Genomic DNA, 60,934 nt, shown 5'->3' with positions numbered 1-60,934 from the left:
ATGCAGAGAAACCCATAGGGGGTTCGTGGCTGAGTGCTTAGAGCAGCGCGCTTGCAGTCAGAGAAGGTTGCAAGTACCCGGTTTGATCCCCGGTCCCGGCACTCTGGGTCCCTGAGCAAGACCCTTAACCCCAGATTGCTCCCCGGGCGCCGCACATGGCAGCCCACTGCTCCCCAAGGGTGATGGGTCAAAAGCAGAAAACAAATTTCTTTGTAATGTATGTTTCAATGTATGTTTCAAAGACAATAAAGATATTACTATTACTATTACATTGCTAGCTTTATTTTCTGTTAACCACTGGAGAATGCTCTTAAGTAATTTAGTAATTAATTTTACTGCTCTCTGTATTTATTTTTCTAATTTATTTAATTTGTAAAAGATATACCAAATTGTATTAAATTCATTTTAAAGATGTATTATCAAAACCACTATACGATCACGTCACAAAAATAATGCTGTCAAAACTCACTGCACTGCAAATAAGGCCCTCTAAAAAATAAGAAAAAAATATAGTGTTTTAGGTGAAAAATTGCTTATTTTGAGCAAAATAATCTGCCAGTGTACTCTTCTCTCGAAAGCATCTTCAGTGCCTCCATATCGATATTGGCAGCTGTGTCACAAACAAGAGACAAAAGGTACAGAACATCAGCGGAATCAGATTAATCAACAGATGAGGTTCACTGATGCCCCAGTGACTGTTATTTAACTTTTTTTTGTCTGTGGTAGATTCTATTGAAGAGTAAGTGAAAATTATCTCTGATTAAATGTCATTTTTAGTTTACCATTAGCCGCAATTTATGGTGGCTCAAGTCTACTGTATGAGCTTGCTGAATGTCTTAAGACAAGAGGGTGAACAAAACTGTATAGTGAATGCACAGCTGACACCAAGAATGACCCATCAGGTCACTTTCACTTTTAATACTTACAGCAACATTATGGATCAGATCACATTATCTTCTGATCTGATCCAATATTTGTTGATCCAAATACTTTTGGTCCCATTTGTCTAAAAATCCCATTCAGCAAGCTCATACAAGCCTATTGTAATAAATTGTAATTTTAAATGAAATTTAAAGATACACAAATGAGAAAATCGACACATTAACCTAATTGACATTCACACATGAGCACCATCATCACTATATCACGTTATCATACTTACCTGTTAAGATGTCTTTACCAAGATGTCTTTGAATTTAATCTTGAATTTAATCTTGCCAAGTAAATTCATGGCAAGATTAAATAGTACTAATAAAAGTGTTGATTTTTATATTAAGCGAATTTCACTTTAAAAATATATATTATGAATAACCTCAGAAAAGTGTGCAATTTCAACAATACTTTTACTTAGTTACATTTATTTAAGTGCATTATGCATAGGAACTGATCACATTGATTGTAAAATGTTGAAAAACATGTATTAACGGTTTTTGGAACTTAAAAACACTGTCCTGCATGACAAAATGCATCAAACAGATAAAAAATAAGAAATTATTTAATATCAATGTTGCACATCTTAAGCTCAGTGCTGCTGTTAGTTCCGGTTGTAACGCTTATACCGTTTCCTATTCCAGAGTTCTATAGGCCATTGACAAATTTAATTAAAAGTAAGTAAAACTATCCTTAAAGGACAAAATTTAGAAAAATCAAAAGGCTTATTTAATTGTTTCAGAACATCTCTTTTATTCGGGCACAAAATCAACAAAAAGAGAATGATCTTTTAAGCTATAAGACCATTTTTAAGATGCCAATACATAGATTTTAAGGGGGCGGGTTGCCGCAGTAGTTCTACTATAATGTAGAACAAACGACATAAAATAAATGACTCATCGTCGAGTGGTTGACAGAAAACACCCAATGGAATCCTTCATCTAGGTTAATTGGACTTGATTCAACAATATTCTTCAGTTGTCATGATGCAGCCTGGTGGCTGCATTTTTAGCAGTTCCTGCCTCCTTCTTCCCAGCGCAGCCTGATCAGGATCACGGAAAGGTAGCTGGTGCCGGCGCACCCCCTCCAAGCAACTGCCCAGAACTCTCAATGTCTAAATGCGAGAGGGGGTGAAGGGAGCTATCCAAGGCGACGCTCACACAACATGAGCCCCCCCCCCAGATGTCTTCACCCCGACCCCCCATACCATGGCCTACATGAATGTGCGTTGTTAAAATGTTTGGAGTGAAAGTGTCTAAAATGCATAATAAAATTCGGGTGAGGGACGTCATCAGAAAGTGGCAACCTCCAGGTACAACCCCCTCCCCAAGGTCCTACATGTGAGGCAGCGTGATGGAGCAGGCAGAGGATGGAGTCTGGGGATGGGGAGAAAAGAATTGGGGAGCCTAAAGCAGTCCCTGGGAGCCAGCTCCCCTACTGACTCCAATAGGCACCCCTGCTCCCCAAAAGGCCACCCGGAGAAGGGGCCCCACCAGCGGCACCACCATAGCCCGGGGGCCAGGCGGCTGAGCCACCCACCAGGACCAACCCCCCCCCCCCCCATCCCACCCACCAAGCCTACTGCCCCCCCCCAAAATAAATAAATAAATAATAATAAATAAATAAGAGGGGGGACTTTGGCTAGCCAGCCCGCACAAGCCATCCAAAACCCCCACACCTCAGGCGAAACCCGCACCAGGAGACAACACAGACCATGACGGAGAAAGGGGGCTGGACACAAGCCCACCTAAACGTCCACATCCACCAAACCCCCCACACCACACATCCCACCCGTTGATGTAATCCCTCCCCAACACTTACATTCAAACAACTCTCCATACATACAACAGTAGACATCCAGGCTGGTTTAGTCCCTACTCCCCCTCCCTCCCCTCCCCCCACTAGCAGAGTGCCAACCCAAAGAAGGGGAAGAGCATCTGCGCTGAGATGTTTATGTCCATGCCCCCGTACCGGCTCAACAGGCCCCGAGGCCCCCCAGCACACCAGAGGCCCCGTGCAGGGGCAGACACCCGGGTGCGCGCCGGTCCAGATCCCAAGACCCCGGAACCCGAACCCCTGAGGCCCCGCTGGGGCACCCGCCCGAGGGCGGCACACCCCAGGGACCCCAGGCCGCAAAACTCCCCAATTTTACAACTCAGGCACTTTGATAAGTCCATACATATCTGTGTCCAGAACCTCTGGACTGGTGTGCATAACCATAACGCATAAATATAATTATCAGGATGATTGCCTATAGAGTGTGGACAGATATTAACTTGTGCAAGACCCATCTTGAATAATCTTGAAATCTATGAAGAATTTTGTATTGTATTAGTTGTTAGTTGGTGTTTCTAGTCAATTTGAAAGTTGTTAGACACATCTGAGCCCAGAAGTTTTGTTTAAAGCCGACTGATAAATCCTCTTCCCATTTCATAATAGGAAGAGATATTGAATAATCTAGTTTAGTCAGTGCCCTGTATGATTTAGACAGTAGTTTGTGTGGGGGGGGGGGGTAAATCTAGGAACTCCAATATATTACTTGGGATTTGTAAACCACCTTTAATATGCTTAAATTTATTTCTAATTATAGATTTAAGTTGTTCATATTCCAAGAATTTATTTTTACTAATGCCATATTGCATATTTAGTTTGGCAAAAGTGATGAACTCGGTTCTGTCAAGTAAATGTTCCAGGTATTCAATACCTTTATTCTTCCAGTATGTAAAGTATATCATATTATTATTTTGTAGGATGTCAGGATTATTTCAGATGGGTGTACAACTGCACGGGATAAGTGATGACTTTGTCATTTTAAGAAACTCCCACCATGCTGTCATAGTGGAGCTAATGTTAATATTTTTAAAGCATGTATGCCGTTTTATATTTGAGCTAATAAACGGCAAATCTGAAATTGGAATATTATTGCATATTTTCTGTTCTATATCTATCCAGGGCCCATCTAAAGGATTATGTTTTATCCATTTAGAGATGTATTGTTGTCTGTTATGGAAATTAGGCAGATCTAGTCCCCCTCTGACTTTAGTGTTCTGTAGTGTCTTTAAGCTGATATGGGGGGGGGGATTATCTTTCCATATAAATTTAGAGACAGAAGAGTTTAAAGATTTGAACCAGTCGGATGATGGTTTATTGGGGATCATTGAAAATAAGTAATTAGTTCTAGGTAAGACCATCATTTTAATTTAAGCTACCCTACCCATAAGTGAAATTGGAAGCGATTTCCATCTTTCAAGGTCCTCTATCTTTTTTAAAAGGGGGATGTAATTAAATTTTACTAAATCCGGTAGTTTAGACGACACAGTAATACTCAAATAATTAATATTTCCTGATTGCAAATGTAAATCTAGGGGGTTCTGAAAAGAGCAATTAATTGGCAGTACCGTAGATTTTGACCAGTTTATAGAGAAAGATTCTAGTAATCTAATTACTTGAGAGAGGGAAGAGTTTGAGTGCTGAAGATAGAGTAATATATCATCAGCATAAAGACTAATCTTATGCTCTATATTCATGCATTTTATACCTTTGACAACATTTGTTTGTCTAATTCTTGCTACTAGAGGTTCGATAAAAATGGCAAAAAGTGAGGGGGAAAGCGGGCATCCTTGCCTAGTGCCCCTCTGGAGACAAAAGCTGGAAGAAGTTTGATTATTTGTCCTGACACGGGCTGTAGGAAAGCTGTATAAAATTTTTAACCAATTTATAAAAAAATTGCCAAAACCAAATTTATGTAGAGTGACGAATAATAAATTCCAATTTACTCTATCAAATGCTTTTTCTGCATCTAAAGACATTATATTAGTTTTAATATTTGTACTGTAGGAATAATCTATTAAATTAAGTAATCTGCGTGTGTTTGTGGATGACTGTCTTCCTATGATCAAACCAGGTTGATCATGGTGGATTATGAAAGGAGTGACTTTATCTAATCATTTTGCAAAAGCTTTACAGATTATTTTAATATCCACATTGATTAAGGATATGGGACGATAGCTGGTGGGAAACACAGGATCTTTGCCTGGCTTAAGCAGAAGACTGATGGTGGCAGAGTTCTGCCACCATCTGCTGTGTGGGACCCCTGCTGTGTGGGACCACTTTGATGTCATTTCGGAAACTAAGGTATTTGTTTTAATTTCCTTGTTTCATCCTGTTCCTCTCAGAGTTTACACTTGATTTTCTGAATAGAAATTAATTTCAAAGTGACCTTTAGTTTACTGTTCGTGTTATTTTCTGCAGGTTAAATGTTGCAATTGCTCAACAGAGCTTGCATATTTGAATAACAGCACCTCCTCAATGCTGAGGCATTATAGGGCCAAGCATGAGAACGAAATCCATGATACACCCATTATAAACTCAGGTATACAGGTATTTTACAACTTACTGACTTTGTTTTATTGATAATTCCGATTAATTTATAGTTTCTCATTTTTAACCATCAAGCTTCCAGGAAGCAGATGCTCAATGAGGCTGTGCTTAATTTCATTGTAAAAGGACTGCCAGCCCCTCGCCATTGTGGAGAATGAAGGGTTCAGGGAGCTGGTTCAGCTCCTTGAGCCCTCATATGTTTTGCCAACCAGAAAGGTTTGTGTGGAAATTATCTAAAGTACTGATGGTACTTTATTTATCAAATTTATTTTAAATATATTGATTTTCTTCTGGTTTGACTTAGTGTGGTTTTCAGACCAAACAAATGTTGGCCAAAAAGTACGAGGAGGAACGGGAACGAGTGAAAATGGAAGTACAGCAAGCTGTGGCAGTGAGTATAACCGCTGACATGTGGACATCTGTGAACATGGAGGCTTACTTGGCTCTAACCTGTCACTACATTAATGAAAATTCGCAGCTGTGTACATCTGTGTTAGTTGTGCAATACTTTCCACAAATTCACACTGCTGACAATTTGGCCCAAGTAAAAAGGGCCATGATGGAAGACTGGGCCATAACAAATAAAGTGACTTGTGACCGACGCAGCACCAAACATGATTGCATGCGCTAGACAGCTCCAAATTGGGCACTCAATTTGCATTGCACATAGTCTCAATTTATTAGTTAGAAAATCATGTGATCAGATCCCCACTCTTACATCCATCAGACACAAAGCCAGGCACATTGTCACATACTTCAGATCAAGCACTACAGCCAAGGAGAAGCTTGCTCAAGTGGGACGACCAACCCTGAAACTTATCAATGAGGTGCCAACACGCTGGAACAGCATGTATGAAATGCTGTCAAGGCTTCATGATGAGAAGGAAGCAGTGTGGGTATCTCTGGCCTCTCTAAAAAGAGATTTGACACCACTTACAGCTGATGAGTTTACCATCATAGGAGAAACACTACTTGTGCTTGCTTCTTTCCATCATGCTACAGTGGAGTTGTCTGCAGAGAGGCGAGTGTCAGGATCAAAGGTCATCCCAATGATGAAGATGCTCTATATGGCACTTGAGCGTAATGCTTCAACCTTGCACACTGACACAGCACGGCACCTACATGAACACCTGAAGCGTCGAGTTACAGACACTGCCTCAACCTGGAGTCATTAGGTGTGTTGACCCTGGCGACACTTCTAGACCCCAGATTTAAATCACTTGGGTTCCACAGTTCCTCCAAGTGCAATGAGGCCCTCAGCAGACTGCGGACAGAATGTGCCTCAATAGTTGGAGGCTCAAATGACCCCCAGCCGGGAACATCTTCATAACAGCTGTCTGCCCCCACTTCAGGCCAGGGCTTTGAACCGGTTCAAGGAACAAAAACGAAAACCGGGAACTTTTTTGTATTTTACAGGGAACAGAAACGAAACCGGAAACGCTATTATTTTTTTATGTTCTGGAACTGGAACACTTATATAAAAATAATGGTAACCGGTTAATACCAGTTTTATTTCGTTCCTTAAAGTTTTCGTTGCCTAATTAACTAAAAAAAAAAAAGTAATTATTTTCCTGCGCACGTTTAATCTGACTCCGCCAGCTGTATGTCGCTCCGCGTAGCTTCACCCACATACAACTGGGACATCGCCCATAGAAAGTGATTTCTCCAACCAATTTTATTGTCTGGCCAATCAGGATGCAAGGCTGGAGTTTCATAGATGTGACGTAGTGGAGATGCGACCGTGACGTGAGACTGTTTTGATAGCAATGGCGGCTCCTCGAGGAAGCAAGTGTTAACATTGATGCTGCTATTTCTTCCGTGTTGTCCAATCTACCTAATATTGTTTCATTAAAAGAACATCAGAGAACAGCTCTGAAGGCTTTTGTTGGTGGAAACGATGTTTTCGCCCTTCTCCCGACCAGATTTGGCAAGTTTTGTTTTCCGGGGCGCGTCCACAGCGGATGCGCCCGCGGCGGAGCGGTTAGCGCGAACCATGTTAGGAGGCCTTTAGTCCTCAACGCGGTCGGCCCGGGATCGACTCCGACCTGCGGCACTTTGCCGCCTGTCTTCCCCCCTCTTCCTGTCAGCTCACTGTCAATAAAACGCGTGCCACTAGAGCCGCAAACACATTAAAAAAATTACTTTTTTTTGTTTCCTGCGTCGCTCTCATAACGTCACGGGTTGGCTTCGGTGTGAGTGGTTGAAATAGCACGTCGATAAAGATGACAGACAAGTGTCTTATCCAATCATATACAAGGATATTTGATAAGGCCCAGCCTATGGAGGTGTCCCAGATATATGTGAGTGAAGCTAGGCGGAGCGACATACAGCTGGCGGAGTCAGGTTAGCGCACGTTACCATGACGGCTGAGGTTCACTTCCTGTGTGACATCACATCACACATTCGCTGACTGAATGGAGTGAGAGCGGTGTCTCCACTAGAGCTACACATCTTAAATAAGAGGTAAATTGCGATCCATTGTTAAGTAAAACGCTCATTCCAAGCACAATATCAATAGCTATATTTGTCAAACGAAAGGAACGAAATTAACCGTTCCGGGAACAGTATTTTTTTGTTCTAACCGATTCGGGAACGTCAATTTATTGGTGGAACTCATAACCGGAAACGTTATAATTCCGTTTCTGTTCGGAACGAACCGATTGGGGAAAAAATAATTTCAAAGCCCTGCTTCAGGCATGATATTGAGCATTTTTTCTTTGTTGTTTGTAAATCATGTACTAAAATGCCAATTTGTTTTTGTTTTTTAGATAACCTTTGGGAACATTTTGATCTCGAAGTGGGGAGGCAGACCAAAAGTGCCACAGCTGATGCCATCCATGAGGTCAATAGAATCATGGCAGAGGGCAATATTGCGAGGCCCCAGGATCATCTTATATATTGGAAAATCCAAAAGAGGGTTTATCCAAACCTCTTCCGCCTGGCCTTAAAATTTTTGTGCACTCAATTCAATTCAATTTTATTTATATAGCACCAAATCATGAAACATGTCATCTCAAGGCACTTTACAAAATCAAGTTCAATCATATTATATAGATTGGTTCAGATTATACAGATTGGTCAAAAATGTCCTATATAAGGAAACCAGTTGCTTGCATCAAAGTCCCGACAAGCAGCATTCACTCCTGGGGAACTGTAGAGCCACAAGGAGAGTCGTCTGCATTGTACATGGCTTTGCTGCAATCCCTCATACTGAGCAAGCATGAAGCGACAGTGGGAAGAAAAACTCCCCATTAACGGGAAGGAAAACCTCCGGCAGAACCGGGCTCAGTATGAACGGTCATCTGCCTCGACCGACTGGGGTTACAGAAGACAGAGCAGAGACACAACAAGAGAGACAAAAAAGCACAGAAGCACACATTGATCCAGTAATCTGTTCTACTTTAGATGGTAGTAGCGGGTGAGCCATCTTCTCTGGATGATGTCACAGTTAACAGAACGCCAGACCAGGTGTACCTACTATGAAGAAAAAGAGAGAGAGCAAAAAGTTAAAAGCTGAAATGACGACAGTCATTTCAATGTAATACAATGCAAAACTGGAGAACAGTAGACTGAAGAACAGTAGAAATCAGTAGAGTGAGAAAATTAGACCCTGATGTCCTCCAGTAGCCTATGCCTATCACAGCACAACTATAAAGGTAGCTCAGGGTAACATGAGCCACTCTAACTATAAGCTTTGTCAAAAAGGAAAGTTTTAAGATTAGTCTTAAAAATAGATAGGGTGTCTGCCTCACGGACCAAAACTGGGAGTTGGTTCCACAGGAGAGGAGCCTGATAGCTGAAGGATCTGCCTCCCATTCTACTTTTAGAGACTCTAGGAACCACCAGCAGACCTGCAGTCTGAGAGCGAAGTGCTCTGTTAGGAATATACGGGGTAATCAGAGCTCTGATATATGATGGAGCTTGATTATTAAGGGCTTTATACGTTAGAAGGAGAATTTTAAATTCTATTCTTGATTTAACAGGAAGCCAATGAAGGGAAGCTAAAATTGGAGAAATATGATCCCTCTTGTTGATTTTCATCAGAACTCTTGCCGCAGCATTTTGGATCAGCTGAAGGCTTTGAACTGCATTTTGTGGACTTCCTGATAGTAAAGAATTACAATAGTCCAGTCTTGAAGTAACAAATGCATGGACTAGTTTTTCAGCATCACCCCTGGACAGAATGTTTCTAATTTTGGCGATATTCCTGAGGTGAAAAAAGGAAACTCTGGAAACCTGTTTAATATGGGATTTAAATGACATGTCTTGGTCGAAAACAACACCAAGATTTTTAACTTTATTACCAGAGGCCAAGTTAATGCCATCCAGAATAAGTGATTGATTAAGAACTTTATTTTTTGAAAACTCTGGCCCAAAGATTACAACTTCTGTCTTGTCAGAATTTAAATGCAGGAAATTTAAAGTCATCCAGCTTTTGATGTCATCAAGACATGACTGCAGTCGAAGTAACTGATTGGATTCATCAGCATTTATGGATAAATATAGGTGAGTGTCATCAGCATAACAGTGGAAATTAATCCCATGCTGTCTGATAATTTTGCCAATCGGAAGCATATATATAGTAAATAGAATTGGTCCAAGGACTGAACCCTGTGGTACTCCACAGGTGACCCTAGAGTTTGAGGAAGATTGACTTCAGTGCTGCATTTGATCAACTGTATCAAATGCAGCACTGAGATCTAACAGGACAAGTATAGACACATGTCCATTATCTCAGGCCATGAGAATGTCATTAGTGACCTTCACCAGAGCTGTTTCAGTGCTATGATGAGCTCTAAAGCCTGACTGAAACTCCTCAAGTAGGTCATTACTTTGTAAGTGTTCACATAGTTGATTAGCAACTACTTTCTCAAGAATTTTAGATAAGAAAAGAAGATTAGATATTGGTCTGTAATTTACTAACTCATCTTGATCAAGAGATGGTTTCTTAAGTAAAGGTTTAATAACAGCTACCTTAAAAAGCCTGTGCTACATATCCATTTACCAAGGATAGATTAATCATGTCTAAAATAGGACCACTGATCAGAGGGAATACCTCCTTAAACAACTTGGTTGGGATTGGGTCTAACATACAGGTAGAAGGTTTAGATGAAGCTAAAATTTTAGATAGCTCAGAAAGCTCTACTGCTTTTAAACAGTTCAGACACTGTGCAGGTTCTAAAGATTCCTCCAATGCTGCCTCACTTACTGAGGACGAGGTAATCATGTTTGGGAGGATGCCAATTATTTTATTTTTAATGGAATCAATTTTATTTATGAAGAATCCCATAAAATCATTACTGCTAATAGCTAAGGGAATGGATGGATCAACAGAGCTATGACTCTGTGCAAGTTTGGCAACTGTACTGAAGAGAAATCTAGGATTATTCTTATTCTCCTCAATTAATGATGAAAAATATGCTGCTCTAACTCTGCGAAGGGTCTTGTTATACAACAATAGACTGTCCCTCCAGATTAGGTAGGATTCCTCTTGGTGTGTAGAGCGCCATTTTCTCTCGAATTTCCTAACATTGTGCTTCAAGGAACGCAGCTCTGAATTAAACCAGGGGGCCAGCTTCCTGTGAATAATCACCTTCTTTTTCAAGGGAGCTACATTGTCTAATGCAGAACGCAATGACGAAGTCATACCGTTTACAAAGACATCTATTTGTGAATTGGAAGAAACAACATTGCTGCCATCTACAGGGCATTTCTGCAATATGGAGGATATTATAAAGGGGACAGACTCTTTAAGTTTTGATACAGCATTATCCGATAAAGATCTACTATAATGGAACCCTCTTTTGGGGGTGGAGAACTCAGTTAGATTAAACTCAAATGTTATTAAAAAATGATCAGATAGGACAGGGTTGTGAGGAAATACTGTTAATTCTTCACAATCAATGCCATATGTCAGCACAAGGTCTAAAGTATGGAGCCAAGAGTGCGTCGGTTTATGCATATTTTGAGCAAAACCAATTGAATCTAGGATAGTTTTAAAGGCTACACTAAGGTTATCACATTCAGTGTCAACATGGATGTTAAAATCACCCACTATAATAACCTTATCAGTGTTTAACACCAAATCAGATAATAAATCTGACAACTCATTCAAAAACTGAGTGTAAGGGCCTGGTGGACGATACAAAACAACAAACAGAAGAGGTTCTATTTCATCCCTACTGACCGCCAGAGGCGGTGCTTAAAGCACTGAATGATCACTGAATGATCACTCTTGCGCATGCACAGGTCGAGAATTTTATACCAACATGGTCACGTGTAACCCCCGGTGACACCGGTAAGCCCATATAATCACGTGACAACGACAGGTCAGTCCCTTATCATCTTCTCGCATGCAGGTTGTATAGGTGGTAAGTCACTGATTTGCTTGTCGCTGGTAGCCTCGAGACTACGGTCGGGGCTGCGAGAATTATCTTGCCCTCCAGAAGCTGCGCAAGCTCCCCTTGTTACAACTTTGCTGTTCCTTTGGTAAGTTGTTTCCCTTTGATCGGCGGGAGTGGGGACGCGTTCGCTCCCCGCGCCGATTTCCCCGTTGCAGGTGGTAAGACGTTAGCCGATTTCGACCAGCTTGTAAAGGTAGGTTGCAGCCGCGTTCGGCTGCCTATAATGTTAAATAGCAGCCGCGTTCGGCTGCTTATAATTATTTGCCGGCGCATCAGCTGCCTATATTGGATTATTGCAGCCTATATTTTATTACGTAGCAGCCGTGTTCGGCATGCTTTTCATTTACTGTGCAGCCCTGTTCGGCATGCCTATGTTTTATTACTAAGCAGCCATGTTCAGGCTTGCTTTTCATTTACTAAGCAGCCGTTTTCGAGCTTGCTTTATCATTTATTGGGCAGCGTGTTCGGCTTGCCTATATTTTATTACACAGCAGCCGTGTTCGAGCTTGCTTTGTCATTCATTGGGCAGCGTGTTCGGCTTGCCTATGTTTTATTACAAAGCAGCCGTTTTCGAGCTTGCTTTATCATTCATTGTGCAGCGTGTTCGGCTTGCCTATGTTTTATTACAAAGCAGCCGTTTTCGAGCTTGCTTTATCATTCGTTGGGCAGCGTGTTCGGCTTGCCTATGTTTTATTACAAAGCAGCCGTTTTCAAGCTTGCTTTATCATTCATTGTGCAGCTGTGTTCGGCTTGCCTATGTTTTATTACACAGCAGCCGTGTTCGAGGTTGCTTTATCATTCACTGGGCAGCGTGTTCGGCTTGCCTATGTTTTATTACAAAGCAGCCGTGTTCGAGCTTGCTTTATCATTCACTGGGCAGCGTGTTCGGCTTGCCTATGTTTTATTACAAAGCAGCCGTTTTCGAGCTTGCTTTATCATTCATTGGGCAGCGTGTTTGGCTTGCCTCAATGAGTGTTGCAACCTTGCTGGTTGGTACTTCTGTAGCTACGGTGATCGTAGTGCTCCTTGCAGCCTTTTACGCTGCTGAGGAACCCAGGGTGGCGTTTTCTGCTCAACCGGGTTTCCTGGCCTGTTCGTTCGTCAGCTTAAGTGTCAGGGGTGGCGATTTCAGCTCGACCTGACCTAGTCCTGTGAGCATAAGATGCTGGACGAGCCCTACTGCAGAGCGTGTTTGGCCCCTCTCCAGTCGAAGGATGGGTATGACCTGTGTCCCTCTTGTCTGGAACCAGATCGCCATAGAGAAGCCTTGACTGGAGATGCAATGCTATTTTCCTGGCATCTGATACTGTTTTTCAACATCAGTTGACTCTGGCTCGCATCTGTCTGCAGCCAGTTTACGCATCTCTTCCGGCTCTCAGTCGGAAGAGGACGGTTTGATAGTGGGCGCTTTGAGAACTGCTCTTACCCGGTTGTAGCTGGATGCTCAACCGAACCAATCTGCGGCTTCTGGTGCTTCTTTCGACGTCCTACTACTAGGTCGTCCTTTGTTTCCCCATTGCTGAATATGTGAAGGTGGTTCATGCCTGTTGGGCAGACACCTAGGCCTTTTTTGTTGCTGACCTCTGATGGCAGGGCCCTGGTGGCCATGCAAGACGTGCTCAAGTTTGGCTTGGGCCATATGCCTTCCTTCGAACATGCCAGAGCATCCCTCAGTGTGGTGCCGGAGCAGGCTTTGAGAGCTAATGCCTGTAGTCCTCGTCCTCAGTGCCGTGTGACTGCCGATCTACTCTGTAGAGTCTATGACTCGGGGTCTCTTGGGGCGACTTGGTAACTCATTGTCGCATTTATTACTGGTCTCTCAGCCTCTCTGGAGGCTCCGCGATTGACACACCTTTACATGCTTTTTCTCTCTTGTCAAGGTAAGTTGGCCGTGTCCTGTCTACCGTTGTTGAAGCATGCCGCCAAGTTGGTTGGCTCAGTCTCCTCTAACCGAAGCCTGTAGAGAGACCCTGATGAGTCTTCCAGTGATTCTGGGGAGTTATTTGGCTCTGCTGCGCTTGCAGCGGTCAACCCAGGCTTTGCGTACAAGGCAGCAGCTGGCCGGCCTGCATCGTAGGCGATTGTGGCGTCCTGCTGGGAATGCCTCTGGTTCACTTTAACGCACTTATCCTGCCCCAACTACACCTTCTGAGGGGCAACCACTGCCTGCTTATGGCCAGTGCATCACCGAGCTGGCGGTGGGACACTTTACCCAGGACTAGCTTGGCTGCTGGACCGCTCTCGTTTCTGATCCATGGGTGGTGTCTACACTTGCCCAGGGTTACGCGCTAGAGTTCCGCCACCGCCCTCCTTTTCCTGGTCGAGTCAGGATGACGGGAATTCGCGACAAGGTACAGGCTCAGACTCTGAGCCACGAGATGGATGCCTTGCTGGCCAAGGGTGGTATATTGCCTGTTGACCCCCTGCGGGACCCAGGGGGCTTTATACTTAAGTATTTTTATTGGTCCCAAAAACAGCTGCGGACTCGACCCAATTTTGGACATGAGAGGTCTGAATGTTCTTTCGAGACCATCCCCTTCCACATGTTGGGCATCAGGGGTGTGCTTCAGACAATCTTCTCCAGGTAACTGGTTCACCCTGGTTGACATGAGGCACGCATACTTCATGTCCCAATCGCACCGTGTCATTGGCTGTTTTCTCCGCTTTGCATTTCAGGGCAAGCCTTTCGTCCAGGGTTCTCCCTTTCGGTCTCTCTGTCCCTACGTATGTTGCTTGGTGCATTGCTGCAACACTGTGTCCTCTGCAGGCCAAGGGGTTAAAGATCCTGCCCTACTTGGACAATTGGCTCATCTGTGCGCCCACAGAGGCCCAAGCCACTGCAGACACGAGCACATTACTCGACCATGTAGACCTATTGGGTCTACGTGTGATCTGGCAGGAGAGTATCTTAGTTCCATCTCAAGATGTCACGTTCTTGGAATCACAATGGACTCCCTCACTGTGACCCGTTCGCCCATCGCCTCAGCGTGTCAAGGGCATTCTGCATATGCTGCCTTTCTGCCCGGCCGTGCACCCCCTTTATTGCTTATCTTCATCTGTTGGGCAAGCTGGCTCCTGCCACTACAGTAATACCCCTGGGACTGTTGTCTCTGCGACCACTGCGGATGTGGTTCACAGCCTGAGGCTGGACCCTTCTCGTACGCTGTGCCATCGCACAACACTGTGGGTGTCCTCTCACTGCCTCGCATCACTGGCTCAGTGGCAAAATGCAGTATTAATGACAAAGGGTTCCACTTGGTTCACTGCAGTCTCGACAAGAGGTTGTCTCTACTGGCGCGTCCGCCACGGTATGGGGCGTGGCAGCGACTGATCGCCCGGGATCATGGTCTCAGCGGAGGAAAACTGCAGCACATCCACGCCTTGGAGTCGGAGTCTGTGCAGCGGGCGTTGTAACACTTCCTCCCAGACCTGTGCGGACGGCATGTCTTGGTGCGGCCAGACAATACTTAAGTGGTTTTTCATATCAACCATCAATTGGGGACACGCTCGTTAACATTGCTGTGGCTGACCCAGAGGCTCTTGACCTGGGCAGCCCCTGTTCTTGCCAGCCTGAGAGCTGCCTACATTCCAGGGGCGCAGATGTTTCGGACGATATTCTGTCTCTGGGACGCCCGCCACCGGGGGAGTGGAGACTCCACCTGGAGGTAGTGGGGGTCATTTCGGAGTGGTACGGAAAAGCAGCTGTAGATCTACTTTCGTCCGAAGAGACAACACATTGCCCACTTTAGTTCTCCCTGGCAGACAATGCCAGTCCCCTGGGTCAAGACGCACTGGCACATGACTGGCCGAGAGTGCTGTTCTGCACTTTACCGCCGCTTCCCATGATAGGCCCAACACCCACGGGGATCCTTCAGGGGGGGCATTGGGTCCTTCTAGTGGCCACCTGGTGGCCAGGGAGAATCGGTTTCCTTTGCTGCACAGGCTCTGTTGCAGCTCGACAATGCCTCTTCCCCACAGGACGGACCTTCTGTCACAGCTGGGGGGTCAGATCCTGCATCCCAATCCCTGTCGCCTCCAACTCTGGGCCTGGCCGCTACGAGGCCGGCGTTTCCTTCAGAGTATGACAGAAACATCAGACATATGATGACTAATGCCTGGGCCCCTTCCACACGACTGGTTTATACCCATATGTGGAAAGTTTAGCAGCTGGTGTCATGCAAGACATGAGGAACCTGTACACTGTCCTGTTTCTCTTATTTTAACCTTCCTTCAAGCTCTGCTTTCTCAAGGTTGGTCTCCATCCACTCTGGAAGTTTATGTTGCTGGCATTCGGTGGCGAGTGGAGAAACGATAGGCCGTAACAAGGATGCCTTGTGTGTCTGAGAGGTGCCCGATGTTTGCACCCTCCCACATGCCCTGTTGTGCCTGTGTGAGACCTCTCTCTCTCGTTCTCGCTGCCCTGCGATCTCCTCCGTTTAAACAGTTGGCAGATGCAAGCCTTGAGTGTCTGTCAGAAGACTTTCTCCTTGGCTTCGGCGAAGCGGGTCAGGAAGTGTGTTGTCTGTTCACAAGCCCTGTTGCCATGGGAATCCAGCTGATGTTATTCTCTGGCCTGATGTTGGGTTTCTTCCTACTGTGGCCTCATTGGCGGGCCACACTGTGCCCCTCCAGCTTGCTTGCCTTTATACAGATGGGCTTAGCCTTTCTGCCCTGTTCGGGCACTGAAGGCATATGTCAGACTCACAGCTTCTCTGCGGCAGTTTGATAATCTGTTGTTTGCTACTGAGGGCCCTGCGAAGGGCAGGCTCCTTCTAAACATCGTCTTGCACGTCGGATTGTGGACGTGGTGGAACGAGCGTAAGTTTTACAGGTCTACCAGCCCCCTGCTGGTGTACGGTGCCATTCCACCAGAAGCATTAGTGTTGCATGGCCACTATGGCGGGGGTCACTCTGGAGGCTATATGTCCAGCAGCCTCTTGGTAATCCCCGAATACCTTTGCAAGGTTTTACAGGGTTAACTTGGCTGACTTTCACCCTTTGGTGGGGATCCAATCCCAGCACGCATCCTCATCCCAGTGTGGTGGGCATGCTTTCGGGGTTGTTTATTTCTGTGTGATTCCTCAGGACTCTGTTGGTAATCGTCATCCAGTGCTTTAAGCACCGCCTCTGGCGGTCAGTAGGGATGAAATAGAACGAAAGTTACGACTGTAACTACGGTTCTATGAATCCCGGATGACCGCCAGAGCGCTCGGTCCCTCGGAATCATCATGTTGTTCGCGAGAAGATTAAGGGACTGAGCTGTCGTTGTCACGTGATTATATGGGCTTACCGGTGTCACCGGGGGTCACACATGACCATGTTGGTATAAAATTCTCGACCTGTGCATGCGCAAGAGTGATCATTCAGTGATCATTCAGTGCTTTAAGCACCGCCTCTGGCGGTCATCCGGGATTCATAGAACCGTAGTTACAGTCGTAACTTTCGTTTTATTACTTTGCAGTTTGGATGAGGGAAACTGAGGGTTAAATGTTCAAAAGAACTGTAGTTATTAATTGGCCTGGGACTAATTAATAAATCAGACTGAAAGATGGTTGCCACTCCTCCTCCTCTTCCCACAGATCTGGGAATGTGGAAATTTGAATAATTGGAGGGAGTTGACTCATTTATACTACATTGTCCTCTTGTAGCCAGGTTTCTGTGAGACAAAATAAATCAATCTGTTTATCAGAAATCAATTCATTAACTAGCAAAGTATTTGAAGGGAGAGACCTTATATTTAATAGACCACATTTAATTGTTTTATTTTTAGGTTCAAGGTGAACCGTATTGATTTTTATTAGGTTTTTATGATTTGTTCCTTTTAGACAAGTTTTTGATCTGTTAAGTTTTGGCCGTGGGAAAGACACCGTCTCAATAGGATAATGGATGGGTAACAGTACAGAAGCTGCAGAGAGGTGTGTTAAACTACCGCTCTGCTTCCTGGTCTGGACCCTGGGTTGTCAGCATTTAGGAGAACTAATAAATCCGGACAGATTTCTAGAAAGAAGAGCAGCACCATCCAAAGTAGGATGGATGCCGTCTCTCCGGATCAGACCAGGTTTTCCCCAGAAAGTTCTCCAGTTAGCAATGTAGCCCACGTCGTTTTCAGGACACCACCTAGACAACCAGCGGTTGAATGATGACATGCGGCTAAACATGTCATCACTGGTCAGATCAGGCAGGGGACCAGAGAAAATTACTGAGTCCGACATTGCTTTAGCAAACTCACACACCGAAGCAACACCAACTTTAGTGACCTCTGATCGGCGTGACTGGGTGTCATTACCGCCAGCGTGCATAACAATCTTACTGTATTTACGCTTATCCTTAGCCAGCAGTTTTAGGTAAGATTCTATGTCGCCCGTTCTGGCCCCTGGCAGGCATTTAACTATGGTCCCTGGTGTCTCTAGTGCCACGTTTCTGACTATTGAGCTCCCAATCACCAGGATCGGCTTCTCAGCGGGTGTGTCGCTGAGTGGGGAAAATTTGTTAGAAACGCAGATGGGTTGGTGGTGAACTGGGGGCTGAAATCTAGAGCTATGCTTCCTACGAACTGTCACCCAGCCGGCCTCCTTACCCGGCTGCTTGGGCGCTTCTGGAGGACCACTAAGTGAAGTAACGTTAGGTTTATGTGGCTCCGTGCTAGCAGAGGGGTGGCTATCAGCTGGTTTTTCCATAGCACGGAGCTGGGTCTCTAATTCTGACACCCTCGCCTCCAAAGCTACAAAAACACTACATTTATTACAAGTACCATTATCACTAAAGGAGGCAGAGGAATAGCTAAACATCTGACACAGAGAGCAGGAGATAAGGGGAGACTTAGTCAGAGACGGAGAAGCTGAAGTAATAGTAGGAGAGGAAGTCATTGTGGAGCTAAAGCTAGGCTAGGCTAAAGCTAGGCTAGCGCCCTTCTACCACACCAAGAGAGCAAACCGTGAAACACGAGGAGTTCCCAAGCGTGATGTGCAGCAACAGAAAATGTTTTAAAAGTGCTTATGTGTAAGAAACAGATGTTACAGCAAAGAGATTAAAGATAAAAGCGAGAGAATCTGGAGCAACAAACCGTTGCTTACGCAGTGAAAACAGGAAGTGACACAATACGCCTTACTGCAAACAGGAAGTGACGTCAGCACAGCTTCATCTGTGCCATGGGAGCGGGTGTTCATTATGATACGGGTTCTCATTATTTATTGACAGTATCTAAAATATCAAAGATGTTTTAATAATATTACAATGCACCATACAATAAATTACATCATATTAGTGTATATAATAGGTCATCAAATCAGTGTCAGTTAACTTTGTCAACTAGGTTGCCTGTAGAGATTTTTAATGTCCAGCAGGTGACACAATATCAATACAGTTTGGTAATGTGTCGAAATGTTTCATTACACCTCATCAACCCATCACTCGGTAACAGAACTAACCTTGAATGAGAAGCAGAGGTGTCAGAGTTCCAAAAGGCAGACAGGCATGGAGAGGGTGTGTAGAATGATGACGGACCAGCAGAGAAGTGGTTTTTTTTTTGTTTTTTTTTATTATGGCGGATCACAAGCAACTTTAAGGTGCATACCGCCACCTACTGTACATGAGTGTGTACCAGAGAAGTGACAGCAGAGTGAGGCTTAAGTAGGGAGGCTGGTAGGTGAAGTGAATCTGGCTAATTAGTGGCTGGCAGGTGTGACTAACTGCAGTGGGAGTGAAGGGGAGGCTGAGTGGGAGTGTTAGGAGGAAACTGAACTAACCAAAACAAAAGCCAGAACCTAACTAAACCCAGACAGGAGGAAAAACTGAAAAATAGTAAATAAAAACCCAAATCAAAACTGAACCTCGACACTCCAAACTTTTTGAATTGAGAAAGCTTCCTTGAGAGGAAGCGAAACGTCTTCAACTACGGAAAACAAGTCCAGTTGCTTTGTTTTTTACTTTTATTTGGAATGACCATGACCTAGATGACTGAGAATCTTCACCAGCATATTGCACGCCAATTTGGGAAAGACACACTTGGAGTAGTGCGTGAGTATAAAGCTTGGTACTGCACATTACTCCAGACTTTTTGAATTGAGAAAGCTTCCTGGAGAGGAAGCGAAACTTCTTCAACTAGGACAACATAGTGTTCAGGAGAACAGCTTCAGACCAGTGAAGTGTGGGCTTTCTGCAGGAGCCATTGAGGAGATGTGGGAAACAGAGCTCAGCTCTGTATTGGTTCTCCATCCTTGGACAGCTGTAGCTCTCTGAACAGCATCTGTTGTACAACAAATATATTTGTACCCTCCCTCCTATCAGATTATTTGTTCTCTGTGAGGCATCGCTGCCACACCTCCTTTGCTCAATACAAATGGCACATAGCTTTTTTTTTCTCTTTTACCCCTTCTGAAAAGTACAAGTACATTATCACTTTAATGTGCATTTACTTCTTTTTAGTACATTTGAGAAAAAAATACATTCCTAATCCCAAAGGGAAACTAAATGTTGGTTTAACTCATGTTATTGGAGTTTCTTCAATGAGCTGTGCATGGCTGCATGCAGGAAGAATCTCCTGTAGCAGCCTGTCAAGCAGTGGATCTGTATGGGGTGCCATTTAGGACAGAAACAAATTTTCCTCTCACACACACAAATAAATCGATGCACGCACCTCAGTAGAGACACACACACTCTCAACAAAACTATTTTCCTCTCAAACACACTACTAAAACATGCACACACCACATTAGACACAGTCACACACACTCACAAAGCAAAAATGTTATATTTATCTTATGTGTGTGTGTGATCTGGTACTACACTGAATGAGAGGGTATACGTGTGTGTGTGTGTGTGTGTGTGTGTGTGTGTGTGTGTGTGTGTGTGTGTGTGTGTGTGTGTGACTGCTATGGTAGTAGACTGAATGAGAGACTTGTAGTTGTGTGTGAGAGAGTTAAATCTGTCACGGAAGAGGCAGGGCATAAGTTAAAGGTTGGCCAGCGCATGTGTGGAACCCAAACTGAGCAATATTAGGTAAATATGGTGTGGCTAATATGGGGCAGCAAACCAGCCAATTACCTGCTGAGCCAACAACAATAAGCTTCCGAGAAGAAGCCAGAGCATGGCTAAAGGCAGTGTAAGTAAGGAAAGAATAGGTCAAGCAGCCGCAATTTTAAATAGCATTTTATCATCACCGAACGCAACAAATAGTTTGGCCAGTGCCTTAAATGAAAGAGCTCCTCAGGTTGCCCGTACTCATTCTGTTGAGACAGAATTAGCATCTTTGTTTGGTACTAGAGCAGCTGGCCGAAGTTCAGCGGTGTCAACAGCAAATCAAGATAAAGTAATATTGTGCTTTTTCCTTTTCTAATATAGTAAATGTAGTAGATGTCTACTTATTCTTAATAGTACATGTAGATGGATACTAGCTTTAACCATTGGGAACTGGCTTTTATTAGCAAGTGAGATCTGAACACATTAGCTCCATCACAACGCTCCCAGGTCACATCACAACACTGTATTCCTCCACCTGCTAGTTCGGCACCATCTATCACAGTAAATTGTTTTTTTTTCTCTAAACAGAATTTTGACTTTTTATTAATCCGTCCCCATGTCCTGACCTGGTTTAACATCTGTGTAAATACAGACAATAAAAGTATTACTCTGATGTTCTTCATGCTGAAGCTCTTGCTCTTTGACAGGACCAAGTTTGGTGGCTGCTTCAGCTCCACGTTTCCAAGCCCAGCAGAGTTTTGGACTTTGGTCAACTAACAGGAGAAGAAGGTAATATGTTTGTTGGTCTTCGTTTAAGCTACCAGCACAGATTATGCAAAATATTAGATGTTTCAGAATCAGAATCAGAATCAGAATCAGACTTACTTTAATGATCCCAGGGGGAAATTATTTTTGTTACATGCTCCAGAATACACACATTGTTATATATATATATATATATATATATATATATATATATATATATATATATATATATATATGTGTGTGTGTGTGTGTGTGTGTGTATATATATATATATATATATATATTTACAACATTCCACACAAGGTAATACCATGTCACTATAGTCATATCACTTCCCTTGGGAATCCCAGTGGAGCAATGGTGACCTGTGACCTTCCGATGATAAAACTGGCCGGTGGAGTTGGCATCATATTAAACATTAAGTCTATAGGTGTAATGGGGTCTTTATTACAGTGCAGGATTCATTACATTTTATGTTTTCCTCTCCTCGTTTTTCAGACCCAGATGTATCTATTACCATGAATGCTTTAACAAAGATGTTTACTTCCCACCTGGGAAGTAATTTACAAGCCACCTTTAAAGCAATACTTGCATTAAAATGGTCACATACTGAGTGCCTTTGAATTCCACAAGTCTTGGAACTATCATGCTGTGATCCAGCAAATTAGAGATGGCTTTGGTTCAACAATTCTTCAGAATGTCAGGTAATCCTGCATTTATAATCTTTCGTTACTAAATTCTTAGGCACTCTTTTAATAAATATCAAAAACATCTTATATAGCCTTCAGACTCTCATGGGCTGTGGAAATAAACTAATATCTCCTAAACTGCAAGATGGGCAACAACTGAATGGCCAGCTGATCCAGGTCTTCAGATCAAAGGCTCTTTATGTCAAACCATCACAAGCTCTGCTTGTAAGTTATTGAATGTGTACGATCTTATGTTACTGTTGTGTATGGACACACAGATAGGAATTACATTCTATATTAATAACATTTTATAGGTCCTTTGGATGTTACAGACATGTAGCAATATTTTTGCTTCAGAACAGCCTTTGCTCCAATCATTTGGTCATTAAAGATGGAGTTTTTTTTTAAAAATTTTTTTTACAATTTATATGATTTAGAAATAAATGTTTCCATATTTATAAAGATACTTTTACTGGGAATGATTCTGTAGATTTTGAGAGTAAATTTATTATTGCAAAACTTTTAATTTCCCAAAAAAATCATGCTTTTTCAGGAAGATCCAGAGCTAAGGAATGTCCGTCGGTCTGTCTTCTTCCGCTTATCCGGGGTCGGGTCGCGGGGGTAGCAGCTTCAGTAGGGAGGCCCAGACGTCCCTCTCCCCGGCCACTTGGGCCAGCTCCTCCGGAGGAATCCCAAGGCGTTCCCAGGCCAGCCGGGAGACATAGTCCCTCCAGCGTGTCCTGGGTCTTCCCCTGGGCCTCCTCCCGGTGGGACGTGCCCGGAACACCTCACCAGGGAGGCGTCTAGGAGGCATCCTGACCAGATGCCCGAGCCACCTCAACTGGCTCCTCTCGACGTGGAGGAGCAGCGACTCTGCTCTGAGTCCTCCCCGGATGACTGAGCTCCAGAATCGCTTTGAAGCCGTACGGAAGTCTTTCTCCATGGCCTCACCGAACTCTTTCCACCCCCGAGTTTTTGCCTCGGTGACCAGCCGAGCCGCCTACCGCTTCGACTTCCGGTACACATCAGCTGCTTCTGGAGTCCCACAGGCCAAAAAAGCCTGGTAGGACTCCTTCTTCAGCTTGACGGCTTCCCTCACCGCTGGTGTCCACCAGCGGGTTCGAGGGTTGCCGCCGCGACATGCAACGACAACCTTGCCGCCACAGCTCCGACTAGCCGCCTCAACAATAGAGTCGCGGTCCATTCAGACTCAATGTCCCCTGCCTCCCTCGGGACATAATTAAAGTTCTCCCAGAGGTTGGAGTTAAAGCTCCGTCTCACAGGGGACTCTGCCAGACGTTCCCAGCAAACCCTCACAGTACGTTTGGGCCTGCCCGGGCTGGGCCACCTTCCTCCCCCGCTAACTCACCACCAGGTAGTGGTCGGTGGAGAGCTCCGCCCCTCTCTTCACCCGAGTGTCCAAGACATGCGGCCGCAGATCAGATGAAATGACAACAAAGTCGATCATTGAACTGCGACCTAGGATGTCCTGGTGCCAAGAGCACATATGGACACCCTTATGCTTGAACATGGTGTTTGTGATGGACAATCCATGATGAGCACAGAAGTCCAACAACAAAACACTACTTGAGTTCAGATCAGGTGGGCCATTCCTCCCAACAACGCCCCTCCAGGCTCCACTGTCATTGCCCACGTGAGCGTATAAGTCCCCCAGCAAAACGAGGGAGTCCCCAGGAGGGGCACTCTCTAGTACCCCTTCCAAGGACTCCAAAAAGGGTGGGTATTCTGAACTGCCGTTTGGCGCATAAGCACAAACAACAGTCAGAACCCATCCCCCCTCACAAATGCGGAGGGAGGCCACCCTCTCGTTCACCGGGGAAAACCCCAACGTGCAGGCACCGAGATGAGGGGCAACAAGTATGCCCACCCCAGCTCGGCTCCTCTCACCAGGGGCAACTCCAGAGTAGAAAAATGTCCAGCCCCTCTAAACTGGTTCCAGAGCCAGAGCGGTGCGTCGAGGTGAGTCCGACTATCTCTAGTCGGAACCTCTCAACCTCGCGCACCAGCTCAGGCTCCTTCCTTACCAGAGAGGTGACATTCCACGTCCCAAGAGCCAGCTTCTGCAGCCGAGGATCGAACGGCAAGGTCCCCGCCCTCTACTGCTACCCGTTGCACAATGCACCGGACCCCTTTGGCCCCTCCGACAGGTTGTGAGCCCATCGGAAGGGGGACCCATGTCGCCTCTTCGGGCTGAGCCCGGCCAGGCTCCATGGGCACAAGCCCGGCCACCATATGCTCGCCAACGTGCCCCACCTCCAGGCCTAGCTCCAGAGTGGGGCCCCGGTGACCCGCGTCTGGGCGAGGGAACACAAGATCCAATAATTGTACTCATCGTAAGGGGCCTTGACTTCATATAAAGTATCTCCTATGGCAACAAGAGCTATGACAAGAAATAAACAACTCAACACAACAGAATATGCCCTCCCCTACAACGCTGACTTGGGGAATTTTGTTGAAGAGTTACTAGAAGTAAATCATTCAACCTTTTGCCCATCTGACACCAGACATTCAAATATGCCGCCTTCTGCTACAACTGAAACTCAGTCGGCTACCGCTATCAGTACCAGCTCATCTGCTACAGACTCTAATCCCTCCCTTGAAATCTACCAAGATGAGCCTACACCACATGCAAGCTCCAACTACAAAACTTATTTGTCAGTGATGTCAAGTGTTTCTGATCTGTCCTCTGATGACGAAGAAATGATTCATGCCATTTTGGCCAGTATTGAGACTAGTATCTAGAGTTGATAAAAAATGTCATATTCATTTGTAGCACCTTGGTAAATTTACAAGATGGAGTATTCACACATTGTTCAATTAAGACGATTGAAACATTATCTCAATACCGACACAGGAATGCACTGCAAATTCAACATCAGTCATTCAGCAATTTTAGATGGAGACATACGTGGATTTAAGAGAATATCATACAATTGGCATTACTCAATGAATGTGAAGTTTTCTTATGATTTTTGAAAAATGAAGAGGCAATTGATTTGGGTGGCCCACGGAGGGAATTTTTACGTTTACTCATTGAAGACTTTTCCATGTCTCAAATGTTTGAAGGCCCTGATGAATGCAAGCATCTAGCTATGAACAGTACAGGTTTGTTTTGGATTGTCATTTTTCAGTATTTATTTTCAAAATGTCTATTTTTTTAATTATATTTTTACAAAAGATATTTTTGCAATACAACACTCAGGGAGGACAGGTACTTTATGGCTGGAAGGGCAATAGCTGTTAGCCTTGTGCATGGAGGTCCAGCTCCACGGTTCCTTTCTCCAGTTCTTTTTGCTGACTTGGTTGGAGGTCCAAATGCAGTTTGCCCTACTCTAAAGGATATAACAAATGCTGACCTTCAGGAAAAATTGAAAAGGGTAGTAATCCGCTCACTAATTCATTTACTTTTAACTGTACATACTATTCATGGAAAATATTGACTGTTAATAATACTGTGTGAAATCTTTCTAACATATTTTTCAAAGTGAAATAACATTATGTAGTCCCTATTTGTTTTGTCTGTTTGCTCTTGTGTAAAACTGTATTAGGTGTCTCAAAGTTCTACCCTGGAGGAACTTCTGAGAGCCACATATTCTCTTTTAGACTGCATGACCAGTGCAGGTTGTGTCAGACCCTTAGGAGCCACAAATGATCGAGATCTTCTCCTACATGATATGCTTATGTTTCATGTGGTTCACCGGGTCCAAGGCTCCTTTCAAAAGTTAATTTTTTTCTAATATTTCTTTAAATACATGGTACACAAATTTTTTGTTTCAGTTTATCAGTAAGAGACTCAGATTAAAGTCTGCTAATTTAACTTTTTGCTGGTTTGCAGAAGGTCTAAAGACACTTGGAGTTTTGGATGCTGTCAAACAACATCCAAACAGTTTTCGCTCTTTGTTCTGCCATGAACCACAGCAATTAACTGCTGACATGATGGATGACCTTTTCACCCTTTGGCTTTCTTCAAAAGGATGTAAATGGAGGAGAGAAGAAGAGTCATTCCTCTGAGGAGAGATTGTTTGCAGGATGCAGAAGGTATTTAACACAGCTCTTCTTCATCTATATGTAATATTTTACAGCAGGGGCGTCAAACTGCTTTTGATTTTGGGCCACATCAAGTTCATCAATGTCCTTAAAGGGGCGCTTGTGCCAGAATATGTTGATAAACCCATTAAAATATTTACAAACATTACTAAATAGCTGTCTCTACGTTTGATGAGAGCTTCTTAAAATTAAATGATACTGAACATCTTTTCACATCAATGTAATTTGGCAGAATACAGATAAAAACGGTTTTAATTTGATTGATAAACTTTTATTTAAGCACACAACTGTTTTTGTAGCTTTTTATGTGGCCCTACAGATTAAAGGAACACAGAAAAACCTGCGGTGTGTCAGATTTGGCCCCCGGGCCTTGGGTTTGACACTCGTTTTACGGTATTCTTGCACATTAAGGTATCTCTGAAAGTATCCACACATCATGTGAAAGTGAAGCACCGTGTTGTGAAACGATAACATTTGTTTTTAATGAAACAAGTGGTGCAGCGACTATAATGAAACAAAAATGTTAAATAACATTTCTACAAGTCAAAATTTTCCCTAATTTCTTCATTACCTTTTATATTATATAACTTAGGTCTAACATGTTGGTTATCTTTCCACAAGAGTCACCGAATACATTGCTTAACTTTTGGCCATGTCCTTTTGACAGAATTCTTTAACTAAATCAGAAATGCCACTATACTTCCCTACACACTTACAGCCCTGTGTTATACCATTTCATGACGTGACAGACCACATTTCCCAGCATGCAATATGGTCAAAATAGCCACTGACTCCCAGCATGCATCATGGTCATCCTGACACCAGCCCTAGCAACGTTATCTCGTTGCTATAAGAGGATATAAAAAGCGCTACTTTCTTCACTGGCACCACGCCAACTGGGAAGACACGCAGCTGTTTCATTCCGTTGCCCCGCCCCCCCCCCCACCACGTGGCACGTGTTCGATTTCTCGCTGGACCGAGAGCTTCCGAATCAAACTCATCCCTGCTTTTCTTATGCAGGAGGTCGACTTTAAAAAGTACTTTGAATTCATTTCGATCAGAGACTGAGAGCCGCTTAACTCCCAGTGATCGTCGAAAGCCTGCTTTTGTTTTGGCCAAATAAAGCGTCTGAAAGCCCAGAGACTGTGTGGCTTCCCTCTGCTCCTTCTGCCACTCACGGACGTGCCGACACGCAGCTGCAGGATGCCGAGAGACCCAGAGATTGGACATTCCCGCTGACACAACACAAGTAAAACGGGATTTCCCCCTTTTATTTCTCTTTTTCACCCTTAAGGTGATGTTTTGTGCCTGGGCAGAACCTAATAGGATTTAGGACAAATAAAATTGATGGATTGATTGATTTTTGTAAGAGATTTTGGCTGTGTTGGTTTTTGGTTTTTATAAGCTGATCCCGCCGAGGATCAATCTTCCTGTTCCATTCTCTCCTTATCTTAAGCTTCGATCTTTTTGTCTGCAATTTCAGTTCGCGCATTTTCTTTGAATCCTTTGCTCTGGAGTAAAGACCACCTCCCGGTCAGGGCCCGCCCTACACACTAACGTGTGCAGTAGATACGTCATTAAGACCTCCTCCTCACGTACCACGTAAGGTCATAGGTCATATGTCGTCATAGTCGCCATCTTGGGAAGGTGCGGAGTAGCTCTGAAAGTTAGATTATGTGGTTGTGGTATACAAAGCGTCCCCATCTAGTTTCAAGTCTGTCTTCTCAGACCTACTTTGTCTTTCAATGCTGCTGTGTCAAAGTGCTGACTTCTTGAATGTGGTGTTTAACTGTGAATTGAACTAAGAATTGCTACCTCTCACTTTAATCCATTTTGACTTATTTATTTTCATTTATTTTTGTTTGCATGTTTATTTTTAGTAACGAGTAGTGTTTCCTAGTTTATTGAATTAGAATACTTACTGTAACAGGGAGTTGTTTTTATTTAATAAATAATAACGTGTGGAATAGTAATTGTGTGTGTTTATTTTTGATCCAGAAGTTATATGGTCTCTAAGAGTACAGAATTACCTCTTTTTGAGTTAACAACTGAAATCAACTGAGACATTTTCATTGGTTTGTGGTAAAGGAGTAAGGTAAGTAAGTAACTCCAATTGCAGTTATAATTTGAGTTATCAACGCTTGCTAGTGTTATGCTATATTACCGCCATGAAAAATAATTGAGGTCAGACCGAATTCTGACCACACTGCAAACATAAGGAGACACTGGCCGAATGGACGGCCCTCTCTCTCTGCAGGGTGCTTCTGTAGACATTCCCACAGATAAAAGTCAGAGCACACTTCTGACCACTCTCTTCAGCCTCTTCAGACTCTTCTTCAGACCTCACTTCTCCAGGACAAAGCTACCAGCCACCACCTCCTCCCTACTTTAGACAAAAGGAGGAGAGGGAGGCTGGCTGAACCATGAGGCCACATGGTCCCCTCTGCTGGGACATCTGAAGGAATGTAGCTGGGCCAGCCACGCCTGATCCAGGGTCTGCTCAACTCGTCTGCTTGCTTCGATGGAGGATCTCCCTGGCATCGGAGGAACTGCTGGGACAGAGCTAAGTTGCACTCTGAGTGCTGCGCAAACCAGCTGCAAAGTAAGGGATGCCGAAACAACTTTTTTAATTTTTGTCAGCGGTTGCAGGAAAGCAGACGCGAGGCGGTGGATGCCTTCCCTCACCAGACAAGCTGAGCGATCAGACTATTAAATGGACATCAGTCGAGGCCTCAGAGCTGCCCAGACCACGCTTGGCCAAGCTGCCCGACCACGCTGTTGGTTAACTCATAGCTGCAGAGCTAAGCGCTTGCCCGCCAACAACAAACCAACGATTCTCCCTGCTTCTTAGTGGTCCTTCCTGGAATGGCCAAAGTGGACTCACAGGTTTGGGCAGAGAGCTGAGGGAGAAGTTAAAAGGTTTATTTGGGAAATGTTTGTAAACCGTTGGACACATGGTTGCTTTAAACAAAGGGCTAACTGGATAGCTCATTGCTAGCATTCGGTACCATGTCATTGTCGAGTGTGTGTTGGTTATAACACAGGTTATCAAGGGTTTCATATATTGATGGGACATTAATGTTACGTTATCCAGCCCACTCATTATGACTAAATATAAAGCTAAATCTTTTATTTGCTAGCGCCGAATGCCGCTAGTCAAAATGCTATTAGCTCCTGTTAACATCCTGTTCTGGTAATTCAAAAGGAGTTTGTTTTAAAGCATAAAGCATAACTGTTCTGCTCGGCCATCCTTCAATAGTGCTATGAGCCTTATTCCTGCATTAATATTGAATATTAATGTCGGTTTAAAGGCAAATTTTGATGAACTTTAGACTTTAACCTATTTAGGGACTGATCACTACATTGACCCCAGGCGCCCGGAGGGAGAATCACATTATAAGATCGCCTATAAGGTTTAAACGATTTTACTGAACAAATCAGTCTTTAGAATATTATTTACTCAAAATAATGTTCTGGTTAACCTGGGCTTTGCATTGTGAATGGGTTGAAACACATGTTCAATGTTGTTCTGAATTAGTCAAGCTAATTTACCCCAATTCCACCTGCATTAAGTTGAGCTTTGATTCTTTAACATTAAACAACATTTGTTTAACTCAGGATTCGCATTGCGAATGGACTGAAACGTGTCAAAAGTTTTAACTCCATTCCATGCTTTTTAGAATCAGATCTGCAGTGAACAAGGATTCACTGGATTATTTTGATTATGATCAACCACTTTTGTTTGTTTTGCATGTAAATAGTTCCTTAGCTTAGCTTCTTTTTATCTTCATTTTGTTTAGTCGTTTAGTTAAGTTTCACTAGCCTAGTAGAGAGGATTTACTGATTGAATTATTCTGTTAATTCAGATAAACGACATTACATAGTGATGTTCTCTGGATGTTCATTTTGTTTCTGTTATTAAATTCTTGAACTTAAAAAGAAGTTGTCACTGCTTTATTTTATGTGTGTGCAGGTTAAAAGATCGCTAGTGCTCAAATGAATCCCTTTCAACCATTGTCTTGATATCAGCTTAAGAGCTGATTATCACAGGACAATACTTAACAGAGGGTTATTTAATAAACATTAAATAACTTTAAAGAGGGGACTTCCGGAAGTAAATGGAGTAGGCGGACGTGTGAGAACCTCTCTCCCACTTTAACACAAGAAAATCCCGTTCAAAGCTCACTGTTACGACAAACTAATTTACGAATGGGAAGAGAAACACATCGAGTCATAAAAAGTCAACAAAGATGCCCAAAAACCAGAATAAATTTGCCTCGGGCACTAAAGCTAGCACACGACTGAATCAAGCTAGCGACAACGCGGCTAACTCGGGAGCTGAAAGTACCGGAACCAACATGAACTCGGCGGAGATACTTAAGGCTATAGACGACTTGAAGACTGTCTTGAAGGGGGACAATGCAAAGCTTCAACATAACATGGACCAATTGGGGCTTGAGATTAATGGTAAGATGGACAGCATCGCCGGCGAGATGCAGAGCTTGACGGAGCGGGTCGACAAGGCGGAGGTCCGCATTCATCAAGTGGAAAACTGGGCAAAAGAGGCGACCGAGGCGTTGTGCTCCTGCATCGAACAACAGAGGAAAACGCAGCTCAAAGTGCTTGATTTAGAATCCCGATCCCTAAGAAACAATGTATGTGTCTTTGGGGTGCCAGAAGGTCAGGAGGGGAACTCCACTACACAGTATATTGAGACATTTTTGAGAAGCCAGCTACAATTAACGGAGGACTTTGATCTGAAAATACAGCGCACCCATCGCACTCTGGCAAGTAAACCTCCTCCCGACTCACCACCGAGGGCTTTTATTGTTAACTTTCTGGAATTCTTCACAAAAGAAAAGATCTTAAGAGAAGTGTAGAAAAAAGGCAAGATCCAGGTGGGCTCTTCGCATATTCACTTCGATCACAACTATGCACCTGAGATAGTGAAGAAGCGCCGAGAAAACAACACTATTAAAAAAGCACTCAAGGCAAAAGGCATACGCTTCCAAACACCGTTTACCAGCATGAGGATCCACTGGGATGCAGGGACCCGCACATATTCCAGCGCTCTGGAAGCCCACAACGAGCTGAAGAAACGTGGAATCCAGGCGGAGGAGCCGGCGACAGCAGACAGCGGTTCCAGAGCGGAGCTGAGTCTTCGAGAGCTATTGGGCTGGCAACAACGGCGGTGCTGCGGTGGCACTGAGAGCGAAGAACAAACTGCAGAACTTCCAGCATAGCATGTCTGAGTGAAACTAGGCTGATCGACATGATGTAACGTAATTCATTTCTTCTCTTTTATTTTTTTTCTGGCTGGACATTGATTTTCCACTCCGTGGGAGAGGTCACTGATTTATTTTTTTACGTTGGACTAATAGGATGAATATGTTTTTTCCTAAAGGTGCTTTTACTGTCCTTTTCGGGCCCTCTCCGTTTAAGAGGTTTAACCCGCGATCCACCAACGGGGTCAAGAATGGGAAGAGAGAGCTTTTTCTCATCTTGGAAGTCAGTTGGATTTCGTTTTTCTTTACTAATGTTTGTGTTAATGTCTGTGTTCTGGGGCCAATCCATTCAAGGTAATTTTCTTTACATATTAATGTCATATAATTTAAAAATTGCTTCCTTAAATGTAAACGGACTGGGCAGTCCAGTTAAAAGAAAAAGGGTATTAGCTAAATTAAAGAAAGATGGGATACAAATAGCTCTTTTACAAGAGACACATTTGTCTAAACAAGAACATAAGTTTAAGTCATTTGGTTACTCAAACACATTTTACAGCTCTTGTAGAAATAGTAGAAAGAGGGGGGTAGTTACCCTTATTTCTGACTCACTGAATTTTTAACTGATATCTGAGAAGAGGGACAAAGAGGGCAGATTTGTCATCATAAAGGGGAGAATCGATGACTCTGTGGTCACAATTGTCAATCTATATGTTCCGCCAGAGAGCGACAGAACCTTCTTAAAAATGTTTTTTGACACCATTATCTCATTTAGCGAAGGAGTTCTTGTTTGTGCTGGAGATATGAACACAATTCCTAATTATGCTCTAGATACAACAAGTCATAAAAAACAAAAAACTGGCAGGTCAAAAGATCTAAATATCTTGATCAGGGAGTTGGGCCTGTTTGATGTTTGGAGGGTTCTTCACAATAAAGAGAGAGAATTTACTCATTATTCTTCTACGCACAAAGTCCATTCCAGGATCGATCTGTTTCTGATGAATACTATCGATAGATCTAAAGTGAAGGAATGCTCAATTGGAACTTCTGACGTTTCGGACCACAATATTATCTATTTGTCCATCGGTCTGTTTAAAAGGCCTAAGACTACACTAAGGCGCTTAAACATAGGTATCCTTAATAATGAAACCACCACAAATGAGATTAGAAAAGAAATAACGGAATGTATAAAAGACAATAACAATGGGCAAGTGAAGCCCACTTTAGTCTGGAACACGGTCAAGGCAGTAATGAGAGGAAGACTAATTTCTAGAACTGCCTATCTTAAAAAGTTAAAAAGGTTAAAATACAATGAACTAGAAAAAACATTGAGGGAATTAGAATTAAAACAGCAAATGACTAACAATGCGGAAGTATCAGAACAAATAACAAAAACTAAAAACAATATAAACAAAATGATACTTGAGGAGCTAGAGCAAAAATTAAGATTCTCCAAACAAACATTTTATGAATCAGGCCCAAAAGCTTCACGAATCTTAGCCAAACAACTTCGTAAACATGAATCGAAGCATTCGATTACCAAAATTAGAGAATCTTCTACTGGTAACTTAACCTGTGACATGGATAAAATACATAAGACCTTTGAAGACTATTTTAAAACATTATACTTTCCCCCAGAATCAGTTAACATAAATGACATTGACAACTACTTGGCAGCCTTGGACCTACCTTCGATTGGACTAATCCAAAATGAAGCTTTATCTGCCCCCATTACCCAGAAAGAATTAGATACAATTATTGGACATTTGAAAAATACCAAGAGCCCAGGTAATGATGGGTTTCCAAATGAATGGTACAAGATGTTCAGAAAGGAGCTCTCCCCTGTCCTACTTGAGTCTTTAAACTGGACATTGAGCAGAGCTGAGATTCCCCCATCTTGGAAAGAGGCTATAATATCTGTCCTCCCTAAAGAAGGAAAAAACATCGAATACTGTGAATCATATCGCCCAATCTCAATTTTGAACGTTGATTATAAAATGTTTACGTCAATAATTTCTCGGAGAATGGAACATTACTTGTTAGATATAATACACGAAGACCAGACAGGTTTCCTCAAAGGCCGACAAACTCATGATAACATAAGACGAACATTACATGTAATAGACCATGCTAAAAAGCAGGGCCTTAGCGTTGCATTAGTTAGCCTGGATGCAGAAAAAGCCTTTGACCGGGTCAATTGGGCTTTTTTATATAAGGTGCTTGAGCATCTGGGATTTAATAATCAGTTTATTAGTTGCTTGCGGTCACTTTACGATGAACCACGGGCCAGGGTAAAAATTAATGGACACCTTACTAACAGCTTTCAACTATACAGAGGAACCCGCCAGGGTTGTTGTCTAAGTCCATCGCTTTTTGCAATATTCATTGAACCCTTGGCATAGGCCATTAGAGAGGATGATGGAATAAAGGGTATTAGTTTTGCTAATATAAAACACAAAATCGGCCTTTTCGCAGATGATGTAATCACATACTTGCAAAATCCAAATATAACTCTCCCCAAAGTAATGCTGCCGCTAATTCCCGTAGTAAATCTATAAGAAAGACTTATGGTCTTAAATGGGACTCCAAAAAGCTAAAATATCTTGGAGTATTTATTTCCCGAGATTTGGATGAGCTATTTAATTTGAACGTTGGTAGTCTTACTGAAACTATACAAAAAGATCTGGCAGCCTGGACAAGGTTAATTGGATTTCACAGCTAGATTGGAAATAGTGAGGATGAATCTGCTCGCTCGTTTTTTTATACCTTTTCATGTCATTGCCTGTTAGAATCTCTAGCGCACAGTTTCATGCCTGGGATAGGCTGATCTCAAGATTTATTTGGGCTGGGTCCAGACCAAGAATAAAATTTAAAACACTTGAAATTAATAGGGAGCAAGGGGGTCTGGCTCTTCCAAATTTGAGGGATTACTACTGGTCTAAATGGCTGAAATGCAAGAATAAGGAAGCATAATCAAGCTTAATGTCTTGTAATATTTTATCTTTTATCTTTTATTTACCTATGTATCAGTGCCCCTAGTTCTATGTGTGATGTATGTTTCATTGATATGAAAAACGTGAAATAATGAGTATATTAAAAAAAATAACTTTAAAGAGTGCATGTCATTAAACGGATTAATGTGGCACCTTCAGGGATCTGAAGTTGTACCTAAGGAAGAGACAGACTTAGAGAGCTCCAAAATTATCTTGGCGATATTTATATTATTATTCTTTTTTTTTGGCTTGATGATACATAAGGTAGCATTGTGTTTGAGGTGTTGTCCAAAAATACAGCCAAAGGTGTGCTTCCAATTCAGTCAAATGTTCTATATCGACCCATTAGAACTTTCAAAGTAATCATTTTGACTTTTACAAATTGTGTATAATGCTTATTTAAATTAATAAACAAAATAGTTCACAAAACTTAAAATATGAAAATATAGGTAATCCTAACTGACCTAAAAAGTTTAAATGGTATTGTTAAGTGAGGAAGAAAAGGTGAGATGTGTTTTCATTTGGTAGATGTACACATTCGGTTTTACTAGTTAGGTGTTGTTTTATGAAATTTTTATTTCAGGTTCGGGAGAGATCAACAACATACACAAATAAGGACAAACACTGTTCTGTTAGAATAATAATAATGCCCACATTTATTGTTCCCCACAGAATACAGCATACACAAAACAGCAAGCTCTTCACACACGCAAAGTAGCAAGCACTTAAAGCAGCAAGCTTTCAAACAGGCGTGACGCTCAACAGATTCTCAGAATCAGCCCTTACCATTGACATGGAACTGGGAGCCCTCAATCCTAGGTTAAGATCAGCGATCACGATGCTGGTATCCACACACGAACTCACAGCAGACTCACCGGGCTGAGGGCAGTCTCCTCTTTATATACTTGTAAACAAAGAGTCAGATGTGGAGCGAGAGTGGCCATTTCTCCCTCCACAGCTGCCCTGCTTCCTAAAAACACGTTTCCAAAACAGAAACCGTTCCCAGCATCTCAGCAGTGTGCGAAGCAAAATAATATGAGCGCACTCAGAATACAGCAAATATAAGCAAAAAATAAGGAATGCAGAATCAGTCTTTCCCACAACACATTGTCATAGGTTCCCACCACAAGTTAAAACAAGTTATAACAAAATAACACATGTTGTTAGCACGAGCATATATGTTGCTCTTAGTTTATGTGAACTCAAAAACAAGTGACAAGTTATATGACTGAGCAGGTTTTCCCATAATACATTGTTAAAGAGCAAAAATAATTCTTTAATATATCAGGTGTACAACACAGGTGTAGTTATTACTACATCTACTTTATGTACTTTGAACAGAAAATGGCTAATTTGTACCTTAATGTTTTTTTTCCCCACAGATGAAGAAGGATCATCTAAGCTTCAAAACATCCCTTCATTTTCTACTGGAGCAAATTAGATACCACCAATTGCTTTTCCCCGGCACCATCAATTGAGTTTATCCATGAGGGCAGTGAAGAATGGTCCTCCAAACCAATGTTCCCCAAGGCCAACACATGTAAAAACTGCTTAAAACTCCCACTTGTAACTTCTTACAAAGTATTTAAGGAAAACATGGACTTTGCCATTGCGAACACCCAAGGATTTGGATGTGCAAATGTTTTTGTTTTTTTTCTTTTTACAATTCTCACACTGGTTTATAGCATTAAAGTTTACATTTGTTTGCTACACTTGCTAATGCCGGTCCAGTTTAGCAAGTTGATTTTGTTAAAGTAAATGTAGCTGTTTGCTCCACTTGTGAAAGCAAAATCTGTCGAGCTCTATTTGGCATTAAGACATCAATTCTTATTGCCACATTGCTAGACAGGACACTGGGGGGAAAAAAGTAATTGTACAATTGGCATAGGCATAGACTGGCTTAAAATAAAAACAATAAGCAACTTTAAGTTGATTTAAATCACATTGTCATTTCCATTCTTTTTCAAAATTATACATAGTGTGTATATGGACGATGCACATCATCAGTTTATAGTTGCAATAAGGCTTTCATCACGCAAACATTGGGACACTGGAACATAATGCCGATATAAAATATTCAAGGTTACCTTTTTAAAAACAATTGTTTTTCCACCAGTATTTTTTTAGATTAAGAAAATGAATCAGTGCTAAATAAGTTATTCCATATTTACAAGAAGTTTTTACTTTTTTAAGATTCTGAGTGTTCAAATTGTACTGAACACTAAAGATAAATATTTAATACAGAAACTAAAGTACATTCCTAAAATAAATCTGTAATACTTTGATGAAGCTTATTCCAAAATAAAAATCTTAAACAAATATGTATTGAATACAATAAAAAGCAAGTGTCTTTCCAATCTTTTTGGACTGAAGAAATCTCAGACTACACTACAGTGTTACCTCACAAGAGCCAGGCTGTAGTATCTGTAGAGAAACAATATGTCTGATAGCTTTACGGAACCAGGGGTAAAACAGGGTGTAGATTAATGGATTAAGACAAGAATTAAAATAAAACAAAAACACAACAAAACTGCCATATGTACTGGTAAAATTAACCTCAATGAGAGAGTAAAAATAATATGGGCAGAAACATACAAGATATACAACAATGAGAATACCAAGAGTCCTGGCTGCTTTCAAATCCGATTTTGTTATGACATTCAATGAACGTTGGAGTGTGATAGATGTAATGTGAGAGCGCATTGCACGAGCCTGAGACAGAGCCACCACAAACACTCTCGTATAGAGGACTATGATAATGGTAACTGGAAATACAAAGTTTAAAATTAGATCAATAGTTCCAACTACATATTGAATGATAAGTGAGCATTCGCCAGCACAGGAATGCATTCTTCCTGGTTGTATCAGCTCATCCTTCAAAAAGAATATGCTATAGAAAGCATACCACAGCCAACACAGACACACAAAACATTTCGCTTTTGCTGTAGAAATTCTGTTGGGGTAATGCAGAGGGTCACAAATGGCAATATAGCGATCAACTGAAATGAGAACAATATTCCCAATCGAAGCACATACTATGTGAACAATCAGGAAACAATACAAAACACATATGATATCTCCAAAAAACCAACAAGATGTGTTTCGGTAGATCTCTAAAGGCATCAGCAGGAGACCAACAAGAAAGTCTGACACAGCCAGAGAGAGGAGGAGGATGTTAGTAGGTGTGTGGAGCTGCCTGGAAGGAAACAGAGAAAACACCAGTAACAAATCAAGTACAGTATCATGAACAGATCATAGAAATTACACTTCACATTTCTAAAATTTAAACTCTAGGTTATGCTAGGAAATTAATATCTGCCTGAAATGGGAGACTGAGATGATGATGAGCAGATTGAGCACTACAGTGATTAGTGAGATGAAGGACAACACAGTGTTCAGGAGAACAGCTTCAGACCAGTGAAGTGTGGGCTTCCTGCAGGAGCCATTGAGGAGATGTGGGAAACAGAGTTCAGCTCTGTATTGGATCTCCATCCTTGGACAGCTGCAGCTCTCTGAACAGCATCTGTTGTAAAACAAATATTTTTGTACCCTCCCTCCTATCAGATTATTTGTTCTCTGTGAGGCGTTGCTGCCACACCTCCTTTACTCAATACAAATGGCACATAGCTTTTTTCACTTTTACCCAGTGACGTGCGGTAGGGTTCATAGCTGGTGAGGCACTGACATCGTCAGAGTCAGATTTACAAATATATACACTCTACAGAGTAGACTGATTGCAAAGTGCTGAAGGAGACTGATTGAGCCAAATCAAATCACCAAAAGACATGGAAAAAATATTGATTCTTTGATGAAATAAAATAAAACTAAATTATTTGTCATTTGATCGGTAACAGTTTATGAGTTACGATGGATTTCTGCATTTGTAACACATTTAAAAACTATAACCCACATTAAGCACATTTTATTGCAAAAACAAAACTTGAATAATTATCGCTGTCTAACCTCTACCTATAAATTAAGTACATGCGGCGCTCTCTCTGAACAAAAATATCGGTCATTTTCTGGTAAAAGTTCTCTTTATCTTCTTCAGATTTAAAACTCTCTCAGTCTCAATGGAGATCACTGCCAGGGAGGAAAGCCTTCCTTGATTAGTCCTGTTCCAGCTGTATGTTTAGAGTCTTTTTAGTGCTTTACTTGTTTAGCATATACATCCATAACCACTGAGCTATATAATACACTGGAGTGCTGATTTTGCCAAAAATCTGAAGTCACTGGCCGCCATCTTGCTACTTCCTACTCTCACAGAATCCCATAGGATTTGGTTGCAACAACAAGAAGTTTTCTGGCTGTGTGAAAACGTTTCACAGGTAATTCTACAGTCAGTGGATGTACTAACACTATCATCTGCTAGGAAATTAAGTGCTGAAATATTTTACATTATTCATATTAAATATACATATATATGTGTGTGTGTATATTTATATATGTATATATATGTATACATATATGTAAATATATGTTTTTGTATATTGTTATTTATATATTTATATTGTCATGTATATATATTTAAAAAAATAAAATGATAAATATTTAAGCACATGACTTTCTCAATACTTGATAGTTTTAGAATATAACATAAAAGCGTCATGACTGGCTTTAAATGTTTGGCCCACATGCAGAAAACCACTCGGCAGCAGAGATCGGTTTAACAGTTTATTTTGCGAGGGATGTGGTGTGACAGCCCAAGTGGTGATGAGGGAACAACGGGAACGAGGCCCTATGAATCACTGAAAGGTAAGGAGAGACGATTAGACGAGGAAGGGCTCAGGGGAGAATGATCTGAGGTGCGTACGCTTACCACCGGGTGCGGCGACCGGACCGGTAAGGACTCAGCGTGATGTAACGATGGTGGCAGGTGCTCCAGGGACCGGGGAGGGGCGTAGGTGGAGCGGGGGTCCGAGCAGCGTCGCCGATCCGATGATCTGGGACAGCGGGGGAACCAGAGGAGCTCGGGGCGACAGGTGAGCCCTGAGAGGGAGTCCCCGAAGGGAGATCTGTTGAGAGGACTTCTCCAGTGAGAAGACAAGAGCACTCGGGTGAAGCCTGAGAGACACAAAGCAAGCGGTTAGCTCAAGAGATCTATCTCGGGACTGAGATAGTGGCCTGTAGTCATACCACGACTGATAACACATCCTCCTGCTGTCCGCACGTAGTTCTTGTAGCGTGGCGAGACGCTGCTGAACCAATCCCGGCGTGTGTGCCCCGCCCACCGGTCAACTGGGAACACCTGCGGAGAGAGGCAGAGCCAGCAAAACAGCCTGGCTCAGCTGACTGAGTCCTGACAAAAAGTAAATGGCATTTGACATTTTAAAAGTTTTAAGCCCCACCTGAACATGAGGAAATCCTCGTTATTCGATGCTGCAGCGAACATTTTCCCTAGTTACTGGGGAAAAATAGAGAGTACCTGTTGTGTTTTCTGTGGAGTTTTGTCATTTGTGAAGTTTTATTTCTTATTTGCATGTGTGATCAAATGTTTACCTGCCAGAGCTATACGTGCTTAGAAATGCCAGTAACATTTATGGAGAAACGTTTGAGGTTTAGCAGCCCAATAGTGTAGTGTCTCTTTAAGAGGGGAGTGTACTGTGAGGACACGGGACCGGTGTTTACTGCATAAAAAGGAATCGCAAGATTTACTTAGTTTGTAATGACTTTCAACCCGGTGTGCAGCCACTTGGTAAGCTCTCTTAATTTCAAATGTTCTTGTCTGTCTTTACGATGTACGCTTGATGTTGTCTTCTGTCGCCTTGCTATGTTATCGCTTTGTTTATGTCCGTTGCATGTTAAAGGTAACGCTATGCTCCGGTGGATCTAAGCAGTTAAAAGATAACATTATGCTCCAAAGTTATAAGTTGACGCAGTGGCAAAGCTGTGGGTCATAAAGCAACATTTAGACTTATATCATTGCTGCAAAAAACGTGTCCATTCGTGTTTACTTTAGCTTTATAAATGTTTGAATTGAATCGCGGACTGGATTTAACGTAGGTAACGTACTTCCTTGTTTGCCGTGGTGCATTTTGGGAGTTGTAGTTCTAGTTCAAGTTTCCTGCTCATAGAAAGACTGCATGCATTTTTGAATAGGCTTTTGGTAGGACTTGAATATGGTGCTTAATGTTTGAATGTAGTGCATAATGTTTGGATGTACATGCAAATTATGATGATGATGATGATGATGATGATTATTATGGATTATTATTATTGTTATAGTATATTAATATTATTATTTATTTGTATTTTGAATGTTATTTAATGTTATTGGGCTATTGAGGTAAAGAACTGGAGAGCTGTGTTGGTTGTAGTATATACATGGAAATTGAAACATTGCATTTCTTATTATTCCAGGTTTATTACCTGGTTCCCTTTTTTTAACAAAAATAAATAAACAAATGTGGAATACTGAGTAGTATCCTATGTACGCTGGGTTGCCCTTTCCGTGGGGAGAACACGGAACAGTAATAAACCAACGGCCGGAGCACGTCAAGCTAAATCCGCAACCGCCCTCTCAGCATTGACCAGCGAAGAAAGCACCAAAGGAAGAGGAATAGGCTGAATAGACCCCTCCGTGTAGCAGCGCCTCGGTCAGTGCAGGAAAAGGAAGATGGATTCGGCAGAATTAGTAGCCCTAAAAGGAACGCGCTCAACAGCACAGGGCTCTTTCAATAAGAGAGCAAAAAAGCTGTCCCTCACTGGAGACCTACTAGAAAAAGGGCTGCTTATCAACGAGATCAGAGCACTTGGTGTGGACTTTGAAAAATTGCACGACACTGGTCTCAAATATGTTGATGCACTAGGAGAAGTGGAAGGCGAGGAGGAAGAAGCAAGAAAAGAAGTGGCTCATGTAGAGGAGAAGATGGCGACGTGCCTTGCCACCTATACAGAAACACTCCAGCTTGCTAAGGAGACGTTATGGTCCAAATTTGCCTATGTTGACCTTAAATTGTATGCTGACGGTGCAGAGGAGAAATGTGCTGAAGTGGAGAACACTGAAGTTAAGGAGTTGCCGGAGGAAGACTTTCAAGTCCTGAGAGAGGGTCTACTGGAGAGAATTAAAATGCTTGAGCAGAAGATGCTTGAATGGGAAGGTCTTGTCTCTGGAGCTAAGCTAACAGTCTACAAGCAGCAGCTATACAAGCTGGTCAACAGACTACATGACTGGGTGCGGAGCTGGGGAAAGGTGAAATGGACAGAGGAGGTTGAAGAAGCAAGTTCTGATGAAGAACAGAGCGAGTCTGGCATGCAGCCCCGAAAGACCCCAGAAGCCCCTGAAGACCCCAGTGTGACACCTGTACCCAGTCCTAGAGCACCTGTGTTTCCATATGCTCCTCCACAAAACACCCTTGGCCTGCATCCCGGGGCGTATGGCTTCAGACCACAGATCAGCCTTGAAAGAACACGCTTGCCCACATTCTCGGGAGACATGACCGACTACTATCGGTGGAAGGCTGAGTGGGAAGAACTGGAACAGCTGGGGAACCCACAGAGGACTGCTGGTGTTACAAGGTTCCACCTCCTAGCAAGTCTCAGCGACGGGGTGAAGAAAGACTTGGTTCTGTCCAGCTGTGCGTCAGCAGATGAAATGTTCAGGCGCCTCGACAACCGCTTTGGAAACAAGGCGAAAATCGTTCTGAAGATAACTGAAGAGGTTCAGGGCCTACCCCCCGTAAAGGGAGATAACCCTAGAAAAGCGATTGAGCTGATCCAAGCAGTGGAGCGAGCCCTTAGTAACCTTGTGATCCTGGGAGAAGAGGAGGTCATAAAGAACCGGTGGGTAGCACAGTCCCTTGAAAGCAAGCTACCAAGCTCTCTGAAGGAGAAATGGATTACGCACAAAACCAAGTCTGTGAACAGTTTTGCTCCACATAACCACTTTGACTGCTTACTGCGCTTCCTGAAGAAGCAGGAGGCAATCCTGGAAGAGCTGGATCAGCTGGAGGCAAGCCCAAGAGAGGGAAGCTCCTCAGTGAAAGGCCCAGCAGATAAGCCAGTAAGAGGAGTCAAGAAAGCGTTCTCCAAAGCTACCTCAGGCCAAAGGGACTCGCCTCAGTTGAAGCCACGCTTGGGCCTGTGCACTGCCTGTACTGATGAGACACACACTGGCAGGCTGTTTGCTTGCAAAGTCTTCAGGGAAATGGATCTCCAGAAGAGAAAGGCCCATTTGAAGAACTATGGAATATGCAATCTGTGCCTGTGCTTCCACCTGAAGAATGGCCGTTGCAATCCAAAGTTCCTCTGCAGTAAAATGGACTGTCGCAAAGAAGAGCCTCACCACTATCTGCTCTGCCCCAAGTCCATCGCTCAAGAGAAAGAAGCTGGCCACGAGGTGCTAGGTACCAAAAGGATGGAGAGAAAAGGCCTAGGGCTGACCAGCAAGCAAGAAGAACTTCTAGCGAAAGTCACTCCGGAACTAAGAGCAGAATTCAGGAAGGCATTTTCCAACAAAGCCTCAACCACAATCTGCACTGCTGGAGGTGGACTGAAAGAGTACCCAGTTATAATGATGTTACTGGAAGTGACAACTAACTCAGGCCAGCTGATAGGCACTCTTATTGACCTTGCCTCTGACACCAACTACATAACAAACAACGCTGCCCAGCGCCTTGGACTGATTGGTGAGAGCATCAAATTAATTGTCCACGGAATAGGAGGAATGACGACGGCAGTCACAACCAAGAGATACTCCCTGCGACTAAGAGTGAAGACGATCAAGGGGACGGTAATGGAACACAAACTACTCTGCTACGGCCTGGAGAGTATTGCAGAGATAAGTCAGCCTGTCACTCCGCAACAACTGCAAAAGATCTTTCCTGACATTGCTGCAGAAGAGCTGGTCCGCCCTGAGAACATTGATCTTCTGATCAGCCACAGGGAAGGTCGTTTAATTCCACAGCCGTTCAAGTTGGAGGGAGATCTAGTCCTCTGGGACGGCCCATTGGGCAAAACTGTTGGCGGTACTCACCCTGGTCTCTTCGAGGTAGTGGACCTAACGCTGCACCAGTCTGAAACTCACTTTGCAAGATCTATGAGGACATCCTCAAGGGTGTACAAAGATGTCCTTGTGGACACCAAAGACCTGAGTGAGGACCCAATGAGGATGGAAGAAGTGACCCTCAGCAGCACCACTGCCACAAACAAGGAGGTGTTTGAGTGGTTCAAGTGGGATAGTATTGGGGCAGCGTGTGACCCGAAATGCGGGAGCTGCAAGTGCAGCAAGTGCCCTCCGGGAGGCAGAGAGATGACCCTTGGAGAAGAAAGAGACTTAGAAAAGATAAAGGACTGCCTCTCTTATGTGCTAACGGATAAACACAGTGACGCCCCTCATTGGGATGCGGCCTACCCATGGAAAGTAAACCATGCAATTCTGCCAGATAACCGCTGAGCAGTGGAAGCAACCTTCCGGAGGACCGAGGCTCGGCTAGCAAGGGAACCTGTGTGGAAAGCGGCATATAGAGAGCAGATCCTTGAGATGGTATCAAGAGGAGCAGCCATCGAGCTCACGAAGGAAGAGATCGAAGGGTGGAATGGCCCAATCTGGTACATCAGCCATTTGGTTGCCCCAAATCCTCATTCTAGCTCAACGCCAGTGAGGATAGTCTGAAAGAGTAGCCAGGAATTTAAAGGGTTAAGCCTGAACAACCTCCTGCACAAAGACCCTGATGTCCTCAACCCAATCCGAGGTGTCCTGTTGAGATTCAGGAGCAGGTTGTATGCTGCTCTTGGCGATGTGAAGAAAATGTATAATTCTGTGTGGCTGAAGGACGAAGAGGTCCACCTCCATCGATTCCTCTGGAGGGATAACCCCAAAGATGAAATCGGTGTGTTTGCCGTTGTCAGGGTCAACATTGGTGACAAGCCTGCCGGATGCATCGCTCAGGTTGCCATGAGAGAAACGGCAAATCTGCCCCAGTTTTCGTCCATGGTTGAAGAGTGCCGGATCCTGACCGAGGACTGCTGTGTGGACGATGTCCTAACATCGCATGATGATTTCCAAACTCTGGTTAGGATGACCGAAGGAGTGGAAGAAATCCTAAAAGCAGGAGGCTTTTCCCTCAAGCCCTGGGTCCTGACGGGTCAAAGAGGGAGGAGTGAGAAACCCACTGACCCCAGCAATGTCAGGTCAACAGAGCCCAAGACCCTGATACTCCCCAACCAGATGCCGAATGAGGAGAATAAGGCATTGGGATTGGGATATGAACCCGAATCTGACAAACTCCGTGTACTGACGTCGGTGAACTTCTCAAGGAGGTGAGGAAAGATAAGGACCGGTCTGGAACTACGAGAGGATGAGATCAGGGGCAGCACCCCCGACCCTCTTACCCGACGCACGCTGCTGAGTCAGATTGCAGGGTTCTATGACCCCATCGGCCTGGCCTCACCTGCCAAGCAACGAGGAGTGATGCTTGTAAGAGAGGCCTTTCTGGAAGCAGGAAGAGAACATCTTTCCAAGGACACGTGGGACGACCCTCTTTCGTCACGTCCTCGAGAAGCTGCAATAAAACTTTTTGAGCAGTATGCGAGACTTGGCCAACTCAGATTCGACAGGAGTCTCACACCTCATGGAGCCATAGGCCGCCCAATGGGGATCACATTTTCCGATGGTAGTGAGGCTTCCTACGGCGCCGTTCTTTACCTGCGGTGGGAGACAGAATATGGAGTCGTAGTTAAACTGGTTGAATCAAAAGGCAAGCTCACCCCTCTAGACCAGAAAGGTGATGTCATTAAAGCAGAACTGTGTGGAGCTGTCTTTGCTTCTCGCCTGAAGACATACTTCGAGAAGCACTGCTACATCAAGGTTGATCAGTGGATTCATTTTGTCGATAGTCAGACAATCCTGGGAGCCATCCAAAAGGATAGCTATGGCTATCAGACATTTTTTGCAAACCGGATTGGAGAAATCCAAAAAGCTGGATCTGTAGATAGCTGGAGGTGGGTTGAAGGAAGACAGAACATCGCCGACCTCATCACAAGGGGGGCATCCCCAGAGGAGCTTGCTGAAGGATCAGTCTGGAAGGAAGGCCCAGAATTTTTGAAGTTGCCTGAATCAGACTGGCCTGTGAAAACTGCCAGAGAGATCAACCCCTCTGTTGCTGAGATCGGGGGACTTCGGAGGAAGGCATTCTCGGCACTGGTCACAATAGGAGCCCAGCCCAGGAAATGGTCAGGCCCAACCAGTGTTGCACTTGTACACCTTGTGGACCCCCGGCGGTTCAGTTCACTGGCACGATTGTGTGGGACCATCGCCTGGGTGAGACGAGTATTAGGAATCTGGCTGGGTAACAGCCAAGCTCCAGTTCGGTCAAAGTGGGAGGCAAGACCATACCTGTCTGTGGAGGAACGAGCAACAGCTTTCAAAGATCTAGCTCTCGCAGGTCAAGATGGTGTTGAGTTCCGTGACACAACCCTTGATCGCCTGGTTGTCCAGAAGGAGGAAAAGACAGGACTTTTGCTCTGCGGAGGGAGAATCCAATGCTGGGATGAGGATAGAGTGTCTGTACCGCTAATCCCATGCCAGTCGTGGCTTGCAACCCTACTGGCCAGGGAAGCACATGAAGAAAACCATGAAGGTGCTGCTTCTACCCTTCTACGGACAAGACGGAAAGCCTGGATCATGCAGGGACGAAGAACAGTTAAGAAGGTACTGAACAACTGTGTCACCTGCAGAAAGAAACGAGCCAAGATGTGCCAGCAAGTAATGAGTGATCTCCCTCAAGAGCGTACCAAAAGAGCAAGCCCATTCGAATATGCAACCCTCGACCTTTTTGGCCCCTTCGAGGTGAAAGACGCTGTTAAAAGAAGGACCAGCAAGAAGGTCTGGGGCATTGTTTTCTGCTGTATGGCTTCGAGAGCTGTCCATGCTGACCTCACCGATGACCAGTCGACAGAAAGTTTCCTCCAAGCATACTCCCGCTTTGTTGCTCTGAGGGGGCATCCAAGGAAACTATGGTCCGACAGAGGCACCAACTTCATTGGCGCCAAGCTGGCTCTGCATGAGCTGCATAAACATCTGGCTTGCTTGCAGGCTGTGTCCATAGAAGATGTAGCCGCTAAGAACGGAACTGAATGGAAGTGGGATTTTCACCCTGCAGATGCTCCCCACAGGAATGGAGCTGCGGAGGCAGCTGTGAAGCTTTTGAAGAGGGCGCTCATGAGCCTCGGAGGAGCTACAGGGTCCCTCACATGGGGGGAGCTCCAAACTCTCTTCTATCAGGCAGCCAACCTGACAAACGAATGCCCAATTGATGCCAGAGCTCAAGAACAGGACGACTCGGTCGAGTATTTAACACCCAACTCCCTCATACTGGGTCGAGCATCGCTTGGAGGAGACACCAGAGGGCTTGACCTAGGGAATCATCCCTGGCGTCGTCTGAGGGCCATTCAAATCGGAGTAGACCGGTTCTGGGCAAAGTGGAGGGAACTAGCTGGTCCAAATCTGTTCATTTGACACAAGTGGCATCGGACAGAGAGGAACGTCAAAGTCGGCGACCTCGTCTGGATTGCTGACCCAAATGCTTTGAGGGGTCAGTTTCGCCTTGGCCGGATTCTGACAGTTTATCCTGACAGTAAAGGGATTGTCAGGGATGCTGACATTGCAATATGCACTGGCCTGCCGGTTTCCCTGGCGGGTGGCCAGAAGAAGAGGAGTTCTTCACTTCCTATGACGGTTATCAGGAGAGACGTGAGAAGACTGGTGGTTCTTCTCCCAGTGGAGGACAAAACTCATCCACCCAAACCGCCATGACACCGGCCAAGCCCCTGTCACCCTGTTACCACCCTTAACCCAGTTGGCTGGTTGGTGCAAACCTAGCGCTGCCACCAGGCCAATTACAGTGCACATACATCCCATACCTTGCATACCCGGGCAGCACACCACACACCTGCCAAAGGGATGTCATTGACTTGGACATTGGACTAAGCTGCTCCTCCATCAGTTGTGCCTTCATCAGACACTTACACATAGAAATTGTGCAAAGTTGAGGGTTCTTAAAAGAAAAATAAAAAAAAAAAAAATAATAATTATACATAATGTGTGGAAAATGTAATATAAAGAGGGTGTCACTAAAAAGGGGTCTTTTAAATGATTTTGGTAAGTTCCCTGGATCATAAGATCAGGAACTTAAGTGGGAGGTGTTGTGTTTTCTGTGGAGTTTTGTCATTTGTGAAGTTTTGTTATTTCTTTTTTGCATGTGTGATCAAATGTTTACCTGCCAGAGCTATACGTACTTAGAAATGCCAGTAACATTTATGGAGAAACGTTTGAGGTTTAGCAGCCCAATAGTGTAGTGTCTCTTTAAGAGAGGAGTGTACTGTGAGGACACGGGACCGGTGTTTACTGCATAAAAAGGAAGCGCAAGATTTACTTAGTTTGTAATGACTTTCAACCCGGTGTGCAGCCACTTGGTAAGCTCTCTTAATTTCAAATGTTCTTGTCTGTCTTTACGATGTACGCTTGATGTTGTCTTCTGTCGCCTTGCTATGTTATCGCTTTGTTTATGTCCGTTGCATGTTAAAGGTAACGCTATGCTCCGGTGGATCTAAGCAGTTAAAAGATAACATTATGCTCCAAAGTTATAAGTTGACGCAGTGGCAAAGCTGTGGGTCATAAAGCAACATTTAGACTTATATCATTGCTGCAAAAAACGTGTCCATTCGTGTTTACTTTAGCTTTATAAATGTTTGAATTGAATCGCGGACTGGATTTAACGTAGGTAACGTACTTCCTTGTTTGCCGCGGTGCATTTTGGGAGTTGTAGTTCTAGTTCAAGTTTCCTGCTCATAGAAAGACTGCATGCATTTTTGAATAGGCTTTTGATAGGACTTGAATATGGTGCTTAATGTTTGAATGTAGTGCATAATGTTTGGATGCACATGCAAATTATGATGATGATGATGATTATTATGGATTATTATTATTGTTATAGTATATTAATATTATTATTTATTTGTATTTTGAATGTTATTTAATGTTATTGGGCTATTGGGGTAAAGAACTGGGGAGCTGTGTTGGTTGTAGTATATACATGGAAATTGAAACATTGCATTTCTTATTATTCCAGGTTTATTACCTGGTTCCCTTTTTTGAACAAAAATAAATAAACAAACAAATGTGGAATACTGAGTAGTATCCTATGTACGCTTGGTTGCCCTTTCCGTGGGGAGAACACGGAACAGTACCAATATGGCGACTGGTGGCTTCAAAGCGACTCGTTCTAACAGCGGGCTTTTAGCACTCCGGTGTATAATATAGCTCAGTGTCCATAACTTATAAATAAATTCTACAATTTTGGGATCACGAGCGGTGCCCCTCGAGCGCCCCCTGCCTAGAGGCAAAGGAACTGCCGGCCTCACTTACAACCAGTTCTTTGCTGTATGATCGCCCAGCAGCGCAGGAAAACCTGTTATCTGCACACAGTTTGATGACCGAAACACAATAAGCTATCCACATACATTAAATTGTGGAAAATCAGTTCATAACTGTTTGAACAATTGAATTTATGACCTGGAGTCCACCCGTCCATTGTAAGGTAGTGTCTGCCCGAAACCGCCCAGGGGCGCCTTTTTTGATAGCTGGCCCACCCCTCACCGAGTGACTGGATGACGTCTGGGGCTGCGTACACACTCATTCTATCTGTGCTTATGTTCTCACAAGCAAAAACCGATCCGCATTCCAGTGTCATCTTAGGAACTAACTTTTAATTAATTGACTTGGTGTTTTTAGGATTCTACCAAGAAAAACATTAAGAACAATAAAAAAGCTTTCAAACTGTAAACCATCTTGAAGGGTTCCCCATAAAACCTCACGTGACTCCCACTTTGCCTAGTATCCCACACGACGATTAAATTAATTTATTGCCTGTTAGTGAGTCTGCAGACTCCATCCTCTCTTCACTCCAAGCCACACAGTTTATCCATATTATTTAGAGTTACGCAACTCTTTACTGCTTTAAGGAAAATACAGGATTAACACAAAAACTGATTATATATTTCCATAACACAAGCCAGATGAGTAGTCATCTCAGTCAGTTAGCAGACTGTCTACATTATGTTGGCCTCACTGGAGCCATGTTGCAGTATCTGCTAAGTGACAAATAGTTTTTCTAGACTAGGGATAAAACAGGAACAGCTGTAACATGAGAGCGCAAGGCAAGAGCCTGAGACACAGCCACTACAAATACTCTGACATACAAAACTATGATGGCGGTCACTGAGAAAAAAACTACAAAGTCCCATCAACAAGGTGGGCAACAAATGCACACTGTCCAATATATTAACTATTCCTTTCAGGCTGAAACAGCTTGTTATTCAATAAGAAAAGCCTGTAAAAAGCATTGCAGATCCAACACAGGCAAATACAGCATTTGACTCAAGCCATAGTTATTTTAATGGGGTAATGCAGGGGCTCACAAATAATCACATAGGGATCAACTGCAATGAGAACAATGTTTCTGATTGAAGTTGAGACAATGTATGCAATCAGAAAACCCTAAAAGAACATAACATTTTGTTTGTATTTGTGTTTTTGTTTGTGTTTTCACCACTTCACCAATATATTGGATTAGTGCTTGAAGAGCTGTGTAACGTTCCTGGCACTGGGGCTGCTAATTGCTGTCACCTGTTCTGGCTCCACCCCACCAGCATAAAGGTTCCGTCCCTCCCAGCCTCCAGTGCCAGAACGTCTCGAGCCATCTCGGTGAGAACTTCCAGCCATTCTGAATAACCTGTCTGTCCGTCTGAAGCCCGACCTGTTTTTGCCCTGTTTTTGAGCCAGCTCTGCCCTTCTTGGATTTTCCTGCCCGCCTGAGTTCTGCCTGTCAGCCTCTGGATCTCGGACTGCCCACCCGTGTTCTGACCAAATCAGCCTGTGAGTACCTGAGATTGCCTGTCCCCTAAACTGTCTCTTCTTCTGGATTCTGACTCGGACCTGGACCTGGAACCTCCTTTTGGATTTGCCCTCGGAAACCTCTGCCTTATCAATCGACCTCCCGCTATCGGACCCGGACTGGACTAGGACAAACGGCCTTGGATTATCCTGCATGGACTCTGCCGCTCTCAGGGACCAGAAGTAACCCTGACAAGCCCGCTCTCCACCAGGAGCTGCCAGCCGCTGAGCGTGAGCCGCACGCAGCAAGGGCTGTGCAAACCTTTCCTTTAAATAAAACATCAAAGCGTCACTGACCTGTTTTCGGGTTGTCTTTTGGGTCCATCCAAATTCATAACAAGCTGTTGGAATTGTGATTCAACTCTGGAGTATATGGATCGTACCAACTGTCATAACTAGACTTTATGTATCCTGATCTGACCTGGACAACAAAACCCCCACTTTCCCTGTCTTGGAGAGCCAGCACCTGGTGTAAACACAAGAGGAAACAATGGGTCACATAAGGAGGCCTATGCACTCAGCTAAAAGCCAACCCACACAGACCAATGCTACAGAGCCTCGTTTTGGCCAATGTAAGATCCAGTTAAGAATCGCAGCATGTACGATGGACAGCTGTGTAGCGATTTTCACAGAAAGGTGGTTAGACAGCAATGTTCCTGATGCTGCAGGACAGCTGGAGGAGATTGCACAGCTGCTGCACATGGAAGGAAGGGGGGAGGCCTGGCAATTTACATTGATAATGCTTGATGCACAGCAGCAAAGATGGTTGGAACATTTTGCTCCCCTGATCTGGAATACCTTTGCAGTTAAATGCAGACCATTAAAACTTGTTAGAGAGCTCAGCTGTGTTATCATCTTTGCAGCATACATCCAGCCAAAGGTTAAAGCTAATCTAGCTCTGGAAAAATTATATTGCTTTTGACAGGTGGCCGGTTACTTCTTCCTATCTCATTGATTGAAGGCCCGACTCACCCGGTTTGGAGATTTGGTAACAAAGGGAGGAACAAATTATCAAGAGTCTTTGTGAAGTAAGGCTGATTAATCACCCAACTGTCCTTTTAGGGGTCAACCCAGATGACCTCAAGAATTATAAAATTGCTTTCAAACTTTAAAAATGAATATCCTGTGAATTGTGCCTGTTGTCCTCCCCCTGTGTAAACTCTATTAAGATATCAAGTGGGTCAAGTGGAACGGACCCCTTAACCCAGGAACTGCATGCCACACTTAAATAGCACCGGACACAAGGATATGGCACAAATCTATCCGATAACACCCCGGAGGTGACACATTTTCTCCACTGATGACACAGTTAGGAAGTGTATGGGTATGTACCTAGATTCCTATATAATATTTGATGAGATGGAAAGTCAGGGCTTCTTGCCGATCAAGAGCCCATCAGCGCTTATGTGTCTGTAACCGTTTCTCTGTCCTTAGTAGATTAAATAAGTTGAAGTATACTTTTCTGTTTCAAGCGCCTTGCATCCAAATACAGTATTTAAGTGGGGGTCGCCAGAAGGGTACGCTTTTTCTGCAGCAACAGTATTGTTTCTTACAGTTAAATACAGTTAAGATATCAACTGGGTCAGTGGAACGAACTGCTTAACCCAGAACGTCATGTCTTTCTTTGGTTATAACAAGGTTACCTCCACAAGGGTTTCATACATTAATGGGACATTAATGTTTACGTTATCCAGCCACTCATTAGGACTAAAAATAAAGCAAAAGCTTTCATTTGTTAGCGCAGAGCGTCCGCTAGCCAACATGCTATTAGCCTTGCTAACATCCGGTTTCGGACATTTCAAAAGGAGTACGTTTTAAGGCATAAAGCGTAACTGTTCTGCTCCGCCATCCTCCGATGGTGTTATGAGCCTTACTCCCGCGTCAATATGGTATATTAATGCCGGTTTTCAAGACAATTTTGATAACTATAGATTTTAACCAGGTTAGCAACGATCGCTGTAGCGCCCCCTAGCGGGCGGAGGTAGAATTGCATAAACAACAGCAAGCGATTCTGAATTAAATGATTTTACAGGACAAACCGGTCCTCAGAATATTATTTCAACAAATAATGTTTTGTTTAATTTGGGCTTTGCATTGTGAATGGATTAAAATACATGGCAAATGTTTTAACTCCATTCCATGTTTTTGTTAATCAGATCTGCAGTGAACCAGGGGTCCATTCTTCGTACATCGCTAAGTTAGCTGGATTTGATTGTTGACGATTTGGCATGATCTTGGATCGTTTGGTTCTTCGAAACTCATCCTGCACTTGTTGTCATAGCAACATGTGTGCAAGCTTGAACCTGCTCGCGAGCAGGCTTATTTCATGTAAACAAGATTAGATCGCAGCTTTATAAGCGGTGGAGATGGGCAAGTCTGTCCAGCCAGTGCACTTGGACCACCTAGTGGCAGAGGACGGAACAGAATTGTGTAACACCATTTTTTAATGTTTAATAAAGTTTAATAAAATATTCTATGTGTGTGCAGGTTTTGCTGTTAAAAGATCACTAGTGCTCGAATTCATCCCTTCCAACCATTGTCTTGATATCAGCTTAAGAGCTGATTATCACGAGACAATACTTAACAGACAGAGAGTTATTTATGAAACATTAAATAACTTTAAACAGTGTATAATTGCACAACACTGGACAGTGTCCTTGAGTCTTTTGAAAAGCGCTTGAAATAAAATGTATTATTATTATTATTATTATTATTATTATTATTATTATCTTGACAGGCTATAAATCCCAAAATACTGTTGTTAATTTTTGACTGTGTAACGTTATAAATGGCACCACAGATGCTAGCAGAGGGCGTCTATAAATGTTGGAAGGCGTGCATGCCATAAAGTTTGAATGAGTGCTGATACCGGTGTTGCTCTATTAGCTTGGTGTTGACATAGTTTTAAAACACACCCAAAACACATAAGCATAGCATCGTTTTGAAGGTAGCTTTGCCTGTGACCTCCATGTCTTAACCTCCTGGATCTCGGGTGGTCTTCACTTGTCCTGTGGAGCATGGGAATCTGAAGGATTTCCTTGAAATTTCCGTGAGGGCCTCCGCACAGCGTTTCTCCTGCAAAGCTGAGGAAAGATTACAAACAGTCTTTTTCCATGGCGGTTGGCTGCTTAAGTTTCAATGTTGAAGAAAGCAGGCTGTACCTAGCTTTGATTCTGGCCTGTGCCCATGTGGCAGGTCTCTGAACTTCATTCAGGCCCATGGTCCCTTTACAAGTCTCTCTAGTGCAGATCTTCTCCTCACGAGGGCCCATGGAAAAGAGAAAGATGAAAGGGTCTCTCCTGTGGTGCAGAAGAACAGCTGGCGAAAGACATAGATTTTATTGGGGGGCTAGGCTTTATAGAGTGGGCACCCTGCTGTGAGGGGACAGTAACTTGGAGAGGGCTGATTCGGCAACAATCTCACATTCCTTGTGGCTTCAGCCTTAGAGTCTTACTGTTATTTTCCTATTGGCTGATTTCACAACAAACATAAATACTGAACAGAACTAAACTGGTGAAAAACACAAGGTTAGGTGTGAACTATGTATATAAAAGTGCAACAGGATCCTGAGGGAGCTAACATAACTGATCACACCCCTGGGGATCCTAATATTGAAAAGTTGTCCTTGTAGAAAAATAATTTGTTATTCATGAGCTGTTAAATTGCAGACATATTTCATTTCCTGCTAAAATTATAAGATATTGAGATATTAGCAAATAAAGCTGAACATTTATATGTCAACTAAAATCAATCTGACAAAGAAAATCATTTTTCATATTTATAAATATATAGATATGTTGGCAAAAGTACAGAACTGGTTAATTTTCTTAAACCAATCGAGATCTGATCTTTGAACAGTTGTATGACTTCAGAAGCAGAATTAGTGATTAGACTAGATTAAGTAAAAACAACTAAACAGCAATCATACAGTCAGAGTTAAAATAGTATTTCTTTGCAATCAACTTCATAGATATTATTACACTCTATATTAAACCACTATATAATTTTCCTTTATTTTTACCTTTCCAAATTCTACGTGCTGCATGTACACACACACACACACACACACACACACAAAATCCAGATATCCTTCTTGAACCGCAAAGCTTCCCTGATGCATGTATGCCCAAAATGCCACAATAGGATGTATAAAATACTAGCATACATGCATTATCGAAAACAATTTCTTTATCTTTTTGCAAAGTTCTAATATTTTTTCACAATATTTGGGCCTCACAGGAGCCTGGCTTCAGTATCTTTAAGGTGACAATGAGTTTTGCAGTTTTTCTGATCCAAGGATAGAACAGGGCATAAATCATCGGGTTTATACAGGAGTTAAAGAAGAACAGATAATACACAGCAAATGCAGTAGTACTACTGAACAAGTCTTCTCCTGCAAGAGAAAGGCAGTAACATGGACAAAAACATAACAGGAAAAACAGTACAAGAACACCAAGAGTCCTGGCTGCTTTCAGCTCAGATTTCTTTGCTATTGTTGTAACTGAAAGAGACAGTTTGACGGCTGTGACCTGAGTGCGCATGGCACGAGCCTGAGACACAGCTACCACAAATACTCTCATGTATAGGACTATGATGATGGTAATTGGAGCAATAAAGGTTATAAAAAGATCAAATGTTCCTACAATGATGTCCACAGTAGTCACACATTCTCCGTAGCAAGAGTTATTCTTTCCTACCTGAATCAGATCATCTTTTACAAATATAATGCAGTAGACAATTGAACAGAGCCAACACAGACAGATACAGACTTTGACTCTTCTCCCTGTGACTCTAGTTTGGTAATGCAGAGGATCACAAATAGCCACATAACGATCAATTGATATGAGCACCATATTGCCTACTGAGGCAGCAGTGATGATGAAGCACAAGTAAATATATATAAAACAAATATTATCACCAAGAAACCAGCAGCTTGTGTTTCGGTAGATTTCCCCTGGCATTGATATGAACCCCACGAGCAAATCTGACACAGCCAGAGAGAGGAGGAGGATGTTAGTCGGTGTGTGGAGCTCCCTGGATGGGAGGGAAAAATATTTTATTAAACTTTTTCTCCAAAAAAATAAATTTTTACAGTAAAAAATAACAAATTGTCTATATTTCCAAAAAATATTATGAATCTAATTCCATCTGGAACAAATAATTAGTTAAGAAACATCTGTTTCAAAGGTTTGATAAATCAGATTTAAAAAGAAAGAAAGATAAAATTAAATATCTGCCTGAAGTGGGAGACTGAGATGATGACGAGTAAGTTGAGAGCCACGGTGATCAGAGAGATGACTGACAATATGATCTGAACCAGGACAACTTCAGTCCAGAGAGATGTAGGCTTTTTGCAGGAGTTATTGTAGAGGTGTGGGTAGCAGAGGTCTGCACTGTCCTGAGTCTTCATCTTCAGTGATTAGCAGAGACCAGAACCTCTTGCCGATATCAAACAAATGTGTTAAGAAGGATCAGTTGACTAACTGACTCCTCCTTATTTCCTTCAGTCACTTTTGGATCATCTAGCAGATCTGTTATTAGAATCCTAAAACAGCTTAGTTAGCTCCAAACATATTTACTTTCATACAACAGACTTTTTATATATATTTAACATTCCGTACACATCAAACTGTTTTTATTAAGTACCTCGAATAGGTTCCTTCTGGACCTGCTATTTGTTTGTGGAAAAGGCAGTTATTTAATAAAGGTCAATGTGAAAAGTTACTTTTTTAACTTATTATTCAAAACTTATTGGATGCTGTTACCAAAAATGAAGGAGTTAAGATACCTCACCACAACAGATCATATTACTATAGATTAGAGTAAAATCAGTGAAATTCCTTGCAGCTTTCAAATGCAAGCAAACTGTTTTTACTAGTTAACACTGCCACTTACTTTATTATTATTATTGGAAAAGTAGCATGTTTTAAAATGTACAAGTTTGTGTTATCCCAAACAAGTAAGTCTGGAGCCCGTTTATAGGTTAGCTTGGAATTGATGGTAAGGTCTAGGTCCAGGGGGTTCCTTTAACATGGCTTGAGGTTCACAGCGAGGGAAAGAGTGAAAGCTAAATGGAAAGAATGATCAGAGGAATATTGAATTATATGAGTTAGTAATCTGGTTTTACTCATACAAAGCAGATGATAGAAGCTGAGGAAGAATGAAGAGAATCCAGGAAGATTTGGTCCATTTGGTGACATGAGTCTTAGAGCAATGGTGGGGCACATGGGCGTGGGTGGGTATGGCTGAGACATGTACCCCCCACCTTTCGAATCATGGTGAGAAAAAACACAGCCCTCTTTCATTTCTGTTACGGATCCCCTCTGGTGACATGGACAGAATTTTTTTTTAAAGATGTTAAGTCGTGGCCACGATTTACTAATTCCTGGCTACAATTTACTAATTTGTGGCCACAATTTACTAATTTGTGGCAAGGAGATGGATAAACTGTGGCCACGCTTTAGTAAGTCGTGGCCACTAGATAGATAAGATAAATACTTCCTTCGGCTTGATGTTCAGCAGACATGAGTGGATCCAGGGATGCAATGATTAACTGTCCATCCTACTTTTTCACAAAGTGACAGTGGAAAAAAATACTTTTTTGGTAAAGTCTGGTAACAGCATAATTTATACTTAATGATACCGGATTGAGAAGGTGAGGTGGACAGATTTTCCCCCAATTGGTGTGCTGCACGGTGGGAAAAATGCATAAATAAAGCTTGTAAAGGGCTCCTTTAAAGGGAACAGGATGAACGAATCTGAGCTGAAGCCCCGCTGTTACAAGTTCCTTAAAATGACCCTTAAAAGTGTGCACTTAAATTACATGCAAAATAATTTTGCGCACCTGAATTCAAGCGCAAGGCAGCGTTCCTGTTTATTAGAACGAAACTTATAAACAGAATGTCATGGTACCGACTCTTTTGACCCACATGCAGAACACACCGAGGAGGCAGAGATCCGAGATTTTAACAAGTTTATTAAATATAAAGCTCAATACGTATTGTGACTCCTCTGGACGTCTGGTAACAGCGGGAGGTGGTAATCGCGGTGATATGATTGATTCGCCGGGGGAGTGAGCGGCTGCTGCGGAGCACCAAAGACTGAGAAGCTGCTGTTGCTTGCAGCAGGGGTTGGAGGCTGCCAAGCAGAGTCGTCGGTTCTAGGTGGATTCTGGTGATCGGAGATGGTGCGGTGGCTGACACATGGCAGAGTCTGAGGGGGCGGGGCAGGGTCCGGTCACTCGTGTGGCGGGGGCGGCGGCAGGGATCGGCGCTCTGTAGACGCCAAGACTTGTGAGGATGATCAGGGACTTTCTGAGGTTTTCTTCCTAAGCAGCTGAGTGGGCCGAGAGCTGGCCGGCTCAGCCGAGGCAAGAGGTTCTCCGGAGCAGGATCTGAGGCAGCTTCCACCCGGGAAACAGAAATTAGGTGCTTTCCAAGGAGTAGAAAGACACTGGCCTACTGAGTCCTACCAATTAAGGCTGACACTCTGGCGATGAGTCCTACTAGTGAAAGTTGAGAATTTTGCTTATTACCACTCTGTGTTTAATTGCAAGAGATCGCAGGATGTCATTATAGTTCATTGCAATGTATGCTACACCACCATAAAGGAGCTCACTCACAAATAACTTGTGGCCACGACTTACTAATGCGTGGCCACGAGATAGATAAGTTGTGGCCACGCATTAGTAAAGCGTGGCCACGATTTACTAAGTCGTGGCCACACGTTAACATCTTCAAAACAAAATCTCCACACAAAAAACTTTATTGCCACAATAGCAGAAACAGGGAGAGCAGAAGCCATAAGCAGTGGATGATGGTACTGAGACTTCACAGGTAAGGACAGGCTACAACTTGCTGAGTAAAATATATCTATCTGCAAGGTGAAACCATGCAGTAATCAGGACAGGGTTTAATATACCAAAGTTGCAGCTTAAGCCAGATGCCATACTTACCCTCAATATGGGGTAACCCGAGCCCACGGGCAAGGTGAAAAAATGGCGAACGTCAGCCTATGAAAAACATCAATGAGTTGAGGTAAGATATTCAGTTGCTTCTATAAACCTTCAAAAACACGAAAGAAGCAGTTTAGTGTTAGTTTGAATTTGAACTGAATTTGACATAAAAGCAAATCAATTGACATCACTCTCAGAGGAGTCACTACTCGCAAGTCAAAAATCGTAGATTAAAAAAAACATACCAGTGAGTATTTGTAAGTTGTTGGGAACGGTCATCAATATCCTCTTCACCGGCAGATTCTGTGTCAGACAATTCTGGCGTAATCATCATCGCTACTACTCCCCTCTCCACTTCCCTCAGTGTTGTCCCGGAATTCACACCTAACTATCGGCTCAAAAGCATATGACTGGACACGGCACTCTTCGTTTTTAACATCCAATTGGCTAGCTTCGTATTCGTCCTCATTTAAGGTTAAAAACTCCATCACAAAGGTAAATAAATATTGACTTCCTATGTAAAATGACTACATCCTGATATCGTGTTTGATTAAACTGACATCACGGCATCCTACAGGGCCTCCTCGTGGCTAAGACAGTGGGTCACGTGACTGAGGAATTTAGTGTTGTCTGCTATCGTAGTGAATTACTTTGTGCTATAAACAAAATGCTGTAATTTTTTTTCCATATGTGATGTATTTAATTTTGTACATACTATTATGGTTCAGTTTTGACCTGGCTATCTTCCCCTGTTATTTTCCAGGACCTCCTCCCCTCACACAGCTCAGCCTCCACTCCCTCAGCAATCAGTCACACCTGTTAAAGGTATACTATGCAACCGGGGTTGATTTTCCAGCGAGGCTCCCCTCAGAGGGCGAAAGTAAAAGTGCACTGTCGTAAAGATGCTCAGCTGTTCTGGTTTCTCCGTCAAGCCAGGCGCGGTTGTTTTGAGCTTAGCAGACAGGCGAACGTAACGAAAAGTGGAAAAAACGGCAGTACAAACAATGACTAACACAGTGAAGGTATGAACATCAAGCTTCCCGCAGCGCTATCTTGGCGAGGCGGCCGCCGCCGCCGCCGCCGCCGCCTCCTCGCCAGTTTTATTATTATTATTATTTTTATTTTAATTTTTTTATGTTGGCGAGACGCTACCGCCACCGCCTCGCCAAGCCGCGGCCACCTCGCCAAGTCGCGGCTGCCGCCGCCTCGCCAGTTTTATTATTATTATTATTATTTTTTTTATTTTTATTTATTTTTTTTAATATGTTGGCGAGACGCTACCGCCACCGCCTTGCCAAGCCGCAGCCGCCGCCGCCGCGGTAGCGTCTCGCCAACATATAAAAAAAAAAAAAAACTAATAATAATAATAATAATAAAACTCGATATGCTTGCATGTTTATTTGACGTTAACACGCGGTTCTTTGTTGTTGCTTTCGCGCGTGCATATAGTGAATGGCAGGGCAAAAACACAGTTCTCGCCGTAAAGCGAGACTTCTGTGTGTGCGGGCCGTGAGCTCTTGCAATTGCAAGTGCGGTATTTCCCCCACACACCCCCAGGGCGGCCGAGAAAACCTTTGTTCGACCTGAAATGACTCATTTAATCATCCAAAACGGTATGGAACACATTAATTAACTGAAAAATGTTGCATAGTATGCCTTTAAGCACCAATCAGTCAGTACTTACTCCACCTGCCAGCCTTTCTATATAAGCTAACCTCAGTTTGCTCCTCATTGCCGGCTCGACGTTTTATTAGACTTAGACAACTTTATTTGTCATTCGGTATGCACAAAGTGTGTACAGAACGAAATTTCGTTTCGTACAGCTTTTGTAAATCGCAATAGAAGTTAAATTACAGTTCTAATTATGATATTGCTAAATCATTTAAGTTTAATAAAGAACACAAACACAGAATCTCAAATCTTTATTAAACCAACTTTTTTAACCATAACAGAATTTCTTTGAAAAAAAAAATAACTTAAGAGAAATTATGTTAAATTATGTTATTAAATACTGACAAATAATAAACTAAAGTGACCAGTTAAATTACCAAAATAAATATACAAAATAAATAAATAAAATAGCCTACTTAGGTGGGAATAGTACACTAGTTACTTCTCAGGTTTCATAATTAAGAGGCTAATGCAGGGCTGAGGTCCGAGGTTGTGGCGTGGGAAGACACAGATTGCAGCTCATTTTGCACTGATTCCCTGCACTAGCTGCACAATTTAGGGAGCGCTGTTAGAGAAAAACTTGCGTCCCGGAACTTTATATTGCGGATCTAGAGTGGCAAGTAATTGTGTGAAGCCAGGTTTTTCAACTGCAGACAACAGCATCATATCCATCACTATGAAGCTGTTATGGTTGAGTTTTGGTTTGGCTTTGTTATTCTGTTATTTTCATTTTTTCATCTGTTTTGGGTTTGGTTTGACTTAATTTATTGTTAGTTTTCAGTCATCAGTTATTTTCTGTCAATTTTCATTCCACCTCCTCAGTAGTCAGTCACACCTGATAATGATTTATTTGTTAATTAGCCAGACCCTTGTTTCACCTGTAGTGCTCTATTTTCACCTCCCTCTGTCTTGAGTTCAGCACTGGGCCATCTTCTGTTATTCACCACTCCATGCCAGTCCTCGTCTTTTGCCTTGGAATATCTGTTTTTGATTTCTCGTTCAAGGTAA

General features: G+C 43.2%; 3 protein-coding genes across 3 annotated transcripts in view; all 3 read right to left on the bottom strand.

The window, feature by feature from the left end:
- The window catches only part of LOC118563755 (trace amine-associated receptor 8a-like), a 189,699-nt gene extending 169,771 nt beyond the window's left edge, over window positions 1–19,928 (bottom strand). Inside the window, exon 1 of the mRNA XM_036139611.1 lies at window positions 19,852–19,928. Within this exon, the coding sequence (XP_035995504.1) occupies window positions 19,852–19,928 (77 nt within the window). The remainder of the gene's footprint in view (window positions 1–19,851) is intronic.
- Window positions 19,929–36,225: 16,297 nt separating this feature from the next.
- On the bottom strand, window positions 36,226–39,801 carry LOC118563751 (trace amine-associated receptor 5-like). The gene is made up of 4 exons (XM_036139588.1): window positions 39,758–39,801; window positions 39,546–39,708; window positions 39,229–39,473; window positions 36,226–37,605 (listed from the first exon to the last, which is right to left on the bottom strand). The coding sequence occupies exons 1-4, from the start codon at window positions 39,799–39,801 to the stop codon at window positions 36,798–36,800; spliced, it is 1,260 nt and encodes a 419-aa protein (XP_035995481.1). The 3' UTR covers window positions 36,226–36,797.
- A 14,692-nt stretch (window positions 39,802–54,493) lies between these two features.
- On the bottom strand, window positions 54,494–55,712 carry LOC110367896 (trace amine-associated receptor 13c-like). Its single transcript, XM_021314611.2, has 2 exons — window positions 55,539–55,712; window positions 54,494–55,335 (listed from the first exon to the last, which is right to left on the bottom strand). The coding sequence occupies exons 1-2, from the start codon at window positions 55,709–55,711 to the stop codon at window positions 54,519–54,521; spliced, it is 990 nt and encodes a 329-aa protein (XP_021170286.2). The 5' UTR covers window position 55,712; the 3' UTR covers window positions 54,494–54,518.
- Between the last annotated feature and the right edge of the window lie 5,222 nt (window positions 55,713–60,934).

This window comes from Fundulus heteroclitus, chromosome 7, assembly GCF_011125445.2.
Source record: "Fundulus heteroclitus isolate FHET01 chromosome 7, MU-UCD_Fhet_4.1, whole genome shotgun sequence".
NCBI lineage: Eukaryota > Metazoa > Chordata > Actinopteri > Cyprinodontiformes > Fundulidae > Fundulus > Fundulus heteroclitus.
The sequence above is the reverse complement of the archived record's forward strand: the minus strand, read 5'-3'. Positions and strand labels throughout refer to the sequence as shown.

Excerpts from the sequence above, each read along its gene's own strand:
- LOC118563751 (XM_036139588.1), bottom strand. The coding sequence starts at position 39,801 with ATGTTCGCTGCAGCATCGAATAACGAGGATTTCCTCATGTTCAG. Across the intron at positions 39,709-39,757 it reads GAGGATTTCCTCATGTTCAG|GACTCAGTCAGCTGAGCCAG; the intron begins GTGGGGCTTAAA and ends ACTTTTTGTCAG. Across the intron at positions 37,606-39,228 it reads TCCGGTCGCCGCACCCGGTG|GCAGCTCCACACACCTACTA; the intron begins GTAAGCGTACGC and ends GTTTCCTTCCAG.
- LOC110367896 (XM_021314611.2), bottom strand. The coding sequence starts at position 55,711 with ATGAAGACTCAGGACAGTGCAGACCTCTGCTACCCACACCTCTACAAT. Across the intron at positions 55,336-55,538 it reads ATCTCAGTCTCCCACTTCAG|GGAGCTCCACACACCGACTA; the intron begins GCAGATATTTAA and ends CCTCCCATCCAG.